Source organism: Arvicanthis niloticus, chromosome 6 (genome assembly GCF_011762505.2).
Source record: "Arvicanthis niloticus isolate mArvNil1 chromosome 6, mArvNil1.pat.X, whole genome shotgun sequence".
NCBI classification, from domain to species: Eukaryota; Metazoa; Chordata; class Mammalia; order Rodentia; family Muridae; genus Arvicanthis; species Arvicanthis niloticus.
The window spans coordinates 68,590,591-68,662,679 of NC_047663.1; positions in this window are offsets into that span (position 1 = coordinate 68,590,591).

Here is a 72,089-nt window from a genome sequence, read left to right on the forward strand (position 1 = left end):
TATGTTCTTGTCTTGGCTAGCTCTAAAAAAATATTGCCTCTCAGAATCAATAGAACACAAACTGTATTGGCTACTTGTGGTGTACTCCTGTATACAGAACCCATTCCTCAGGTTGTTTATAGGTAACAGTCTGTCTTAGTTTGGATTTTACTACTGAAACAGACACCATGACCAATATGAGTCTTATAAAGAACAATATTTCATTGGTGCTGGCTTATAGGTTCAGAAGTTTAGTCCATTATCATCAAGGCAGGAACATGGCAGCATCCAGGCAGGCATGGTGCAGGAAGAACTGAGAGTTCTACATCTTCATCTGAATGCTGCTAGCAGAATACTGTATTTCAGGCAGCTAGGGTGAATGAGGGTCTTACACCCCACACCCCATAGTGACACACCTATTCCAACAAGGCCACACCTCCCAACAGTGCCACTCCCTGGGCCAAGCATATACAAACAGGGTCCCTGTATCAACAATTTACACATTTACTTAGAAAAATTAGTTCTAGTTCATGATCAGAGAAACCAGAATTGAGATGACTTCAAAGCAACAAGAATCCTTAAAGCTGGGGGCCATTTAGATGACTGTAGCGGATCTTATGAGATAATTAAGATTGTGAGATCGAGACCATCAGGCCTCTATAAACAACAGGAATCACATAAACTTATAGACTGAGTTGGTGAAATTACAGGTACAGGAGGTATACCAGATGTCCTAGAAAATAATAACAAGTGCCCTAAGCACAGATAGGAGAGTTTCACCAGATAAGAAAGGAGGTAGAGCAGGCTCACCAGGGGACAACCAGGAGATCCATCTGCATGAAGTTTGAGAGCCTGAGCCTACCTCCCCTTCTACTCACTTAGTGGGGAAAACAGTGGTAACTGTCATCCACCTAATGTTGCCTTAACCCTGCTCAGAGACAACAGGTCCTGTCCTGGCTAGTCAGACCAGAAAGCTCTATGAGCTGTGCGTGTCTCTTCCCTTCCTCTCCATCCTCAGGCTTCACAGGACTTGGTTCTTAGCTATCAGGCACAGTACCCTGTTTTACACTGTCCTTCCCTCAGGATAACCACCGTCTCTCACACTTCTTTTTATCTCCCACTCAAAGCCTTTCATGAATCAGGGCCAAAGTAGGGCCTTTTCTGTAATTAAGTTTCATAATTAAGTTCAGTAGGTGTTTAGCCCCAACTTTTAATCTTGTTCTGATTTTCAAATATACTTTAGTAATTGTTATCTCCACAGGAAAGGGGAGAATCTATTAATTTTGTAAAATGTCTTTTTATGTTATTTATTATTAGTGTGTATGAGTATGGCAGGGACAGCATGCACTGTGTGCAGAGAGGTCAGAGCTAAGGACTGAACTCTGGTTGCTGGGCCCATGAGGCAAGCGCTCTCACCCTCTGAGATGTATAGTCTTATAGTTTTGCCTCACTCCCTGTTCTCTCTCTCTCTCTCTCTCTCTCTCTCTCTCTCTCTCTCTCTCTCTCTCTCTGTCCTTCTCCCTCTCCCTCTCTCTCATATGTAGATGAAGTGCAATCTCCCTGCTTCCTGCTCCTATACCATGCCTCCCCCTCCCACAACCTTCATGATGGATTCTATCTTTCTGTAACCATAATATAAAATAGCCCCTCCTTTAAGTTGTTTTTGAATGTAGCATTTTCTCACAACAGAAAAGTAATCAATACAGTCCCTGGATCATTACTCGACTGCTTTCCAGGACTGAGGGAGGAAGTATCCCAAGGCTGAGAGAGTCTCTGACCCTCCTACAAGCCACACACACTGGGGGTTGGTTCCCCTGAGCCACAAAAATGCTTTGGTCATCCTGCAGCCAGTAGGCCTCACTGTGGAGGGATGAGCTACCATGTGCCTAAGGAAGAATCAAAATGCCAGAAAGAAGGGGTCCACTAAAAATTGGTTTTATTCAGCAGAGGGTAGAGTAGTGTTCACTGGGGGTAGGAAGAGAAACAATTGCTTACTTTTCTTATTGCTGTGACACAAAACTGGACAGAAGCAACTGAAGGGGGAAAGATTTTATTCTAGCTCACGGCTCAGGGCACACAGTCCATCATGGCGGGGACAGACAGCATCAGGGCTGTGAGGAAGTAGTAACATTAACAGTTGGGAAGCAGAAAGCTCAGGCTGGAACCAGGATGGGCTAGCACCCTGAAGGTCCACCTCTTGACCTTTTATCTGCCATCTAGGTCACATGCCTAAAGTCTTCCGCTAACCCCCAAAACACCAGCATTGGCTGGGGACCAACAGTGCCCACATATGAGCCTGTGGGGGAAGTGTCATGTTCAAACTGTAACACACATAGAGAGGCAGGTAAGGGCGGGGGTTGAAGTTGTTGGGGTAGAAGACAGGTACCAAAATACAGTTACCACGGGAGGGATAAGTTCAAGGCCCTTCATAATAATTTATTGTAGAACTTATAAAAATGTTAACAGAGAAGAGTTTGAAACTTCAATGAAAAGAAGCCATAAGGAGACACTAATTGTTCTCCTGGATCTTTCACACTATAGACATGCTAAACCATCCTACTGAGTCTTCTATGTACAATTACCGTGTATGGATTTGTTTTTTTTTTTTTTTTTAAGTGGAAAAGAAATAATCCAACATTAAGTGTTAAGCAATAGTGGTCTAGATTCAGGTGGGTTCTCCCTGATTGAGAGGAGTTTGGGCAACAGACTCTGGAGGGGTTCAGACAATCTGCAGGCATCAGAGGCCAGCACTGGATTCAGATCTGACAGACAAAACCCACTACAATAGGGGAGTGTGAGCCCAAAAGAATTTTACCGAGTGGTGGAGAAAGGAGACCTCCCTGAAGTGATGCAAAGGTGAAGTGGGGTCAAAAGTCACCAAAGTTTCTGCTCAACAAGAGGAGCCTCAAGAGTGGGTTGTCACTTTCTGGCTCTTGCTTGGGAGTTTAAAAAGAGTGTGTGGGAAGGGGAGGGAATGGTAGGGAGGCTAACATGAGCTGTGAGCAGCTTCTGTGGTTTTCCAAGGAAATAGGATGTCCTTGGCTGCTGTGGGGAAGTGGAAGCCCTCAGGGTCAGGTCCTGACCCCAACTGCTTGATGGAGTGTAACTTCTCACTGCAGTAGTTAGTATATGTGTCTGTGTATCTGTGATCTGCGTGTGAGTGTGTGCAGGCACATATGTGTGTGTTCATGTGCCTGTGTGTTGAAAAGGGAATTGGAGTGGAAGGACAACCACTCGGAACTGATGGCTATCCCCCCTCTCAGGCTGGAGAACTCCCTCCATTTACATTGAAACCTCACTACCCCAGTTGCCACTTTCTTGAGGATGGAAGGATGCAGAACTGAGTCCCCATGAAGCCGACCAGGGGACTCAGCTCACCCAGAGGACCCCTGAGACAACACAGTGATTTCTGTCACATTGAGTTTATTCTGCCTCAGTTCATCACAGACAGGGACACATGTATATATGCATATGCATGCACAGATCCCCGTCCACCCAGCCTACCCACCTCCCAGCCCAGCAGGCCGCAATTACATCAATTCTGAAAATGCAGACAAGTCACTGGGGTTTACTGGCTACCTTCTAATTAGCATTACACACTGATTATCCGAGGCTATTGATATTAGCTTTAATCAGTAATTACAATGCTCACATAAAATATTTAATAACTATTCATAATACAAGAAATTTGATTAAGGACAGGACAGAATATTTTCCTTGAATTTTCATGCCAGTCTCTGAAAAGCTCAGCTGGGTTCACCCCAAGCAGGAACAAACACAGTCAATAACATGACCCACAAATGCAGTGGGAAGAGGGTGACTTGGATCCACCCAGCTCTGAGCCTGAGAAAGCCCAGTATCAGTGAGGGGAAATGGGCCAAGGGTCAGGCGATTCCAAAGGAGAGTGTAAGTGCCAACAAACTTAAGGGGAAATTCTGAGTTTCACTGGTAGTTGAGGAACATTCATTTAAATCAGACACCCAGTCCTTTCAGCACATTAACTGACAGTTCACTCTGATATATCTGCTGCTATTCATTAAAATGGGTCTCAGGCCAACACTGTCTCCTCATTTGCCCCTTTCTTCCCTCATGGAAAATGTGGTCCTTGCAAGTAGTCACCTCCCACCCAGCCTTCTGCAATCACAGCAGGAAGCTGCTTTGAGTCTTTTTCTTTTTTGGTTTGATCTGGTTTGGTTTGAGACAGCCGTCCTGGTACATAGGTATGTAATCCAGGCTGGCTTTGAACTCACCACCCTCCCACCTCAGCTGTCTAGGTGATAGGATGATAGGCACATACCACCATGCCCACTAATGTTCAGTATGTTACCTCCAGCTAAACCAAATGGCCAGAAATAGCCCACAGAGCCAAGATGAGCCACCATATATCTCTATCTCAACAACCCTCTGTGAGCAACCAGGGACAAGCATGTGGGCTAGCCCTGAGGTCTTGGATAAGAGGACATCTCAGTGAAGCACTCTGCCAAGTGAACTGTGACACAACCATAGTATACACAACCCAAACCATGGAAGAGCAGAGAGCTTGGCTGTGTCAAACCTAACTGCAGACAGGTAACCAGGCCACATGCCTCAGGCCCTGTGTCACACTCCTGATCTCACTTCCCTCGCCCAATCATGGAGACAATCAAAGGGGCTATAGCAAATGTGAAGCTGGGCCCTGATCTTCCTCTATGGGAAAAAGGAGGGCGCCCTTCCTATTCTCTTCTCTGAGGGGAGAGTTCAGCCAGGGAACACCACATACTGACTCACTAAAGCACAGCATTTAATCAAGGCTTTGCAATGTCATTCACTACACCCCTGACCACAGACATCACCCAAAACGTTAGGAGGTTGCAAGTATACCCAAACTCTTGAAAATGCAGAGCAGTGTTCTCAGCTACAAAGTTTATACTCAAGAACCATGCAATTGCATTATGGGGGGAAAAAAAATCTCGGAATGTTAACTTTACAATTTTATGTTAGGCAGCATTCCTGGGTATCCTAGCTAACACATGGGCACGGTTTGGAGATGCCCAGTAGATTCTGAGAAGTGATCTAGAAACTTCTAGAAATGTGATAGTTTGAACCTTATTCCTCTGTTCAGCACCATCTCCTCCCTGCATTAGCTCTGTGACCTGATGCACACTGTAGCAAGTCAGATGATGCTCAACTCTGTTATCTCTGGAGAGTAAATTCAGGGGGCAGGGGTGGTACACTCAGAGCCCAGGGATTTGCACCATGAGCTGCTCTACCTTGGGTAGTCAAGTCAGGGATGCAACAGTACAGGCTTAAGGTAGGTGAGGAGGGCATGCCCTGGTGAGAAATGGCTTTAGCATTTGAAAAGGTGACTTGCTTGTATTTATGACTAACCTAACCACCTACTGAGTCTATTTTAGGGATGTGTGAACAAAAGAGTGGGGGCAGGAACACCAAGTCTTTGCTCCCAAACTGCGACCGATAAAAGGCTGAAGTGGGGCTGAAGGCTCCAAGGCCACATCTCTACCCTGGTGAGAACATGGAATGCTTTGAAGCCTCCTAGTCAGAGAACACACTTTTGCGCACAGTGTGAGATGGTGTTGTTGGTTTTCCTTCTCAGAGTATAGGAAACTTCTCCCAAATCACACAACAGAAGGGGGATATTATCTCTCCAGCCCCCACACCCGAGACCCTCATACAGCCTACTGCTGTTTCCTCCTCTCCAAGCAGAAGCTTTTGTTCTCTCAGCCTGGCAGAATCAAACAAGACTCAACCAAAGTGGTGACACTGGGGGAGGAAAGACAGACGTTCTGGAGGAAGAGGGCTAGAGGGGACCATCACAGCCCTACCCACGAGGAACATATTCTCACTGCAGAAGGGACAGACCTGCCCCTTGCATCCACCACCTGCTCCACCTCCCCCTGGAAAACTCTCAGCTCCAGTAGCACAGGCAGTCTCAGAATCCATGCTGGGCTCTCCCACTGAGGGCATGCTGCTGGTACTGTGTGTCCCGCACTGACTGGTACTCCTCTGTCTCTTCCTGTGGCTGTCTATAGCAGTACCACTGTGGGAAAGGAGGCTTAAAGCCAAGACAGGTCCTGATGAAGCACCAGATAAGCCAAGGGTGATATGTCACAGGGAAAGAGAGCCTAGGAATGCTTGTCAAGATACACTCACCTATCTGCCCCCAAAATATTCAGAGGTATTACCAATGCACCCAGCTCGTGCTTATGGGGGGGGGGAGGCCCTCCCCGACACCTCCCAGTAATACAACAGTAATACATCATCAGGACTAAGGATGAGACGGTGATGATTGATGCTGACTGTCAACTTGACAGGGTCTAGAATCACCTAGGAGACAAGCCTCTCAGCACACCTGTGAGAAACTGGCTGATGAGGTTAGTCTCTGGGCATGCCTAGCAAGATTATCTTGATTAGGTTAATTGAGATGGGAGACTTGGGCTTAGGTCTTGACTGCAAAATGGAAAAAAAAAAAAAAAAAAAAAAAAAAAAAAAAACAAGCAGACATGTCTTCCTGTGATGAGGGATGTTACCTTGAACTAACAGCCAAAATAAACCCTTTCATCTTTAAGTTGCCATGTATAAGGGCATTTGATCATAGCAAGGGAATAAGAGTAATAATAACAACTAAGGCAAAGACACAGTCACAGGGCCCTGAGAGGATGGTAGAATCATGGAGGGCAGATGCCTTCTCTCACAGGCCCATAGTCACTGGCAGCGTCGAGGTCAGGTAGATCTGCCAGGACCAGCATGAGTGCACTGAAGTCAGACCACACTGCCACTGGGGAGGACACAGGACTAGTATGATACCTCAGGTGGTTTTTGAGAACCCTGGGGTCATTATCCTCTGACCGTTTTCCCTCAATGTTCTGACATACATCTTTCTACCCTGGGTCACAGGAGCCAGAGAAGCCGCCTCCACCTAGATCTCCAGCAGGTCGCCTGTACTCCTGGAGCCTCCGGATCCTTCTTTACTCAAACTGGCGCAGTCCCAGTTTTCTATACAACCCAGGAGACCCTTTTCATGTGTCACAGCAGAAGCAGGCCATCATGTACTTCCCAGCATCCCTAGGGCGAGGCCTGCATCTGGGCCAGCCCACTCCTCCTGACGTACAAAGCAAGCAAGCGAGAGATGTTTTCTATTTTAATGGCCTCAGTTAAATGTTTCATGGACAAAGACTGAGGCCAGATCACCTTATAACAATTCTTCTGGTTCCTGAATCATTGATGCCCCTTATGCACTTTTCATGACCTAATTTATCTACCTCCTAAAATATTATGTAAAGCCTGAGTCCCATCGGTAATGATCTATGTCCGATTATAAAGTCCTCCAAAGGATTTGCTGCCCAAGCTGTGTTTGGAGACATAAACTAAGCTGTGCTGTGTGGAAGCAAGACAGATTCCAGGCAGGGGCTGAAGTCTGGGGCAGAGACTGAGAACATCTAGCCTTAGGTTTAGAAAATGAACTAAGGACAGACAGCAAGGGGGACTGACCACCTCAAGGAAGGAAGAGAGAGATGGAGGGAACAGAGGAGACTTGCAAAGCTCAGCTACAAAGTGATAATAATAACACATTATCATGATAATGATAACGGCCCCATCATGTGATACTGATAACGGGCGAAGGATGGCAGCTGCCACTGTAGAGAAATGAAAGGCCAGGCACTAAGCTAGCAGTTCCTAGGCACTATGCTGTGGAGTCTTCACTTAGGAGCTAGGAACTTCTAGACCCATTTTACAGGTAAGAAAACTAAGGCTTTGGAAGGTACATTCCGTGCTCAAGTTCCCAGAATTAGGAAATAGAAGTGGCGAAGTTCAAATTCATGCAGTGAGGTACAGAGCCCAGGTCCTATTTCTGGGCGACTCCCGGTGCTCTGGCCCACGCTATTGCCCAACTGTGATAAACTCTCTCTCCAGGGGCCCAGCCACACAGCACTCATCACAGTTCTGTGGCTTCTCCATGCTCAGCCACCCCTGAGCCAAGACCAAATCAAGATGGATGCTCTCTCCCTCAGCAAATACAACCCCCTCAGTCAGTCTCTTGGCACTGGAAGCCAGCTCATTGTTCTTGTGGAATTCCACAGATGCTTATAAACACTTCCATTACTTCTGAAGTTTTATTTATGGTTTTTGTTAAACCTTTACTCTGAAGTTTGCCATTTTAAACATTCCCTGACTGAAAGAGATTTATATGGGTCCCTCACACTGAAGCTACCTGAAATGGACAGAGCCGAGATCAATTTATAGGGCTTCAAGAGTGCCTGACGACTCATTTTTATTGAGAGAGGGTTTTTCTCAGGAAGGCGAGAGAAAACATTACCACCCCTAGAAACATCCACTCCTTTAACAGTCTGACTGTTGCTGGGTACCGTCTCTGCCTCCCTGTCAATACAAACACCATGAAACTGTATCAAAGCATGCTGCTCTCCAAACTAGAGATGAAAATAAAGGTGTCAGCCCCCCAGAAGAGATCCTTGCTTCTCAGTGTGCTCAGGAGAAATGCACACTACACACAACCGAACCTGTTGATTCAAAGGGAACCAGGAATCGAGTCGGGAGACTTACAAATCCATTGAGTATTCTAAAGCCCCCATCCGAAGGAGCAACAGCTCATATATTTTCAGGCCTGTCAAATAAATTAGAAACTCTCTTCCTTTGAAGATCAATGGTATAGAGATGACTTTGAACTCTTAATATCAGGCATTATCAACATAATGTTGGGCTTTATTAAGAATGAAAGGAATTTACTAATTTTCTGCCAGTGATCCTCTCTGGACTCTGCATGGAAGCTAATCACTAGATAATCGTTCAATGGCTCTTCTGGTCCATTCAAATACATTGAATTGTTTAGAGAGGGAAAGGCAGAAGTCCCCTTGAGGGACCAATTACCAAAATGCAGGGACCTGCAACTTGGCAGACCACACAGTTTTAGAAAAACAGCTGTTAAGAAGGCTGGTACCACAGGTAGCCGGAGCTGTCAGAGCAATACAGCACAGGCTTCATGCCTTAAATCTAAGACATGACTGTTCTCATACTTCTGCAGGTTACAAGTTCAAGATCAAGGTACTGCCTGGTTCTGTTTCTGCCAATGCTCCTCTCTCCCATACTCACCCTTTTAATGTGTGCTTGCATGTGTGCATGCATACATACATGAACATGTGTGTGCGTACACGTGTGTGTGCTGGGGAATGGGCTCTGGGGTATCTTTTCATAAAAACATGCATCTTATCAGATCATGGTCACACCTTTTCGATGTGCACCAGTTACCTTTGCAGGTCTGAGAACATTTCAGAATCTGAAGGTGTTTTGGGATCATGGTGGGGAAAGTGGAGCTGACTAGACTGGTCCACATCATGGCAACTAGAAGGCAGAGAAGGGAGAAAGGGGAAGTAGTGAGGACAAGATAGTCCTAGAATCCACTTCAGGGACCTGCTTCCCCCAGATAGATCCCACTCCTTACCATTCACCACAACCTACTGTCCTCACCATGTCCTATTGTCCACCAAGGGATTAATTTACACATTGCCATTGCATCAGGACCCCAATATCTAATGAATTCAAGAAATACCACCATAGACACATTCCAAGGAATGTTCTAATGATATCCTGGGGATTATTTAAAATGTGGTGTGTGTGTGTGTGTGTGTGTGTGTGTGTGTGTGTGCATGCATGTGTGTGTTACATGGAAGTATGGTAGCTGAAAGCACGGTGCATACATGTGCATGCCTGTGCAAAAGAGTTTACCCATGCAAGAGAGGCCAATGTCAGGTGGCTTCCTCTATAACCCTCTACCTTATTTTTTTTGTAAAAATAACTTTTATTCACCATATATAATTGTCATCTCTGGGGCTTACTGCTGAGTAAGCTCACCCTTTCCAGGTCTCTCTGATCTCTCTGCCTGGCTGGTCCAACTCAGCTGTTCTGATTCAAACTGGATTCTCTTGGCTTTTCACTGAAATGTTCTGCTTGGCCACAAACTAATTCCAGCAATTTCTTCTAATCTTCTGGCTCCTTCTCATTCTCTGGCTCTTTCTGTCTTTATCTGCAACCTGTTTCTGTAAAACTGTCCAGGTAAAACTGCCTCTGCTGACTTGCATAGAGCTGCATGAACTCACAAAGGAAGTACTCTAAACTGCACGGAAATGACTAAACTCCACTGCACTGAACTCAATTGACTGAACTGAGCCAAACTCAACTCCACCCAACAGAACTGACTGAACTGACTGAACTGCCTTCACTCTCCCTGTGCTGTTCTTAAATAGCTCTTCTTCTGAGAGTTGGGCATATCCTACCTCTAAATCATTCTGTCAAATCTTTCTCTGACTTGTCACTTTGTCTGCCCCTCAATGAGACACTATCATTTGAGATTAAAGGTATATACTAAAGGATTACAGTCAGGGATTAAAGGTGTGTACTAAGGGCATGTCTGCATTCCAGCCAGATCACACAGACCAAGGTCTTTGGTTGTTTTCAAAACAGCCATGTTGCTGGATTAAAATTCCCCCACATTTTGGGGGGAGGAAACTTTCACTGAAGTTAAGGTTTGCTATGTCACCTAAACTGTTCAGCCAGCAAGTTATGGGTATCCACCTGCATCCACCCTACCAGCACTGGGGTCACAGATGTATACTCCCATGCCAGCTTTTGCATCAGCTCTAAGGGTCTCAGGGCCTCATGTTCACACAGCAAGGATTTTACCCTCTGAGTCATCTCTCCAACCTCTCCTGAGTATTCCATTAATCGTCACAGTATTATTTAATCATTTCTTCAAAGACTCCTCTTCCAAACACAGCCACCTTAGGAGTTAGAATTTTGACATATGAATGTGGAGAGGACACATCCAAGTTCATAAACTGAGTTGCCATAACTTGATTTTTGTAAATTTATGAAATCCTCCTTGAGTTTCCATATCCCACCCGCACTAGGAGCCCAATCTAAGCTTTCCTTCCTCTAGTCTCTGCCTTCCTTCCCCAGCACACTCCACAGGGCCCCCGGGTTCCACAGCCTTTTTCCAAATCACAGCTCTGAGTCCTTTCTCTACCTAAACACCAGCAGCTCCCTTGTATACACAACTCAACATGAAATTCAAAGAGATTGCACAAGCATGATTTTTTTTTTAAGTCGGAGTCAAGTAAACAGGCATGTAAACTCAAGCTCTGGCCCTCAATGGCTGTGATCTTCAGCAATTCTGCTCTCTGATCCTGAGATTCCTCATCAGTAAAAGGGAGAAATAATACCTGTTACTCCATTGGATTCTAGGGAAGAAGAAAGGAGAGGATGCTGGGAAGTGCTTAACAGGATACCTGGCCCTTGAAATAAAATATTAGTTATCATTACTCTTACTTCTTGGTATAAATGTTGTCTTAATCAGGGTTTCTATTCCTGCACAGTCATCATGACCAAGAAGCAACTTGGAGAGGAAAGGGTTTATTCAGCTTACACTTCCACATTGCTGTTCATCACCAAAGGAAGTCAGGACTGGAACTCAAGCAGGTCAGGAAGCAAGAGCTGATGCAGAGGCCATGGAGGGATGTTACTTATTAGCTTGCTTCTACTGGCTTGCTCAGCTTGCTTTCTTATAGAACCCAGGACTACAAGCCCAGGGATGGCACCACCCACAATAGGTTCTCCCACCCTTGATCACTAATTGAGAAAATGCCTTCCATCTGGATCTCATGGAGGCATTTCCTCAAAAGAGGCTCCTTTCTCTGTGATAACTCCAGCTTGTGCAAGTAGACACACAAAACCAGCCAGTACAGATATCTCATCTTATCTTCTGGTCCTGGCATCACTTAAAGGCAAATGGCCTCTAATTTATATCCCGAGCCTGAACCTTTCTCTAGAACTCCATTCAAAGAAAGCTACCTTCCCTCTAGTCTCCATATGCCAAAAGGGAGTTAAACCTCATTGTGCTGACTAGTTTGTTGGTGGTGGTGATGGTGGTTTGATTTTTGTTTTATTGTTGTTTTGGTTTGGTTGTTTTGTGTTGTTGTTGCTGTTGGGGTTTTATTTTGTTTTATTTTGTGTTTGTCAATTTAGCACAAGCCAGGTTTACTTGGAAAGAGTCTCAGTTTCTCCATCAGATTGGCCCATGGGCAAGTCTGTGGGGCATTTTCTTACTTAATGATTGAGAGAGGAGGACCCAGCCCATTGTAGGCAGTGCCACCCTGGGCTGGCGGTCCTGGGTTGCATAAGAAAGCAGGCTGAGCAAGCCATGAGGAGAAAGCCAGTAAACAGCGCTCCTCCATGACCTGTCTCCAGGTTCTTGCCTTGAGCACCTGCTCTGACTTTCCTGGATGATGGGCAACAAGCCATTAGCTGAAATAAATCCTTTCTTACCCTGGTTGCTTTTGGTAATAGTGTTTATTATAGCAACAGAAAGCTGACTAGGACACTTACCAAATCTAAAGCACCTTTTAGTCACACACACACACACACACCATCTAATTACACAACCACAGTCTTCTGATTCTAACACCTGAGGCCAAACCCACAGAGTCACCTAGTGCATTCTTCTCCTTCTTGACCCATGTGGTCGTTAAGCCACCTTCCTAGGGGCTGGAAAGATGGGTTAGTTCATGAAGTACTTGCCTTTGAAACATGAGGACCTGAATTCTATCCCCAGAGCCCACACTAAAACCCAAACCAAACCAAAAGGAAGATGTGGTGACTCCAGCTTGTAATCTCAGAGCTGGGAGGCAGAGCCCTTTAGGCTCACTGGCCAACCAGATCAGCCTACACGGCAAGTTCCAGACCACCGAAAAACCCGTTTCAAAAGAAGAAAAGGTGGACCGAGGAACAACATCCGTTTCAGCAAGGCTGAATAGAGGTTCGTCCTCCACAAAGCCCCAGGTGGACAGTGACAGCCTAAGGTGAGTGACTGTGGAGGAAGCTGGGCCTCAGCATGAACGAGGCTAGAGGTCTGTAAGATTCGGAGGTCCTAAGACAAAGCATAGAAGAAGGAATGAGTTTCCGCAGAAACTACCACACAGTACCCCAGCTGTGGGTGAGCAGGGATAGGGCAAAGCACAGACTCCCCTGGTGTGGTCGCTGAGGATCGCAGTTCCCAAACTGCTGTACAGCCACCCAGGCCTGCAGCCTCACCAGGAACCAACCTAGACTCAACACAGTTGCTTCACTTTGGGGAAGAAGCCCACATCCTGCCAAGTTCCAGAGCCAGGTTACTGCAGCTAGGTGGCAACTGGAGAAGGGAACTCTGTCCAAGGACTCTTCTAGGATCAGAGAGCCCTGGAAAGCTTCATCTCTGGGACCACACAGCTGTTCCGTCACTGTCTCCCAGGGAGCTGTGCACCCTCAGGAACCAATCAGATGACAACTGCAGCCACAGCATTTGGGTTGCCTGGTGCTTCAACACAGAAGAGAGTGGGGGAGGTGGTTTCCTTCAAAGACTGAGAGACTCAGGTGCCTGTTCTGTAGGATGAGGAATGTAGCGGGACTTGTAATGCATGAGACCGAAAGCAAGTGTCCACGGGTCCTCACCATCATACTGCCATCCTGAATTCTGTCTGTGTATACTGCTGTCAGGACAGGGAGGACATTGCACAGAGAGGATACTGTAGTCCCCAGGGCCACCTTGCCCCATGCAGTGTCTATTCATACCACAGCCTGGTCTGACAGCAGACGCATCAGATCCCTTACCATCACTGGGGCTGCCAGTGCCCTGAGGTCCTTGTCATCAGCAAAGCCTTGGCAGTGCCTGAGGAAATGTCTGACAATGACACCATTTCAGTTATCAGAGTGACAGCACAGTAGGCATCCATAGGCTTCCAATACAACTTGCTCTTTTCCATACCTCTAAGAGTTGACAAAGTGTCCCACCCATGCTTGGATCCCAACTATAGCACTTATGATACCCAAAGTCATCCATTATAGCCTAGGAATTCTAGAACACTCATCTGGAACCAAAGCCAATTTTGCAGATCAATATGCCCAAGACTCCTCTTTGGGAGAAAGAGCTACTTACAAGAAGGCTACCCTGTGGGAAGCCATGGCAAGGCCTTACTCTTGGCAAACACTCACCCTTGGCTCTCCTATCTACTAATCTTCTTTCTGCTTACTTTCCATGATTCACTTGTCAGTTCTCAGAACTTCAAACAAGGCCTCATAGCAACCCACCTTAGTAACCCTTCCTCCTGATCTCTAGATTTAGACAACATCCTGCTAGATAGATGTTTTTAGAACCCCTGGTAATGGAAAGGTTTTGTGAGAATAACTTAGACCTCACAGCTGCGGCTAGCTTCCTCCACCTGCAAAGCCCTCTTTCCTTTCCTACCCCCCCCCATATCCTGTTTTCAGAGTATATAACCTGTATGAACAATAAAAATTTTGCCAGCTTGATCAGAATTCTTGACTTGCTGTGCCTCCTTATTTTCTCACACATCTCAGTCCTCTCCACAGGGTCTAAGGGTCCCACTTGATTGTCCAGCTGGCCTGGACACCACCCATGGATGGCAAAGACAGCTGATCTACTAGATATGTAAGTCTCCATGTAAGCATACAAGCATATCTTTAAAACAAGTTAGGATAATAGCACCTGAAGAAGATAGCAACACTCTAGCAACAGATCCCAAGAGAAAACCAAAATGAATGAAGCATGTGGTAAAGAATAAAAACATTGCCATCAAGGACTTCAGGAGGTTAGGGAGATGGCTCAGTGGGCACCACTTGCTATGAAAACAAACATACCTGAGTTCAAATCCAGAGCACCTACATAAAAGGCCAGGCATAGCCCTGAGACCCATAACCCCAATGATATGAGACATGGCAACACACACACACACACACAGAGAGAGAGAGAGAGAGAGAGAGAGAGAGAGAGAGAGAGAGAGAGAGAGAGATCACAGGTTTGTATCCTAGAAGCAACACGTTATGCTGATCAATTTCTTGCTCCCCCAAACAGAAATGAGGTGTTGCCCATCAGAAAAAGGAGTGATACCTGACCCATGACACCCAGAGTTCACATGTCCCCAAAGATGGTCTCATCCATGCTCATTCATGTTGAAACTGGACACAGCAAATACTTTCTGTTCCTCCTGCACCTCCAGATCTCACTGGATTTAATCCCCACTCAGAGCTGGGGACAGACTGATGACACTGAGTCCTGAGGAAGGCCAAATTTCCATTGCTCTCGAATCTTCTCTATATTTGGCCATCTTCTTAGAGAACACGGTGAAGTCAAGGAAAGTGGAGGAAGCGGGACTCTGTTCAAGAAACAGGTTCAATTAAGCACCCCTCCCCCAGTCAGCAGTGGTCCCATGGCCCAAAGCAGCAATCCAAGTTTTATTTGCTCATAAACATTAATGGGACCAAACCTTAGGGAAAGAAACAGGAAAAGCTAAATGCCATGGAGCATGAACGATGCCATAAAACATGGACTCTGCATGGGAGGGAAAAGGTCGGAGCACTGGAAAGGGAGAACCTTCCCTCACAGATGGACTGGCCTTGGTGACTTCTGGCCACCTATAGGGTTTTACTAGTCTTTGGGGTTCTAGGACTCTTCCTGGAGTGCAAGAAAAAACTTTAAAGCAAAAAGTAAATCTTTTCCATGCTTAGAAAAAAAGGAACCAAAACCACTGAGGCCCACTCAGAACAGTCTCAGACGTGCTCAGAGATGTCCCCGTGTGAAGACAGGACTCCTAAAAGAACTCAGAGATCCCAGCCCCAGGCTCAACTTATCAATGATGACCCTAGCAATTTTTGGAAAACTCATACTATTTATGCTTCTCTCAACTTCATCCTGTCCACAATGGGGAAACTCCCTACTGAGGGGGGCAGGAGACTGGTACAAAACATTACATCATATGCTCGGGAGTATGCATTCTAACCCAAGTATTGTACAGAGCTCTGAAATGCACTAGTCATTTGAGCCTTTCAACAACCAGATCAGGCTACCTGCGGCTCTTATAGTAGAAGGTTGTGCAGGCTATCATGGTTTAGCATCACAGATCAGGACTGTTGCCCAGATACTCCAAGAAATTATGCTTTTCAGGGAAGTAAGAGAGACACACACGTAGATACTAACACATACATGCAAGGTCAAGTGTAAAGGCCAAAGGTCCACCTCGGGTGCTATACATTGTAGGTTTATATGTTTCAAAGCCTACTTTTAATAAGCATTCTTAAATGTTTTAACCTCCCTTCTAGCCCACCACCCACCAGAGGTAGTAGAAAGGCAAGGTTAATAGGGCAAAGGAGAATGTGGACATCTTTAAAAATAGTTCTTTGGAGAATCCAATCTACATTGTCAGGGTATCAGCAGATCAGTTCACACAAATCCACACCAACAGCTCAATCCATTTGCAATCACCATTCATGAACCAACAATACCAGTTCAATCCAGAAGAAATTGTGAGACTCTGCCAATAGGCCAGAGTCTTCAGAAGTGGCTAGAATTTCCAGGAACACCACCAGAAGTTTTTTATTGTATTCCTTTCTATGAAGCCACAACAAACTCTGACCAGTAAAGAATGGCAAGGTGAACCAATACCACACAGTGTCGGTATCAGCAAGATCCAGCAATGACCATCAAAGAATGGTAAGACATACCAATATCACATAGCATTGTCTAGTGTCTGAGTTATACTTTCCAAACATCATATATTCTCTCAAACATCCACTCCAGCAAAATATCACATGCTCTTTTCCTAGGCAGCTTCCAGAAAAACACCACGTGTCTGTTCTCAACAAAACATCCTCCCACATGTCTGCTTCAACAAAAACATCCTCCCATAAGAGTTTCCAGAAAAACATCACATGACATAACTGAGTCTCCAAAGAAACCAGAAATTTCTACTTCAATCCATCTTGTTTATCTGAGGCAGAGTGTCTCACTAGCCTGGAACTGGCCAAGTATGTTAGGCTGTCTGGCCAGTGAGCCTTAGGGATCCATCCATCTCTGCCTCCCCAGAACTGAAATGGCTTGCACTTGAACTCAGGGTCCTCATATTTGCATGGCAAGCACCTTACCAACTGAGCTATCTTCCCAGCTCTGAGTTGATATAATTTTTTGAACCATAAACTGCCTGGCCCAATTATATACAGTATCAGCGCAGGACTTGAACATCTAGCTGCTTAAACAAAGTCATGGTGTTGAATTGAAGCCTTCTCCCTCAGGCTCACATCTCTTTACTCTGAAGTACCTCAGGGTCATTACCCATGTTAGACGTAGCCCCAGGTTTCTTTTCTCTCCTTCTTCTTTGAGACAGAATCTTCTGATGTCACCCCAGTTGGCCTTGAACTGGTGATCTTCCTCTGCAGCCTCCTAGGTGATGAGATCACAGGCTTTAGTCACCACACACAGTGCCTTGTCTCCCTGAGGTTGGGAAGAAGCCAAGAGATTTTTGGAGACCCTGCTCTGACCAGCCTTGTATCTAGATTTAAACATGGAAGGAGAAACACAACCCATTTCCTTTCCTGACTTCCTCTCTCATTTGCATATTGTATTCCCACGTGGTGTTGGATTTTAGAAGCTTGGTTCCCTGGAGGATTTCCTAAGAAGCCATCTGTTCATGAGCTTCTGCACCGCCTTAGCAAACTGAAACACAGAATGCTCATCAATCATCCAAAGGGAGACACTCATTCATTCTCAGGGAGACTCATGTGCATATGCCCTTGAACATGGTGGCTGCTTCACAGGAAGGCTCACATTTAGATCTTGCAGATGCTCTGACCATTTTGGAATCATCTCTGATTTGGAACAAGACAGGTCTGTCCAAGTCAGAGACATGGACAGGGCCAAAGCTGGAGAGACCTTGGAAGGGCTTGTGTATCAGGTCAGGAACATCCGTGCCCAAACCCTGTTCCACACAAAACGATGCAGACACTACACTACAAGTCCATCCACCACCATCCATGAGTCATGAAGCTGTCCCTCGCTCAGATGTGTGGCTGTCCAAGGCCACTGTGCCCTTTAGTGTGACTGTAGTGTCTCTGTAAGCAGCAAAGCTGAGTTTGTCTTGGCTGCAGTAGGCCCCGTTCAGGTAGGTCCTATGAGCTCAGTTTTTCTTCCATGGTAGTCAATGGGTTCAATTTTTCTTCCTGGAGTCAAGGCAGTAATCGCAGGGAAAGTGTGTGAGGAGAGGGCTTTTAAGCGGAATCCTATTTTGCAACCAAGACACACTTCAGAGAACACGTGGTCACCTGTCTGCCTCTGTCAGTAAAAAAAAAAAAAAAAAAAAAAGCCCTGAAAGGAACAAATCTGCTCAAGGATAACTTACTATAAGGCTCCCAATCCACACTTTTCCAAGCATTCTCCAGAATGCCGACCTCCCAGACTCTGGATCAGCAGTACCGGGCTTCCTCAGTCAGCAGGAAAAAAATGGCTAAGATAGCAGCCTCTAAGCCATTCCTGCCCGGCTACTTCCTCTCTCTCTCTCTCTCTCTCTCTCTCTCTCTCTCTCTCTCTTGCTTGCTTGCTCTCTCTCTCTCTCTCTCTCACTCTCGCTCTCTCTCACTCTCTCTCTCTCTGTGTCTCTGTCTGTCTCTGTGTGTCTCTCTCTGTCTCTCTGTGTGTCTCTCTGTGTGTCTCTCTGTGTGTCTCTCTCTGTGACTCTGTCTCTATCTCTGTGTATATCTCTGTCTCTCTCTGTATCTCTCTGTGTGTGTCTCTCCCTGTCTCTCTCTCTGTGTTTCTCTGTGTGTCTGTCTCTGTCTGTGTGTCTCTCTCTGTGTCTCTCTCTGTATGTGTGTCTCTCTCTCTGTATCTCTCTGTGTGTCTGTCTCTCTGTGTATGTGTGTGTGTCTCTCTCTGTGTCTCTCTCTGTCTCTCTCTGTGTGTCTGTCTCTCTGTGTATGTGTGTGTGTCTCTCTCTGTGTCTCTGTCTCTGTCTCTCTCTGTGTCTCTCTGTGTCTCTCTCTCTCTCTCTCTCTCTCTCTCTCTCTCTCTCTCTCTCTCTCTCTTTCCAGGGATTTATATCCCATCACCTCATACGTTGACAGAAAGATTTTCAAAAATGGGAGAACTTCCTTTAATATTTTATTAGTATATGCAAAACAAGGCAGTCAATAGCCTGGGGGCCTGAGCTACTTCAGGGGAGTAGGGACTGGACAGATGGAGTGCTTCTGCTCACATCCTGTCCTCCACAGGGCTTCCTGGCCCCAGGTGAGCTCCATTGGCTGTGAAGGTGAATGTCCAACCCGATGCTCCCACTGAACCAGGAAGCAATGTGTCTGCAATCACAGGTCCCTGATAAGACCCTCAAAGGGGTCTTGAAGGCTATGTGAGCAGATGTGTATGTGTCTCTAGCAGGCCTGCCCAAAGCTCAGAGGAAGCCACAGCAGGGCAGATGGTACTGTCTTGCCTAAGGGCCACTTTGGGTGCTGGTGGGTGAACCTATATGGTAGTTACCATGAGAGTAAGAAGCAAAGAGTTTATACTCCCAAAGAGTTTTCCTAGACTTTCTGGGATAAAAAGAATATGTGGACACAGTTAGTGTGGTGGCCCATGTCTTTTATCACTAAGGAAGCAGAGACAGACATATCTCTGTGAGTTTGAGACCAGCCTGGTCTACATAGTGAGTTCCAGGACAGCCTGGGCCACATAGAGAGACCTTGTATTACCCCCCTGCCTTTGCCCCAAAGAATCTGTGCTTAAACAAGTATAAGAAACACAGGATTAAGGAAATTTTCTTTTCCTTTGAAACATTTGTGCTCTTTAGAATCTCCTGGAAGAAAAGATAGAAAGAGTTGTTCCCAGTATCATTTGGTTGCCACGGGAAACTCTTCCAATGCATCTTATAGGAACAAAAGGACTTTATGGAATCTGGCTCAGAAGGTTCCAACAAGCAACACAAGGACTCACAGGGATCATGCTTCCTCTCCAATGAGTTTCAGATTCACCACCCAGAAATGGTTGTGATTTTCATGTTGAGCTGATTTGAGCAGAAGGGAATCTCTGCTCACCAGAGGCCCTTTTCCCCCATTGCCTAGATGGTAATTCAGAGAGACTGCAGACAAGAGATTGGTTCAACCACAGTCATGTGCCCAGCCTGTATACCTCCCCACTCCTCTTAGGAAAGCAGCTATGCCCCAATGTCTGCCACCTGACATAACCCTAAGAGAAAAGCCAAGCATGAAGACACTCTGTGCTCACTGCTGGGAAGGTGTATAGTCCTCCCTCTGCCCACCTTCACCTGGGAGGCTATGTGCCCCACAGCCCTGCATGAGCTCATCTGTCTGTCTCCCAGACTGAGGATGCTTCCAGTGGCCCAGCTATCCTGGTTGACTCTACCTTAACAACCAGGGAGAGGTCAAAGATTGGTTATGCATACACACACACATACACACACACACACACACACACACACACACACACACATACACACACACACACACACACCCCTACACTACTCATTCTTATTTGTATTGTTAAGACCATATAACAAAGCCAGGACAGAGGCCATTGGTGCCAAGCGCCAGCTCTACTGCAGCACCCTAGCCACTCAGCAAGAAGAAAATCAACTTTATGTTAGCGGAACATGGATCCCATGTCAGCACCCCGAGGTTCCTCCCCTCTCTCTGCATGTTTCACCTCCCTGCGGGTAAACTGCAGACTTGTTTACCCATAAAGGGTCATGGACATACATACGCCCATGAAGTTGCAGTGCCATCATGGAAGAGTCCTGAGAGAACTACTGAAGAGCAGGAAGCCAGAGGGAAAGGCATCCATTTACAAAATGAATTGGTTTCTGGAAGTAAGGTGCTGTGCAAAGCAATTTTTTTTTCTAGACCAGGCATCTGTGAGGGTGGTGACAGAAAGGGACTCACCAAGGCAGAGAGAGAGAGAGGCAAGAACTACTTTCCTGGCCAAGGCCAGAGGTGAACAGCCCTGTACAAGACTCAGGTCCTCCTATGCCCCTGCAAACCCCAAAGCTGGCATTATCAACTCCCCCAAAAGGTTTTTCCTTTTCTCAAAACAACTACTTTGCAGCCCTTTCTTAGGGGCTTTTAATGGCTTTCGAAATACAAACCTGGAGCTGCAAATACCGTCTGGCCAATTTACTGGAACACTTCGCCTTCCACAGAAATTTCTCCTCAAATGGCTTTACTTCTGTCACAAACAGAGCCTTTGGGGCAATGGGCCTTTTAATCAACAATTATAAGAAGTTTGAAAAGTCACTTTTAAAAGGCTGTCACGGTGGCGAGCCTGCTCAGCTCTTTCCTCTACTCCCGAGGGACTGCCTCTGTGGTGGTAGGAAGCAGGCACAGGCAGAAGGTGGGTAGGTGGGGAAGAGCGTCATCCATCACCCCGTGACAGGTCCAGGGTGCCCAGGGGTCCTCTGAGCACACGTCTGCAGCAGTGTAGTGCTGCCATGATTTATCACGGGCAGGCTGGCACCTCCTGCAGTTGGGCTTCTCCATTTGGTGGCTGCTCCTCCTCTCACCAACCTCCAAAAGTGTTTGCACCTGGGAACCCAGGCCTGGCCTCTCCTGACCTCACTACACAGGTATCCAAGCCATGGGCTCCGTGCTGCACCCTGTGTGTCCGATTGCTCTCCCTGGGGTCTCCTGAACTCAGAATTTCTGAGGAAAACACACATGAGGGAACTGTTTTCTTCCAGTCACCTTATCTCAGCCCTATGTCTCATCATGAGGCTCGTCACCACCACACCACTGCCCTGCCATCCCCTAAGACCACAACTTTCGCCACTGGCCTATCCTCTGTACGATCTGACTCCAGCCAGAGTCAGCTTGGCTTTTTGAGCAGACTTCCTCCCATCCCTGTACCACTATACTGCTAAACCCTGCAGGGCTCCCGTGTCTCCTCTTCCTTCCTCACCCAGCAAAACCAGGCCTCACCCCACCTCCAACCAGTGCCAGGACGTACATCTCAAAATGAAGCAAAGGCTAGCCTGAAGTGGAAACTTTGAAAAGTCAGTTGTGTTGGATGGTGTTTTGTTGGGGCAAACATGTGAAGGAGTGTTGTCCTGGAGCGGACACAGGTGAAAGACTAAGGCAGACTCATGAAGGAACGTTTCACTGAAGCAGACACAGGAGAAAGGATGTTCTGCTAAAGCAAGCACATGAAAGGACACGTGATGAAGGATCTCTGCTAACAACACGCTTGTATTGGTCTGCCTTACACAGCGTAGTTGACCTGTATTTGTCCGGACTCGTGGACTCAGGCTGATTGGGTGCACGTGATATCTGGAGGGTATAAATAGGACTTGACCTAGTGACAGAGACAGAGCTTGGCTTGCTGGTACAGCTAGCTGTGCAACGCTTGCAGGTCTCGCATCTTGACTGAACTTTGCTTCCCTGAGGCACAGCTGAGAACTTCTCCTGGTGTTCCTCCTAGTCCCTCCTGCTGGCTTGAGCCGAGGCTGAGGCCTGGCTGTCTCTGCTAGGTTGTGTCACTGCTGTTGCTAGTCGGACTCTACCGAACTGGACTGCTGGTGTATCCGTGAAGTGTTTGTGAGTGGATCAAGCTGCCACTGCCTGCTAACCTATGAACGAAACTGCCGATTCCAGACAACATGGATGAGTTGTTCCAAAGAACCTTTCTAAACAGGTCCACCTCCTCCCCCTATCCTTTCTTTCCCACTACATCTGGTGGGTGGTGGGCTACAAGAAAGATTAAAACGTTTAAAAACCATCCTTAAAAATAAGATTTAAAAAAAAAAGTTAAAGTTACAGGAACCCATCCCCCATCCCATCCGCGGGGTAGGAGGCTGCGGAGACAGAGGAGGCACGGGTCAGCAGGCCAGTGGCCATTTCCCTCATGTTCACAGCAGAGCACTCTAAAGGGGCAGACTGTATTCCTACACTAGAGAGAACTGAGGTGGCAAGTGGGGACCCTACGACAGTGCCCTCATCAACACGTCCAGCCACCTGCCCTCCACACTCAGGCCTCCTTTTCCTCAGCATTCCCAGTCTGCCCCAACCTCCTGCCTCCTCCTTCTGGGCAGCCAGCCCTGGCTTCTCTAAAGACACCCTGCTTCCCCTCTAGAGGTGGGATGATGACCCTTTGTTGTCTCATTGACTTGATTGGATTTGGGATCACCCAGGAGTCACACCGTCTGGGATGTGTCTGTGAGAGGGTTTCCAGAGAGGTTTTAATGAGGAGGGACATACACACCTTCTGTGTGGGGAGCACCATCCTATGGGGTGGGATCCCAGACTGAATATAAAAGAGAAAGCAAGCTGAGCTCCAGCATTGACCTCTGCCAGCTGCCAGACTGAGGATGCCCGGGACTAGCAGCCTCATGTTCCTACTATGGAGACATCACCCACGATGCTGGCGTGCACCTTCAGACTGTGAGCCAGAATAAAATCTTCCTTCTTCTGTAGGCCAGGCTGGCCTTGAACTCACAGATCTGCCTGCCTCTGCCTCTTGAGTGCTGAGATTAAAGACGCGCACCACCACCTACCAGCGTAAATCTTCCTTCCTTAAATTGCCTTTGTCAGGTATTTTGCCACACATAGTGAGAAAAGCAACTGATGGTGAATCCTGTCCGATCCGGTGGGTGATGTCTTTGTTTCAGTCCTGTATCTGACTCCCCTGCTTATCTTCAGCTCTGCTAAAGGACTTCATTTGTTTGGTTTGAGGACACTTCAGGAGCACTCAGGGTGTTCTCAGTAAATGTTGACCGAAGAAATGTATGCCCATGTAGGAAATTGCTGAGCTGTAGAATATAGAGAGAGAATGTACAGAGCGGCGGCTGTGTCCCTTATGTCAGGGAAGCTGTGGCAGTGGGAAGGTGAGTAGCTGGTCACATTGAGATCCCAGTCAGGAACAAGAAAGAGGAAAGTGCTAGTACCCAGCTGGCTTTCTCCTTTAGCGCCAAACCTCACATCAACTAATGGTCTTTCAGAGTTGTCAATCATAGGTCCCCTCCTCTCAGACCCAGCCTATGGCAGAGATCGGTGTGAGCACCAAGCTGAAACAATTACAGAGCCGAATCTCTCCACTGCGATGGATCTAGCTTAGATACAGTAGAGCAAGGTCAATCATTTCTCTCAATTCAAACATCTAAAGGTAGATTGCGTTCCGCTGGTGTGCCGAGCTGGACGTGGGTAGCCATTTTCAATGCAATAAAACAGAAGCCCACCTGAATGAAGGGAGATTAAGCAATGAGTGAAAAAGGAAAAAGAAAGAAAAAAACATATGTATTGCTGGATCCAGCCTTGCCTGAAGGAAGACTCTGAATTTGTCTTCTCTTTAAAATCAAGAATCAGAGAATATAGTGTTTCTCCATAGAAATTGTCCAAACCAACCAAGGGATCGATGAATGAACTTGACCAATAATTTTAGAGCCTGTGATTTTTAGTGTTCACTGTCAACAAGATTCAGATTCACCTAGGAGACAAAGTTTCAGGAACACCTGTGAGGAATGGTTTAGCCTTTGGGCATACCTGTGAGGGATATCTTGATTAGGTTAATTGAGATAGAAAGCATGCCCACTATGGGTGGTCCTATTCCCTAGGTTAGAATTCTGCACTGTATACAAAGAAGATGAGCTGAGCACTAGAAAGCATCCATTGCTGATTCCTGAATATGGATGCAACGTGGCCAGTTGCTCCAAGTTCCTGCTGTTTTGACTTCTATGCCATGGTACAAAGATTGCTCTCATCAGGGTGTTTTATCACAGCAACTGGAGAAAAAAAAATAAGACAGAACCTGTAAATAGGCCTTGCAGTGCCCAGGAAGGGAGAAGAAAAGTAATCACCATTGTTACCAGTCTCTATACCTCAACCCACCCTGGAAGGAAATACCTTTTCCTGCACTGTCTCCTCTACTCTGATATCAGGAAGTTCTCCATACAAGAAACATAGTTTCCATTCCTCCAGGCCTAGGGAGAGGTGGGATAGCCATCTAAACAGGAATGTATTCTCCTCAGGCCAACCACTCGGTCCTGTGCATGTGAATGGGGGTGCCCCTATCCAGGATGCTCCTCCCCAAATTTCAACCTTTCAGTCAACATGCCCCATCATCCTGGGCCAAGTCTTCAACCAGCAGGGTTCTAGAGATGGTCTGCTGGTGAGTCATGTGAGAGGGGCACTCATGTGAGATCTGAAAAGCAGCCCTTATTGACAACCAAGAGTTCCAAGTGGGCGGGAGGGGCGTGGCCAGGAGCTTTCTGGTTTTCACTGAATGCCTCCCGCTCCGAGGTCTTAGGCCATTGGCATCAGGAGCTGCAGCCACCTCAGAGGTTCCTGAACTTCTGGGTTTCCTAAACATGGCTTCCTCATCTCTGCTCTCTCCTGCCCCACTTCGAGCACTTGGGTAAGCCTCTACCACTTACTCCATCCTGTTCTCGAAATGCCTCAAGGGCTTCTTGGTTCCATTTTTCTAAAGGAGTGAGCAGGATCACAAGGCCAGGACTCCTCCCACGCTGCCTTGATGAAAAGCTGGCCCCATCCTAGAACTCCAGAGAAAAGCCCTGTGGCTGTGCTGGTAACTTGTCTCCTTGCCTTGACAAAACATCTGACAAAAGCAACTTAGGAAAGGAAGGATTTATTCTGACTACAGCTTAAGGGTAAAAAGTCCATCATGATGGAAAAGTCATGGCGACCAGAGCTTAGAACCATTGGTCACATCCACAGTGTGTCTGTATTTGGGAGATTGATGCTAGTTCTAGCCTGCCCTCTTCTTTTCACACAGCCCAGAATCTCAACCTATGCAACAGTGTTGATGAGTTTGCAGTGTTTCTTCCCACGTCAGTTAACCAAACTTATAAAAGCCCTCAGAGAATTGCAAGAATTTCTCTCCACATGATTCTAGATTTGGTCTAGTTGACAATAGACATTTTCATAAGCCTACCTAACCCTGTCAACTAGACACCTAAATGGATCAACTTTAAGCCACAATCTTCCATCCACTGCTCTTGTAGGCTTATGACTCTCTCAGAATACAAAAATACCTTCCGTCCAACTTCAAAAGTCCACATAGTCCTTAACGGTTCCAAGAGTGTTCTAAAGTATGTGTTAAGTCTACTTTGAGTCTCGAGCAATCTCTTAACTGTGAGCCCCCGTACAATTAAATAATAATCATAAGTTGCATGCATATAACAACCAGTGGCACAACCAGTAAGCATTACCATCCCAAAAGGGAAGGGTAAAGATATAACAAGGACTGATGGGACCAAAGCAAGACCAAAACCCACCAAGTCCTACAGCTCCATAGCCAGCATGTGAGGCTTATGATGGAAGCGCATGGGCTCTAAGAGCCATCTTCAGCATGCACATCACCTCTCTTGGACCGGCTCTACTCTGTGCCTTCAACTTTTCTTGGCAGAAATCCTATGGTTTTCTTCAACACTTAAAGTTTCTGTTGCATCTTGGGGCTAACCTCTCAGCTTCATTCAGCACCCTCCAGTGTCCTCCTTGCAGGGGCTCTGTCACACACTAGCTTCAGTGGCTCTCTGGAACTGTGCTCCAAGACTACAGGACCCCCTCAATGCTTTATCTTTAAAAAAAAAGATTTATTGTAAGTTTTACTTACATGCAGATATGTGTGTGTTTGTACAAATATGTGCAGTTTGGGCCCAAGTGTCCACAGAGGTTAGAAAATTGCATCAGATATAAACAATCTGGAGTTACAAATGGCTGTGAGCCATGGAATGTGGGTGCTGGGAACTAAACTTGGTCCTCTGGGAGATGGAGAAACGTTCTCAACCTCTGAGGTAGCCCTCCCCCTTCTCATCCCTTCATCTTTAATGCTTATAAAACAAGGTTAGTACCATGTGGGCAATATTGCCAAGTTGGGCTGCCAGCTTGGGATGGAACATAGTCTGTCCCCTTAAACCACAGCCTCATGGGCCTTAGTGTGGTAGGAAGAGATTCTTGAGCATTGAAACCCCTCCAACAACATCTCTGTTTAGGCTCTCTCCTTTTTAATCAACTTATGTATTTACAAGATGGAGCCTTCAATGAGTAGGGTCTTACCCTCAGGGTTCCGTTTCTGTTGTCCATGTTCAGAGTGACAGGTAGAAACTTTGATTCCATTGCTCTCTTTAACAATCATAAATAAATTTTCATCTTTCTTCTCCTCATCCAGAACTTTAAACTTGGTCACACATCTCTTCTAACCAAACTTGGCATTTTTTTTAACTTTCTGCTCCACTTTCTAGTGTCTCTCACTATAGACCTGGATGCCAGCTGCCACTAATAACCATGACACAACCTAAATGCTATTCGGTCTGAGAACTTCCTCAGCCAAGGGAATTGGTCCATGCCTTTAAACTGTACGTCACTCAAGCTCTTGGGACACAGGCAGAATCTAGCAAGATTTTTTTTGTCAGTGTCTCACCAATATTCCCATCCTCTTATTGACAGGATCTTTGTTCCCCAGTGACATGTCACAAATGGGGCCTCCACCATCCATATTTTTTTCCAGTATTTCTGACTTCTAAGCTCTCACCAGAATGTCTGGTTAAGTTCTATGTACAGCGTTTAAGGCTTTTCTAGCCCAAAGCTCCAAACTCTTCCACATCCCTCCCGAAAATCAATTTTAAAAGGCCAAGAACCATGTGGTCAGCTCTACCACATTAACAACCTCACTTCTTGATACCAATTTTCTGTATTTGTTACTTGTGTTAAGACAAAATACCTAAGGAAAAAGGGTTTATTTGCTCTTACAGTTCCAAGGGACACAGTCCAGCATGGCAGGGAAAGTACAAATAGCAAGAACAGGAGGTAGATGGCCACTTTGCAAGTGCTGGCTCCTTTATGTCAACGTGACACAAGTGGTGTTGTTGGAGAGGAGGGAACGTCGATTGAGAAAATGCCTCCATAAGATTCAACCATAGGGCATTTTCTTAACTAGTGATTGATGGGAGAGGGCCCAGCCCATTGTGGGTGGTGCCACCCCCAGGCTGGTGGTCCTGGATTCTATAAGAAAGCAGGCTGAGTAAGTCATAGGAAGCAAGTCAGTAAGCAGTATTCTTCCATGGCCTTTCCATCAGCACCTGCCTCCATGTTTCTGCCCTGTTTGAGTTCCTGTCCTGACTTCCTTCAATGTGGAAGCTCAAGCCAAATAAACCCCTTCCTCCCCAGGTTGCTTTTTGGTCATGGCATTTCATCACAGCAATAGAAGCCTTAACTAAAACAGCATCCATGATCTGGAAGCAGAGCACAATGAATGTTCATGCCCAGCCACTTTTAGTGCAATTCAGGACCCCAGCCCACAGAATGCTGGGTCTTCTCACTTCCATTGATCTAATCTAGAAAATGTGTCACAGATTGTCCCAGAGGGTTATCTCCTGGTGATTCTAGATTCTGTCAAGTGGACAATCAACATAAACCATCACATGGTCTTCAGGAGCTACTGAAATTGGAACACTGATGGATATAGTGTATGCCCTCTATAGCAATCAAAGCAGCATGGCCAAAGACTGTATGGTCATTGGAAACACAGCAAACTATTATAGGATAGCACCAGACAAAAAGGTAAGTGAACTTGAATTCATAGGTATACTATGGCTAAGAACACACACAGGGGGGCGGGGGGGGGGAAACAGAGACAGAGATGTAGGGAGACAGAGACACAGAGTGAGAGACAGACAGATAGACAGACAATAGAGAGAGAAACAGACACACAGAGCCCACAACATGGGTAAGACTGCGTGTTGTTCAGCAAAAGGCTCCACCCTCCCATCTCCCCTAATTACCCAAGATCCCCTTCACCTCTCTCAACTTAGTATATACCTCATGAGGGAGGCCTGTGCCATGTTCCACCAAAGAAAGAAAGAGAAGAGAAAGAGAGGTGAGGTGGGAGAAGAAGAAAAAAAAAAGAATCACATACATTATACATATGGAAAGATGTATGCAGAGTGGGAGCTGTTCTATCAGAAAGGTGTGGCTGTGGCAATATTTTTTTTTCAGATTTTCTGTCATTGTGCCTGGTATTTAAAAAAAAGAGAGAGAAAGAAAATAAGCAAATTGGAAAAGATTCTCGCTCTCAGGTTTCTCAGGCTTGGGTGAATGGTGAAATTACCTATACTGTACTGTGGAAGAAATCCTTTCCCAGCCTCCTCTCTCATGGAGAGCTGCCCAACTCTGCAGTGGCCCAGTGGAAACTGGGTCCCACACTGTGGCTGGTATTTGAGCACCACCACATATGACCTCTTCCCAGGCCTCAGTTTCTTCCTAACATATTGATTCATCTCTGTGTGGCTGAATGCACAAGCTGAGCCAACATCACAGTCACGCTGGGACCCAGGCCCTGATGCTACACTTGGAAGGTCCTTTCTGATTGGCTAAAGGGCCTGTCTTTCTACATAGGATATGCAGTCTGGTGGAATTTGCTAGAATCACCCCCAGACCACACGGCTAACTTTTCTTTTATCTTCTGTTCTGAAAACCTGTCAAACTCATCATCTCTGGCCCACAAAACAAATTTATTTTTTGAGTTATGTAGAAAAAAATGAAGTTGAAACAGTGCAAGGGGAGGCGGCTTTTTATATCGGTGTCAGGCGTCTGTGAAACCTAATGGAGCTGTTCTTTGACAACATTATCTGTGTTTGGCTAATTTGGTAGCGTAGACAGCCTCCTGTATTGAACAGGAAGAATAGAACACAGAGTCCTAGGAAAGCAGAGAGTTGGCCCATTGTGGGTAATTTGTTTCCACTATTCATACTGCAGATAGGCATACAATTATAGAGGCACTCATAGGTAAATTTCTATTCATTCTTTTATCACCTGGCAAATGAAATAGTCATTTTTTAAAATAGCTTGAGGCAGAGATGTGTATCAGTAAACAAAAGGGCAGGCTTCCTTATCACCGGTATATTTTGCCCTGATTATTTGTGCTTCCACCCCTCAAAAGCTGCACAACTAACTCAATCGAATCCACCCCCCACTTGGGGACATTTGTCTTCTGAATGCAGCCCAGATGGGGACAGTGACAAGAAACAACAGGAGGACACTTTTTCTGAACTCGACTTTCAGTGCTGAGGACAGATGGAGGACAGGAAGTGCTCTCACCCGAGGGGCCCTTAGGTGCTGCAGAGTGAAGGCCATGGGAGTTCAGAGTGGCCAAGGAGTCAAGCAGGACTTGGAGCCACCTGCTGAGCACAGATGGGATGGCAAACACTCCAGGTAAGCTTGCAGGCAGATCTCACCAGAACAAGCTGCCCACCAGGTTGGAATAGTTGCCCAGGTGTCCTGGAAATGTCTCAAGTATGGCCCCCTCAATCACACCCAGATCTTAGATGTGAGAGCTAAGGCTCATAAATATTCATGAGCATCATAAATATTCATGAGCATCCCATCAACCTGGAAGCTTCTCCTTATGAGAGTGGAAGTGTACCTCTCTGGTCCAGTCTCCCAACAGCAAGCCTAGACTAATATTAGTTCTTATAGCTAACATGCCCTGGGATGTGGGGGCTGGGCAGCTGCCTTCATAATCTAAGCCAGAGGCCTGGTGAGATGGCTCAGAGGGTGATGGTACTTACTGCATGAACTTAACCAACTGAGTTCAATTCCCAGAACCCATGTGAAGATGGAAGTCAAGAGCAGACGCTACAGAATCATCCTCTGACTTCCACACAAGAGTCATAGGGCATGTGCACGCATGTGTGCGCACATGTGTGTATACACAAACACACATACACAATGTAGGGCCGGAGAGATGGCTCAGCAGTTAAGAGTACTTGCTGCTCTTGCAAAGGGCATGAGTTCAGTGTCCAGCACCCATATTAGGTGGCTCACAGCCACCTACAACTCTAGCTCCAGGGGACCCGACGTCCTCTTCTGGATCCTAGGGCAGCTGCATCCATGTGCACGTACCCACATAGAGACACATACAAATAATTTAAGATAAAAATAAATATTTCAAATAATAAGTAAAAAGTAACTTTTTTTTAAGTCCTTGCAGCGATTTGCTTGGCCCAGGGAGTGGCACAATTAGGAGGTGTGGACTTGCTGGAATAGGTGTGGTCTTGTTAAAAAAAAGTGTTACTGTGGGTGTGGGCTTTGAGACCCTCCTCCTAGCTGCCTGGAAGTCAGTTTCTCCTGGTTGCCTTCAGATCAAGAGGTAGAACTCTGAGCTCCTTCCCCAGTGCCATGTCTGCCTGGACACTGCCATGCTTCCAACCATGATGACAATGGACTGAATGTCTGAAACTGTAAGTCCGCTCCAATTAAATGTTGTACCTTTTAAGAGTTACCTTGGTCATGGTGTCTCTTCACAACAATAGAAACCCAAACTAAGACAGTCCTTAAAAATATAAGCATGACCCCAAGAGTTCCAACCACCCAGCTTTCCCAGCTACGCCCATGAGACAGGCGCCGGCCTGCCTCTCTGTAAACAGCACTCTGCTTCAAAGATTTTTTCGTAGATCATCCTTTTGTGGCAAGCCTATATGTGGTCAGAAGGCTCCTTACTACTGGACAGTGGGGTGATAAAGGCTGGACCCTACAGGAGAATGCTCAACATCTAAGGAGTATTGGCAGACCCCTCTCCTCCTTGAAACTTGGTTCTGGTTCTCACCCCTAGCTAGGTTTTGCCCCTGGAGGCCAATAATGATAGTCTGTAACAAAATCTTTGAGGCTACCTGTGAAACCAGAGACCTTTGGAAAACAAGTTGAGGGAATGGGGTCCAGGGGCTGCCTCCTGAAGTTTTGGTTCGCTGTAGGTCAGCCTCAGTGTGACCCAGACACAACTGAGGGAGAGTCAAGTCACAAACTGAAGCAGGAACTGCTCGCACTTGAGATAGTGTCTCCTAGCTCAGATTATAGTTTCTTCTTCTGTTCAGGGCATCACTTTTAGAAGGACCATCTCTTCTGTTCAGGGCATCACTTTTAGAAGGACCATCTCCATCTCTACCCAAAAGCCCTATGGTCATCAAGCTTCCTGCCCTCAGTTCTTGGCACTTAAAACCCACCTTCCCTGCCCAGCCAAATATTAACTGTCAACTTGCTATCTCAGAAGCAAGCGTCCAGGTACCCTGTGAAGGTTTGTTCTAGATTAAGATTAGCCTCAGTGAATGTCTAGGGGAACTATCTTGATTGAGTTCTTCAATGCTGGATGTTGAGAAGACCCATCTTAACTATGGGTGGGACCACTCCCTGAGCAGGGCATCCTGGGATGTATAAAGTGGAGGGGCAAGCTGAGCACTAACATGCATGCATGAACCTCTGCTCCCGGCTTCAAGGTCAGCCGCTTTGAATTCCCCACAATGATGGAGTGTAGCCTGGAACTCTGAGCCAAATAAGTGCTTTCTCCCTTAAGTTGTTTTTGTCAGAATATTTACTCATAGCAACAAGGACATCAGGTTTTCCCATCTTTGTCTCCACCCACCAGACACTACAAATTCCTTGACCTGAGGGGCTTCCCCACCACACCGTAGCAAACCGATCCTTGCTATGTTATATACTGACCTCTCAGCGTGCGTGTGTGCGTGCGTACATGTGTAAGGCCAGAGGTAAATGTTAGAGGTCTTCTTCTGTCTCTACCTTATTATTTGAGTCAGGGTCTCTCATGGTACATGAAGCTCTTTGATTCAGCTGGGCTCGCTGGCCCCTGGGATCCTCCTGTTTCTACCTCCCAAGCATTGGGATCACAGGCAAGCACTGTGGTGCCTGGCTTTTTACACAAGTGCTAAGTGATCCTTGTGCTTGTGTGACAGGAACTTTACTAACTGGACTATCCCCCTACTCCATGAACGTCTGATTTTTACAGCATAAATATGAGGCCTTTGCTGAGGTTCAACTTCTTAATAGAGTTAATAGAGCCAAATATTTATCTCTCTCACCACTTCAGGAATTCAACTTCTATAAATGTAACTGCAGGCCCAACCCATCTCCAACTGTACGGGACCTGTTGCTTCTCTAAAATGTCAGGGTAGAACCTCCAGGGCAGGATGCAAGGAGAACGGACAGAGGCAGGGTACAGCCTGAGGCAGGGCAGGCTCAGATAGATCATCTCTCAATCAGGAGTGCATCTGGCAAAACTCAGTGTCAGGTCCTGATGGTCCAAGCCAATTAACTGCTACCAGACATGGCTCTCATCATCCTGTCCTAAAACCCATCCAGGCTTGAGGGCCAGTGTGGGGAGGGAACCAGTGAGCACACCTGCAGCTGGAAGCCCAGATGTTAAGGGACTTCTGTGTGAACTTCGCAGTATTAAAAATAAAATCAAAAAATTAAAGAGAAAAGTTAAGCATACTGTCTTGGCTTGTATCCTCCAGGATGACTTTGAAAGCCTGGTGGTGAAGCTGAGCCTTCTGGATTTTTTTTTTCTTCTCCCTGATGCTTTCCCTCAAAGTCATTGACAAAAGGCATACAGTAAAAAGCCGATAGGATCTCACTCAGCTGCCCCCTCCATGCTGGAAGAGAAGTTGGGGAAACACATGGAATTATGTGACAACCCAAATACCACAAGGAGCGAGCATGCCTCAAACAGAGCTTGGTCAGACATAGAAACAGAGCTGGAAATGATGGAGACAGGGAAGCCCCAGGGTGGACTGGTCCCCAGCTTGCTTTTCGCTTAAAGGGCAGTTGATTTGAATGATGTTATGAACCTGAGCCTCCTCAGCAGCCACTAAGAACCTCAAACTGGAACAGAGGTGCTGCGCTGATGTGAGGTGTAAAAGGGGTGCAAATGTATTTTGCCACCCCCAAGTGTTGTGTGTGTCCTGTTCCTCCTGGCCCTGCATGACACCCTTGATAGAACTGGCCTCAATGCATGTCCTAGATTCATTCTGTAGCTATGATTAAACTACACACACACACACACACACACACACACACACACACACACACACACACATTGTGACTGAGAGCATCTTAGGGGGTAGGGGAAGGTTTATTTAGGTTACACTTCCAGGCCAGAGTCCATCACTGAGGAAAAGCAGAGCAGGAACTTGAAGCGTTGCTTGCTGGCTCCCTCACAGACAGACACTTGCTTAGCTATCATTCTTATCAGGAAATGGTGTCACCCACACTGGGCTGGGCCCATGATATCAATTAATAATCAAGACAGTCCCTCACAAACATGCTATAGGCCAATCTGATCTTGGTAATCCTTCAGTCGAGACTTCCTTCTCAGATAACTCTAGTATATGTCAAAGTGACTGTCGAAGCTAACTGGTGCAATGCATAAGACCTAGAGTTTTAGGAACTCAAGAAAATAGTGTCCACCCCACACCAAGGTGGTACCAAAAGAGAGAGAGAGAGAGAGAGAGAGAGAGAGAGAGAGAGAGAGAGAGAGAGAGAGAATACACTGTGTGGAAACAAATCCCTGATGACCTTGTGTTTAGATGAAGCCAATCACAAGAGGGAGTCAGGAGGAACCCTACCTGTGGGTGACACAGGGCTCACAGCCACCCCAACATTAGTGTGAGACATTGTTTTGTGAGACATGCACCTGGTTGGCCAAATCTAGGAGCCATGGTTGGCTTCCAAACAGTCCCTAGACTATAAGCAACTCTAGCCGGCCAGGCCCAGTGTGGTCTGGGAATACCAAGTGCCCAGAGACAAAACCAAATGGACCTGATGTCACTGGACTGAGCTGCTGACACAGGGTGTAGTAAGTCATCCAACAAACAAACAGCACACATGCAGGCGGGACAGGTGCATCAAGGCCGATGGACAGGAGCCACTCTCCCTTCGCAGATCCCACCCAAGACAGGGATGTCTTGGGAACCACACTCAGGACCCCTCTGCAGATACCATCCTGGAGAGACTTCTGGCCACTGAGGCTCTGAGCTGCCATTGTTGGGGTGGTTGTCCTCAAAATGCTGATCCAGAGCCTCTAGACCATCACATCTAAAGGCTCTGTCCCCAGTCCCACTGACACCCTCTCCCTCCCCCTCCCCGCACACACCCATAAATATGAAAGACATGACGTTTGCCTTCTCCAGAACTTCTCCAGAACTCCATGCCAGGTGAGCCAAGATTCCTATATCACCATTCTGCTCCTTGAGTATCCCATGCCACTCCCAAGCCCGTACCCATGAACCCGTGTCTGTATTCCCCTTACACACCCATGCAAATCCTCTACTTTAAAAAATGTCATTGAATTCTGTTAAAGATGCTGGATACAGTATTTCATTTCCACAGTAGCCCTCTGAGCAGTCTGCCTCCTCTCCACTCCTGCTTTCCACAACTCAGCACTGAGGCCTCCCTACACTGGGGAGCTCCTCAGACCTGGTCTCAACCCCACAGCCAACCAGACACTTTGGGAGAAGAGTCAGCTCCTCAGCCTTCAGTCAGCATTGCCTTTTCCAGCTTCCCTCTGTCTGCTCAGCATCTAAATCATTCTCAGGGCTCGCCCCCACACACCCATCTACCCCCTCACCTCAGGCCCCATCTAAAGACAGAGCTTTAAATACCATGTGTGGAGCAGTGAGTTCCGTATTTATGCCCCAGACCCAGCAGCAAAATTTTACTCTACACTCTATACTGGACCACAGACTCCAGATCTTCCTCGGTGTCTCCTCTTGAAGCTCTAAAGGAACCTCTGACACCACCCTCTTGTTAACTCTCTTACCTCCCTCCTGCTGAAAAATCCATCCACCACTCCACCTCAGCAAAGGGCTCCTCCATTCCAGATGTCACATCCTCAGGATAAAAGCCCACCTGGAATTCATGTTTCTTGGCCTTACACCTCAGCACACACAATCAGCCTCTGTAGACGGCTCTACCACCAGAGGAAATCTAGACTTCAGTCCCCTCTTTTCCCTTCCATGGCTTAGTTCTGGTTGACTTACTAAGCCCTTGCCAGGAATGCTGCTGGCTCTGATCTCCCAGTTCTATACTTGTGTCTCTGAGATCCGAAGTGATCATGGAAGCTGAGCAGGGTTCCCAGACTAGTGTCAGAACTCAGCACTGCTGCCAGGCCCATGCAGATAGATACCCTCTGAACACATCTATCCTGCTCCTTCCTATGGCTCTCTTGCCTCTGGTCCTAATGGGAGCCCTGATACAAGCTCATCACTTGGCCTACCTAGAGCATTTTGCCTTTGTATTTCCAGGTGATGGAGTCCTTGTCATTCAGATCTCAGCCCAAGTGTTCCTTCATCATGGAGTTCTTCCCAGACTACTTTTCCCATCCCCCTAGTTGCAATTCCATTTCAGAGAGACAATCTGCATTCTTGGAAGCCCACTCCAGTGCTCAAACCACACAGCTTCACATCAGCAGATGCTGCCCCGGATCCTACAAGGAGGCCATCCTTTTCAGGGTGCCTGCTGTCTTTAGTATCCATGTCACTCTGCCAGGACACTGATGTTTCCTAAACCCTAAACATGTGACCAGCCCAGGTCTTGTTCTGAACAAAGAGTAAGGGTTGAGGAAATAGCTCAGTGGGTAAAATGCTTATTGTAAGCATAGGATCTGAATCCAACTCACTAAAAATAAAAATAATAAATGAATGAGTTGGGTAGTGGTGGCACATACCTTTAATCCAATCACTTCAGAGGCAGAGGCTGAGGCAGAGGCAGAGGCAGAGGCAGAGGCAGAGGCAGAGGCAGAGGCAGAGGCAGAGGCAGAGGCAGAGGCAGAGGCAGAGGCAGAGGCAGAGGCAGAGGCAGAGGCAGAGGCAGAGGCAGAGGCAGAGGCAGAGGCAGAGGCAGAGGCAGGATCTCTGTGAGTTTGAGGACAGCTAGAACTACACAGAGAAACCCTGTCAGGAAAAAAAAACAAAACAACAAACAAACAAACAAAAAAGGTCAATTGTAGGGGTATTTATAAAAAATATAAAGCTGGTCATGATGGCCCAAGTCTTTAATCCTAGCACTCAAGAGGCAGGAGCAGGTGACTCTCTGTGAGTTCAAGGCCAGCCTGGTCTACATAGCAAGTTTCAAGCCAACTAGGGTTACATAGTGAGACTCTGCCTCACACACACTGGAAATGTCAGTTTATATTGGCCCTTTTGGGTTACAGCATTAACTTTCCAATGCTTTGTTTCCCAGGATAAAAGCAAGCCCTAGACACAGCAAGGTTTTTCCATCTCCAGTTTAAGTCAGCAGCCTCCTGCCCATCAGTGGGCAGCCCACTCCCCATGCTGTCCCACAGAAGTGGATCATAACCCATCAGTGCAAGTCATAATGTAAATTTTTTAGTTTTAGAAGCAAGTTTTACTTAGCCCAATGTATCTAAGGCAATATTGCAGTCAATATAAAACATCACACCTGAACGTTTTACTTGTTTTGTCTTGTTTCTCTGTGCTGTACTTGAATTGCACTATGTTTTATATTTGAAGAATTTTAATATGAATGGGGCCACCTTTCGAGGGTTCTGTGAGCTCATATGGCTGGAGGCTGTGATATGCACTGGAGGGACCATGAATAAGCAAGCATTGTGTGTGGCAGATCTGAAAAGAGCATAGAATCAAAGCTGGGATGCGTATGTTCACATTTAACTTTTCTTCTGTGAATGTCTTAAGATTAAGAACACAGAGCTGTGTTGTGCTCGCTCTCTCTCTCTCTCTCGCTCTCTCTCTCTCTCGCTCTCTCTCTCTCACACACACACACACACACACACACACCCCTTTCTCAACATCACAACAAATTCCTTGGCGGTATCTTGAATTTGCAGCATGTGCAGGCTATAGGAGCCATCTTCCCCCACAAGAGACAGAAACAGTGTGATTATCAGGCTCCAAACTTTCCTAGTGTCGGGCCCACACGGAGACTGTCACAGTCTATTAACTGGCTTTAATACAGACGTGTTTCCAACAGAATTGATGAATTCTATACACCAGTTGCATGAGGTGAAAGCAATTCCTTCTCAAAGAGACAAGACATGTATTTGGAAACGCAACCATGAGTTCCGATCACACACTTCATATTAACAAATCCCATCCTTCAGCAAGCTTATTGTCCTGGGGCAAACACCTGACAGCAGAGGCTGCAAAACCATGGTGTGTCACCAGCAAGGACAGCGACAGCCTGCTGAAGTGAGAACCCACAGCCTGGCATTAATATCCCTCATATTTCCTTCCTAGAGAGCTCCACCCCCTGCCTGAGAGAGTGAGAGCTTCAGCCACAGTTAATACAGGAGTGTTTCCTGTGGGCCAGCTGGGTCTCCACACAAGGCTCAGGGCACCGTGGGGAGGATGAAGGGAAAAAAGGACAAGATGTGCTGCTGTCTCTACTTAGAAATCGTAAAGGAGCCATGCTTGGTTAGGATAGGAAACAACTGTCCCTGTTTTTGATGTAAATAACACAGTCCTCTTTTGATAGACAGGCCTGGGGGTGGGGACTAGTATGCTAATGAGAAACCTTTGCTCCGGACAAGTGTCCCTCACACACCTTGGAGGAAGATGCATCAGATGGAAGAGGATGATAGATAAAAACTATAAAATAAAGCAGACAAAACAAACCCTTTCTCCTTACGTTGCTTCACGCCCTGTATTTGTTCAATGCTATGAGAAAAGGAACCACTACAACAAGCCGATCCGTAACCAGTAAAGAAGAGACTTGGGACCAGATGTGAAAATATCTGTCACACAGCTCAGAGGAGGGCATAGAGGAAGTGAGGTATGAATAGCCACAGAGGTTTCCTTAGAATCTGGCAGAAGAAAAAAAAAAATGAATCTGTGCTCTCAGAGACGTGGACATCCCCACTAAAGTGAGAAGAAAGGTCAAAATCTGGCGGAAGCATAGACCTGAGAACCTAGCCTTCCTCACAGAAGCAGTCATGAGGCAGGTGGGCTTCCAGCAGACTCCCCAGAAGCCTTGGGAAAAGTCAGGGTCTTACAGGTTGTAGCCAGATGGACAGGTCTATATTGCTCAGGTATCTGCTTAGGATATGAATCATCTTCTCTGATTCTGAGCCTTCTAAAGCTCACCAGTCTGAGTCTGTTCAGCACAACTCTCCCCAAGCCCACCCCCACAAGAGATAAAACACCCAGGAAAAGTCATTTACAGCAAGGATGCTGAGCTGGTACTGTGCCAAAACCTGAAGGATGGTCCATCGATTGACTCCCAGGCCCTGCAACTGTCAGATAACCTGCCAAGCAGAGCCAGTGCCACCAGGTCCCACCGGGGTTCTGAGTGAGCAAGTGCTAGGAGTTTGGCCGTCAAGTGGCAGATAAAATATTCTAGCTCTCTAAGTCCCGTGAGTGTCGTTCCGAGTGGAAAATGACAGTATAGGTTGTGTTGGGTCATTGGGTAATTAGGCAAAATGAATGGCTAAGTAGCTTCTAAAAGCCACGTTACCACATGCTCCTCAGACTGAGGCACTGACCTGTCCTCATTTGTTTGAGCCCTGGGGACTGAGAGAAAAGGCCAACAGCACTCACAGTGTTCTCCTACCAGGTGACCCCAGGGAGGTCCCCATCCTTGGTGCAGGTGGTGGAAGAGGAGGAGCACAAAGATTGTTCCAGGCTGCCCATGGTAACAACTCCCTGCTATCCACAGATACCCTAGAGCAAGCCTAGCACCTCACCTGTTCTGTCCAGTGGCATCCTTGTTTAACCTGAGAAAGCAGAACAGACCCTTGTAGCAGCATGTCCTCATGCTGTGTTGCTGCTGGTGAGAATGCTGGGCTATCTGGTTGGTTGGTTGGTTGGTTGGCTGATTGGTTGGTTGGTTGGTTTCTTTCCATGTCTCCATTCATCCCAGTCACAACCCCACAACATTGAGACTATTACTGTCCCCATTGTCAGAAACAGATATGAGTGCTCTGATCACACAAAAAGGAAGAGGCAGAGTCAGGATACATGAACTCTTCCTGCTGTCATTCCATGGCTCTTGTGACTGATGGACTGGACCCAGCAGAGGCCAGGCAGGGAATGGACCTGGGCTAGGTCCTTCAAATGGATGGTTAGCACAGCCAGCTGCTTACAAGGTCAGAGGAAATAACAGTCCAGAGATAGAAAATACAAGAAGCTTTCCCAGAGCTGGGGATAACCAAGGGAGTGTAAGTGGTAAGTGCAAGTGGGGGCTCGGGGTAGTAAAAGTATGAAGAGCACCTCCTCCACAGCTGCCTTGCTTTGAAGACATCACCTGAAAGCAAAAGGGGAAGCAAAGAAGGAAGGGAGAGGGCTTTCAAGCCTTCTGGCCTCCTATGAGCAGAACCTAACAGGAAATGGATGATGGGAAATGTAGTCTGAGTACTCTGGCCCAGCCTCAGGGAGTGTAAACAGGTAACAGAAGCTGAGGGGACCCAAAAGAGTACCACAGTCAAGTCTTCCCAGTGACCTCTGTCCCTCGTGTGGTGACTGTCCTTATTTTAGAGACAGAGAAAAGGAAAAGTGAGAGCTTATATAACATGTCCAAGGTCATCTGGGAGAATCTAATTTAAACACACATCTGCCTGGCTCCTACACCCAGAAAAATTCGATATGCACATGGAAGTCTTGCCTGGGAAAAGTTGGACCCAAGACTCTCACGTGGTGAATTGTCTTTCATATGATGTTGCCTCTTTGAAGGATGTATACACAGATGACCTGCATCTCCCATCTACATTCTGTGGTTCTCAGCCCTCCTGATGGAGCTATCCAGAGCCAAGAGCAAGCTACAGAATCCATAGCCCCTCTCTGCAGACACTGTCAGGACCTGGCATGCACAGTAAGGCTAGCTAAGGCGATAACCTTACTGTGCATGGAGGTAACCTCCACAGAACTCAGCCACAGGCCAGGATCAGAAGGCCTATAGCTTGATCCTTTGGGTCCCTCCCCACTTCACCCACATCCCAAACTGTTCCCTCTCTAAGCCCCGTCTCCTTGCTGGTTGCAATTGCTAGTGAAAGGAGCCTGCTGTGTCACTAGGGAACTTAACAAGGCTAATTCCACTGAAACCTCCATTAACTTTACTACTTTTCTGTAAGTGCTTCATTGTAAATAACGATTCTGCACCACGGAAACAGTGCTGGGAACTCCCAGTGGACAGAAAATTAAAGCCAGCTTCTGCTGCCTGCTTGTAGAATGCGCCGTGGCGGCTGTGTAAGCTTCCAAACCACAGAAGGCTGCAGACATCTCCCACTGATTCCAGGGGTGGCTCCTGTCTAATCTCCCTTAATGAACAGATCTGTGTGGCACTCCACTCTCTGTAACACCACACCAAATCTCACTCCCTCAGACTCCTCTGGGGAGAAAGCATTGCCACAACTGTGTGCATAAGGAGAACTCACTCATCTCAGGCAGGCATGTGGCTTAGTGCCCCTCCAACCCCCAACACCAGCCGCCCTTCTCTCTAATAAATTTCAAGGAGAGATAGGCTGAGGACAAAAGGGTATGTGTGTGTGTGTGTGTGTGTGTGTGTGCTCTTTCCAAGATGTATATGTATATGCATGTGTGTACATACACATCTGTGACTATTCACATGTATACACATTCACATGGAAGCCAAAGAACATGTTGGTTTTACTTTGTTAAGATTTTTCTTTTTAATTATTTGTACATGTCTGTTAGGGATTGGTTCTAATACTTTTGAGTTAATCGGGAATCTGCATATCTAAACACTCGCTGAAGGTCCTTGTTCCCAATTGTTTTTTGATTGATCAATAAAGAGCCAACGGCCAATGGCTGAGCAGAGAGAGATGGGCAGAACTTTCAGACTGGCCACTGGCCACTTCCCCAGTTGGGCCTGGAGTAGCCCCAGAAGTCTCAGGAGTACCGGAGTGGATCATTTGCTAGCGGGGGAAGGTTTAGAAATGCCAGCCTTTGAGCTAGTTACAGCATTTCATAAATTAACTGGTGTGTGTGTGTGTGTGTGTGTGTGTGTGTGTGTTTCATTCAAGAATCCTGATTGCTCCTGGGCAGGTAGGTTCACGTGTGTACCCGCTCAGGCGCCAAAGCGGTGTGGCTTAGCTAAACTTACAGATATACACATCCATGCAAATGTAAGTGTATGCATGTGTCTGTGGGTGCCCACAGAGGCCAGCTGGAGTTACAGGCAGTTGTGAACTGCATAGCACGGCTGCTGGGAACCAAATTTGGAGCCTTCAGAAGAGCAACAAGAGCTATGAACAGCTGAGCCATCTCTCCGTTCCCCCATCTTATTATTTGAGACACAATTTCTCAATTTCTCAGTGGCTGGAAATTTTCCTGTGCAGCTATACTAACTCGCCAGCAAATCCCAGAGGTCACTCTGTCTCAGTGTCCCCAACGCTGGGATTGCAAGCGTCCACCAGCACACCTGGCTTTTTATGCGGATACTAAGGCTCAAACTCAGGTTTACATTTGTGCAGTGTCTTGAGAAAGAGGGACGATATGTCTAGTTGGTATAACAGGAGTTCTGTTTTATTACGCTGGTGGGTCATCACAGGAAGTTCATACTATACACTCCTAACTGTAGTACTAAGCCCATCTCCAAGGCTGCCCAGCTGTGTGACATATCTTAGCTGACGTTCAAGCCTAATCTCTCATCATAGTCTCTAGAGCCAGCATCAGGATCCCTGGGGAGACTCTCTAGTTGGAGGGCAAATCTCCACAGCAGTTCTGAAAATGTGAAGAGCAAAGCACTGCTTGTGGTCTCTGTTTATATACTGTCCAGTGGGCATCATGGAGTTCTAACCGTGTATCTGGTTATCTTGAGTGAGTGACGTCACTGGGTTCTGGCTATCAGGTGCAGCCTTGGGTGTAGTGGAGTTCCTGACTAAGCTAGTGTACGTGTCTAAATGGGCATTTTTTTACTATGCTCATTATATGCAGCAAAATCTTTACTGACTGAGCCATCTCCCCATCTCTCTGCAGGAATTTAGAACTCCATAGACCTGCCCCAGCCCTTCACTGATATGCCTGCTCCACAGACAGACTGCTGCTCCAATCCTGCCTCTGTGCTTCAGCCCTAACATCCTGTGTCCCTGTGTCCCTGTGTCCCTGTGTCCCTGTGTCCCTGTGTCCCTGTGCCATATGTACAGCACACAGCTCCCTCCTTCTGGAAAGGGTCAGCGCAGGAAGCCCCTAAAATAAGAACCACCTATAACAATGGGAGTCAACCTCATTTTGAAAATAATCAGACAGTCAGTCTGGCCCCCAGCTACACAGGGACAGGGAAAGCATGTGGTGCAGAGCCTTTGAGAAAAAAAATTCTAACAAATTCTTAGATAACTGTTCCCGATGACACCTGAGAACTGTAGGCCTCAGCTCCCTGCTTGGTGGCTAGAAAGTACAGACATGTCTCAGCTGAGCTCAAAGCAACCTTTTGCTTATCTCTGGCCTTGGCACAGCACTGGGCCCCAGGCTTCAGAGTGACACGGAGCCTGAAAGCCTCCTTGAGTCGCAGGCTCTAATTTAAGTGTCTCTCTGTCTTCCACACTTGCTTGCCACATGCCTAGTTGGAGCCACAGACAGGTTTAGGTGACCCAAGAAAATCACAACACATGCACAGATCAAGAGGAAACTCGGCCGCCCACGCACATTGTTCTTGAGTCTAGTTGACACCTGAACAGGCGTCCAACTTCAGCTTCCCCACTCTGATTATACACAAGAAAAACTGTTTCCCTCAAAATGATAGGGTCTTAAACTTGAGGAAATTTTTAGAGTGGGTAATCCAATATCAACTGTCCCCAGCCAGGCCTTCTTTGGTAATCAGATGACTGCCCCACACCGCCCTCAGACGTATGCTTGTCTTCAATGCCCCCAGCAGCCTGAGCAGGCATTATTAGTCCCAGCTCCATTTGTCATGTGGTTGGTGATCAGCTATAGTAAATAGCAAATGGGAAACTCAAACCTGGCTCTTTGCACTCTGGGTCCTTTTTCCTCTTTGCAACACTACATGGCTCCTGTCCCAGAGCCCCTGAGGTTAGTGGTCCAAAGGGGTTAGTCCAGGGTCACTCCTCAGAAGCAATTTCCAGAATCCTTCCTTGGGACAGCCCTGCAGGCTGCAGGCAGCTGTCACTCTGCATTTTCCTCCACTGATGTCGACCTCCCTCCTGACCTCAGTTTCATCACGATGTGTGTTTAAATTTGATCCCAGGAGGAACTTCAAGGCAAATTTCCCCATTTGTGATGTTTATAAAACTTGTCATTGTTTGTGCTATTACAGGGCCATCAAACATGGGGTTGGGGAGGAAAGCAGTGTTCCTAGTTACGACATAGCTTCCCTTTGGGATAAAAGTACACCACACACACACACACACACACACAAAAGACTCCAGGTCCTAAGGATTACACCTAAGGTCATCCTTTGTCTCCATATACGTATACATATGAACACACACACACGTCAGGGGAAGGTGTTCCTCAGGTGTTAGTAGCTCTTGCTGCTCTTCCAGAGGACCTGAGTTCAATTCCCCAGACCCACATCAAATTGCTCACAATAGCCTGAAATCCCCAGAAGAGGGGATTCAACACCCTCTTCTGGCAATCACTTTACTCATATGGCATGCACACACATATGTACCTACCTGTGTGCCTGCGCACTTGCACGTGTGCACGCGCACACAAATAAGAAGAAATGGTCCTTTAAAAGAGAGGCTTGCAATAACCGCACCAAGAGGATTTCTTCCTTTAAACCGTGCCCCAAGTAAAGATTTTACATAACATTCATGCTCGTAGACAAAAGAGGAAAAGAAACCTATGAAAAGACACTGATAAGGCCATGCAGGCATGGTGGCACTACCTGTAATCCCATCCCTTAAGAGGATGAAGCAGTAGGATTCCTATGAACTCACAAGAGCAGCCCGAGGAACGTAGTGTATTCAAAACCAACCTGGGCTACAGTGTGAGACCCTAACTCATAGCCCTTCCCCCTCCTGAAAAGGGAGATACTAACTAGATGATCAGCAAGTGTTAAATTTGGTGAAAATTTAAAATGGAGGGCAGGGTATGGAGACCCACAGAGTTAAAAAAAAAAAATAGCATTCATAAGTTACTTGCTGTTATAAGAGGGAAATCTTAATTTTTCAATGAAAGATTCAGGCAGTAACAAAATGAACTCACGGATGAAACTTTGTAGCATTATAAGTTAGGACATAGACATAATAAGACTCCAGATACTGCACAGACTAAGACCATGGCATCTCCATGAAGCAGTCTTGCTCAGACAGTTAAACGTGAATCTAATGAAGCCTTTCCAGGGCCACCAGGAAGCCAGAGAATAGGCCTAGCATCACAACACCAAGGTCAGATCTCCACAAGCCTTCCAGACCTGGTCCCATGAAGCCACCAGCCATGTCATGATAGTAAGTATAGACAAGTCAGCTGGAGATGTCACCAACACCCCTTTAAGGCTGTCAGTAGATCACTGCTCACTCTGTTGCCACTGTCCACACCAGTCTAGAGTCCAGATGGTACCTTCCTGCAATCCAGTCATAAGGGGAGCTAGAAAGAATATACCAGACATTTTCAACTGCATGTGGGAAGAAACAGGCTCTGCTTTTATAAATGGACATTTTAAGAATAGGAAAATTCAGAAAGACAAAAGAATTCAAATGTGCTGAGAGCTGGCTCAGTTGGTAAATTGCTTACTGGGCAAGCATGAAGAGTTCAGAGCCCATGTAAAAAGCCAAATATGGTGAAGCACACCTGAAATCCTGCACTGGGGAGGCAGAGGCAGGAAGATCCCTCTAAATTGCCCACTGGGTAATATTGCCAAATCGGTGAGCCTCCAATTCAGTGAAAGCTTGTCTCAAAAAACAGCATGGAGAGCAAATAGAAAAAGACACCAACATATCTACCTCTGGCCTCCATGTCCATGTGAGCACATGTGAGCATGAACCCATGCACACACACATACCTACATCACATGCACACATGGAAGAGTTACCATGTATGTACACACAAACATACATAACTGAAGGACACTGTGCTTGTGACCCAGTTCCTGGTACTCAGAGTTAAGACCCACTGTGCTAAAGACCCCACCCTCCAAATCCAGACTCCATCACACACTGACTAGATGTTACCCAATGATAAATACCAAGCTTAGGGAAAACAAAGAGGCCCTGAGGATACCACTGTAACCTCAACTTAGAAGCTCACATGTCACTTAAGAAAGCTTCCAGGGTAGAAGCCATGAATGGTAGGCTTGAGCCAAGCATATCAGCCTGGAGAAAGAGAACAAGGGTGGGGCATAGCTAAGGCACCCAAGTTCTCTGAGAACACACTGTCCTGTAACGAGCCAAAACTATTACATTAATATCCTAAGGACCTCTCTGGGCTCTGCTCAGATCATCTGCAGACAGCGGTCAATGCTGCATAGAAATTGAGGTCTCCAAAGGCTAACTTAACAATTAATCAGAAGCAACGCCAAACCCCTCAAAATGGAAATCACCCCGCAATTACAAGAGGAAATCTACCTTGGGGGACCTCTTGATATTGAAGTTGTTCCCCTTGGACCCATCTAGTGACCTTAGTGTGAACTCTGTTTATAAGGGTCCAAAGGGGAGGGGAGTGTTCATACATCAAAGACATAATTCTTAGCGTTTTGTCATATCAGCTTTCCTCTTTCATCCTGCGCCTCGTCCTGAAGGAAAGTCACTGCTGTCAATCAAAAGTGCAGCAGACTGGACTTCGAAACGTGCCTGAATCTGGCCTTGTGCTCACTTGTCTTCAATCTTCCCTTCCCACTGAACACCCTCTTTTCTCCAAAAAGATACTTGGAGTCTGGCATTCCTGACTTCCGAGCTGCAGGCTCCTAGAATTCCTGCACGCTCTTCTCACCATTAGCACCTCACTTGCTGCTCTCTGCACATCTTGCCATATTTAGATTATCCTACTCAAGAATTTTCAGTGACTCCCTGCTGCCCATGAGATGAAGGAGGAACTTCCTAGTTTCCAGTCCCTATGTGACCCAGCCTGGCACTTCTCCACAGCACCCTCTCCCAAGAATGTCCTCAGTTGCACACCTGAAAGACACGCATAGTAGTCCACAATTGTAATCCTGGCATTTGGGAGGTAGAGACAGAAGGATCAGGAGTTCAAGGCCAGCCTCACCTACGTAGTAAGTTTAAGGACAACCTAGTCTACGTGAGATCCTGTCACAAGATGAAGTGGGGGAGGCAGCACATTGTGAGGCAGCACGTGCAGGTGTGCACACATCCGTTATTATCATGATGATGGTGATGATGATGACAATGGTGGAGGAGGAGGAGGAGAAGATGAACAGGAGGAGGAGAAAGACAAGGAGGAGCCTACATGGAGCTTGAGAAATGGCTCAGAAGTTAAAAAGCTCTGAGAGCTACTCCAAAGTACCTGGGTTCAATTCCCAATACCCACATGATTAGTTCACCAAACATCTGTAACTCTAGTCCCAAGGGATCAAATACCTTCTGGCCTCTTTGGGCACTGCACATACACACATGCAGATAAAACAGCTATATGCTTGAAATAAAAATGAAAAGCATAACGTATGTTTTAAAAAGCAGTCTCCAAGAGGCTGAAGCATAGTGAGCGCTCGCTCACATAATCCCATCCCTCGGATGGCTGAGACAAGAGAACCATGAGTTTCAGGGCAGTCTGGGCAACATAGCAAGACCCTGCTTCAAAGAGATAAAACAGAAAAGTCTCCAAACCGAGCTAAAGGTCTCTCATGGGGCAGCAAACTTCAGACTCGGCTCACAAAGTCTTTTCCAGGTGCTTTTCAGGGACGATGGTCCACAAATACCTTTCCCGGCTACAGAAACTAGCCCTTCATTTCCTTTCCTCTGCCCACGCAACCGCTTGCCTCCTCCCTGACCTTTGCTTCCAGGTTAATTATAAATAGTTTTGTCTATCGGAGAAATTGAGCTGAATTAGCTTACTTTTAATCTCTCATCAATAATTCAAATGACCATTTCCCACAAATGAAAAAATAAAACCATTTGGGATGGCAGTTACTCCTTCACGAGGCTTCACTGGGCCAGACAGGGTGTAGTCTCCTCAAGTAGGTGCCAATACCATCCTTCTAACAGCCCCATGCATGAACACCCTCCATCTGGCCTGGACCTGCATCAGGGAGCATGCAGGATGTCCCAGGCTGGTCCAGTCCTGTCTGACAGCCCATTAGCCCCAGCTGTTGGAGACATCTGCCTGTTCCGATTATCATCAGAGCAGAGGAGACACAATGGCTCCCAGCCTCATGCTGTCTCCCCTGTGCTCAGCTGTCATCAGGTGACTGTGTTTCAACTTCCAGGCTTTTGGAGTCCATCCCCGGTTGCTATTTTTAATCCTCCTGTGAGGTCAGCTGCAAGGCAAACCAAAACAGCACTAAGTTCCTGCCAATCTCCCCCAGGCAAGAAAAAGGGCAACCTCCATGCTGAGCAAGATCCATTCATAAAAAATGCATGCAACATCAGGTCAGCTTTCACTGTGCAGCACAGTTGGGAACCCCAGGGTGCTCGAGAAGGACACAGACACTATGGTGCTCACTGTGTCATCAGAAAGTGCACCGAGGCTCCACATCCAGGCCACCACCAAGGCCGCCTCTAATGTTCAAAATGATAATGCCTTGGTTGTAAGGGGACAAAAATCCCCAGGTGCTGACACATGTTGATCCACGAGTAAATGTTTCCTGGGGCTGTCGTAACAAAATAACTGCAAGCTAAGTAGTTTGTAACAGCAGGAAGTTACTCTCCCACAGTTCTACAACTAGAGAGAGTCTTACTTAAATCCTGCAGGCTACAGACCAGGCAGGGACTCTCGGGGGACAATCATCTTTGACCTCTTCCAGTCTCTAGAGCAATGATTCTTAACCTTGCTAATGCTGCAACCCTTTAAATACAGTTCCTCCTGTTGTGGTGACCCCCAACCATAAAATTATTTAATTGATACTTTATAACTATAATTTTGCTTCTGTTATGGATCACAATGTAAATATCTGATATGCAAGATATCTGATATGTGACCCATAGGGGTTATGACCCACAGGTTGAGAACCAGTACTCTAGAGCCATTCAGACCCCCTTGCCTATGGCTGCCTCGCTCCAACCTCTCCATCTATGGTCCCATCAATGCCTCTTTTGTCTGTGTCTTCTCCTTAAATTCCCCATGACAGTGTGTGTGTGTGTGTGTGTGTGTGTGTGTGTCTGTCTGTCTGTCTGTCTGTCCGTCTGTCTGTGTTGAGCCCCATGGATCTTTCTGTCTTCACCTTCCAACACTAGGATTACAGGCTCACACTGCCATGCCTGGCTTTTTACACTGTGCTGGGGATGCAGGTTTTCATGCTTGCACACCAAGTGCTTAATACACTGAGCCCAGCCCCACCAGCCCAACTTGATCCAGAGGGTCATTCAATTTCAAGATCTTTACCTTCTTCTTCAAAGACCTTTTTTTCCAAGTAAGTTAGTCCTCCCAGGAGACAAGTATCCAGACATACCTTTTGGGAGTGTGGGGTAATAGTTACTTTTTTATTTCTGTGACCTAAATACCAGACAGAAACAGCAATATAGGAGCAAACATAGGAGCAAACAGCAAAAATAGGAGGATTTTTTTTTCCCTGCCCCAGGAGAATTTATTTTGGTTCACAACTTCAGAGGGTTCATCCCATGTCTTTAGATCCTATCTGTCTAGGCAAACCATTATGGCGACATGCATTTGTAACTACAACAAAGAGAGGGATCAAAGGTGCACCCTCATTGATCAAGGCTCTGCCTCTTAACATTTCCACAGTTTCCCAAAATATTGCCAACATCTGGGAAAGAAATATTGAGAACATGAGCCTCTAGGAGACACCTCAGATTCAAATCATAGCAGAAGGCTGGCTGCACAGTCGCCCTGTGGTGACCTGGACAGAGGAAGAAAGGATAAAAGCAGAGTTGGGGCAGGGGAAGGGTAAATCTCTCTACTTGAGTCTCAGCTCCACCAGTGCCTAAGGAGAATCAGTTTGTTCTTCTTCTTTTTGTTTTTCTTTTGAGGGCGTGGAGGAGCAGTTTTTCAAGATAGGGTCTCTTTGTGTAGCCCTGGCTGTCCTTGAACTAGTTCTGTAGACCAGACTGGCCTCAAACTCACAGGGATCTACCTGCCTCTGCCTCCCAAGTGCTGGGATTAAAGGTGTGCTCCAGTTCCACCTGTCTTCAGTTTGTTCTTAGGATACACTCTAACACGTGGTTTTCTTCCACTATGAGAATCAGCAGGACAAAGATCTAAGAACAGGCCATTCTTCCCATCTCTCTCACTCAAGAAGGCCAAATTGGCTCACACCAGATCCAAAGGGAAACAGGAACTGTGTGGATCTAAAGCGATGGTCTATGGTATGGGCTGGGTATGGTATGGGCTATGGTATGGTATGGGCTGGTTCAGTTGGTAAACTGCTTGCCTAGCATGCAGAAGCCCATCAACCATGGGTGGTGGTGGGTCGTGTCATCCATCCTAGCATTAATAAGGTGGAGTCCAAGATTATCCTCAGCTGTGTGTTCAGTTTGAAGCCATTCTGGGTTATATGAGAACCTGTCTTGAAAAAAAATTTTTTTTTTAATTTTAATAGCGTAAAGTACAGCCAAATTTCCCCACCCCAGGTGGATCAGCACTCTCTGTTACCTCTTGAGAGGCCAAGACTTTCTTGTCTCTGGACCTGGCCTGTCGTCTCTCTTGACTCTGCCTCAACACCCCAACACCACCAACTCATCTCCATCTATCTAGTCATTGTTTGCTTTTAATTACTAGGACAACTAAGTGAGCCCCCAGTGTGACCATGTGCAGACACGCCTGGCTGCCTCTGACAGGAAATGAATCGCTCAGCTACGTTCAAGGACAGGCCTGGTAGGCTAGCAGCAAAAAATTGACTGAACAAAGACAGGGTGAGCTCAGAGGTCAAGGAGTATTGACTAGGGATTCATGTCCCAGTCCTAGATCACCCCGCCTCCCCTCTTGTGGCCCTGTGTTTGATTTCTATGCAGATATGGTCTCAGGACAACATCTCTCTGACCAGAGAAGTACTTCCTGGGAAAATGGATAGTAGATACTGCATCAGCACCTAAATGAAGACCCTCAACTTCTGTTGTAGGTGAGCTTTTCCTAAGGCCAGAGAGAAAACATGCATGGCTGTAGACTCCTCTTGTATCATTTTCGTCCCCAAGCTGAAAAAGCCTGCACAGCCACAGGCTCCCCAATAGTATTGCCCAAATGCCACATTTTGCACACAAGGCTGGTCACCTCTCCGAAGCCAAAACAATCAGGAAAATAAACACGTTCAGTGACCCAGGTAGTGGCCGAGGAGAGAGCAAGAGGCGTGGGAACAAACAGATCAAGCATTACAATTTGCCTAAACCTGAGAGGCAAGCAGAGTCAACCATTTTAGATCCTGAACTATCCCTGCCCTGGCAATAGAGACTCGAAGAAGCCTAGTATTTCCAGACTGGCTGAGCTGTTGAAGGAGGCTAGAGGGTAGACCATTCCCATTGCTGTGTCACGGCTGTAGCACACAGTCCAACAAACACTGACCTACGGGCACTGATGATGTACAGGTTGCCCTAGTGCAGTAAAATTGAGATGATTCTTCGGGGACAGGGGCAATGGCCAGGGTGCACAAAGGTTCTGGGTGAGCAGATGCACTAGGCAGCTTTCTGGGAAACCAAGAACACCAAGGTTATGAGAGTAAAGGGCAACTACACCTCAGGTCGACTTCCCTAAGAATGGCAAGTACCGGGGGCCAGAGGGAAGGCTTAGCAGTTAAGAGCACTTTCGGTTCCTGCATTCAGGTTTTGAATTCAGCTCCCAGTACCTAGATGGGGGCTCGCAGCCACCTTTTACTCAGGCTCTAATAAATCTCATGTCTAGAAAAGTCTAGGTATTGGTAGTGTTCCTTCTAGCTGAAGTTCCAAGGTTGGGATTTATTGTTGGCCATGTTTTATCTGGATTTTACAAATTTCCTGCAATCCATACCATATTGTTCTTATCAGTGAAGGAAAGAGATCCTCTTAAGATATACAAATACATCTTTCTAACACTTAGTCATTCCAGGATAATATAAGACCCAAAGTTAATCTATAAGTCCTACCTGCCCAAAGACCAGGTAACTTCCTAGAATGCTGGGAGTTGTAGTTCGTGGAAAATTGCAAAACCAGATGGGAAAATACAGTGGCTGTATTGTCTTGTCCTTAAAAGTACCTACAACATAAGTCTTGTGGCTACTTGCTGGGAAACCAGGGGTAGTCCTGGCCAAAGTCCACTCTGGTCAGTGTTTAATTCAAGCTTGCTTCAAATTTGGCTCAAAATTGTGGAACTGTTTTTATGTTGTAGTTTTGTTTTTGTTTTTAATGTCAGAATTAACAGAATGTGAAGAGAAAAACTCCCAAGAATCCTGAATAAGTCAAAGGGAGTCTTTATGAACCACACACAGGACTGTCCCAAGCAGATTAGCAGCAAACAGCCTCAACCCCCACTTGGTTCAAGTTTTTAAGGGCAAAAGATGCAATTGTACCATATACAGAAAGGTAGCTCTGGACGTCTAAGAAGCAGGTGTTTACAGAAGTGGACAGATAACACTTAACTGGTCAACCTTTAATGCTAAAGGTCAAAACAGTTCATCTATAGTGCAGGAATTAGGGCTGGTCCAGAGACCAGCTGACCGTAGGAATTTATGGTTGGTCTTAGTTTTACCCAAGATAGTTTTAGCACTCAAAGTATTCTTAGGAATACTTACATGCGACAGCATAACTATAGTTCCATAGCCTATTAACATATCCCCACACCCACTGTGTAAGAACCTGTGTCCTATATGTTGGTTAACAGCAGTTTTGATAACAGAGGAAATACATACATCGGGTATGTATCCAGAGGTCCAGAGTCTGTGACCCTCCAGGACCACTGGGGACTCTGGAGCATCATCCCCCTACACAAATGCTAGAAGCCCAGCTCCACAGTTTATTCCTCTTAAAAATAACCAAAAGAACAAACTAGATTTCATCGATCACTTAGGCTTTACAGATTCTTCCTCCAGGACTCCGCAAGAATGAAGTAAAGTAACAAGACAGATGTAGTCACTAACACAGAGTGCCTGGTTTGCTAAACAAAGAGTGTCTGATGCTGTAATTCAATTTACGCTGGTGTGGTAGGATCAGAGTGGGGTGGAGAGGAGCCACAAGACAGGAGATGGGCAGTCTTGCGGCCAAAGAGTGGGAAGACATTTCCTGGCTCCACCAGGTAATGTGTGTATCCCCCCACCCTTCTCCTCTGAGACCTCCCAAAAGCTCTACTCCATCCCAGAATATTAAGAGCAATTCTGTCTTCAAGGGAGACCCAGGCACTTCTTGACTACTCTTATGTCAAAAGACAAGACAGGCAGCCCTTTCCTTCATGCCTCTCTTCTCAAGTCATTTCCTGAGCACCGACTATAGAAACAAGTGCCTAAGTGTCCACTGTTAGGTCTCAGGCTGTCCAAATATCAAGAAATGATATCAAGTTGAACTATGGGATTTCTGGGGATAAGATGAAAGCCAGCATTCCTCAGGAACTTACAAAATCAGTTTCCTTTGCCTAAAGATGTCATTTCCATTATCTCTGGCAGAAGGGACACAAGGCTCTCCAAAGGCTGTACCTGTGGCTGCATATCAAAGCTCATGCTAGCTTCCAGGCTCCCTGCCAGTCCCTGTTCACAAGCACTTGTTATCCATTTCAAAGCTCCCACACCAGTCTCCTGGCCCTTCTCTCCCCATCAGCTACTCACTCTCCTTATAAACCCCTACTCTCTACTATTCTCTCTCTCTCTCTCTCTCTCTCTCTCTCTCTCTCTCTCTCTCTCTCTCTCCGTCCCTCCCTCTCTCTCTCTCCCTTTCTCCCTCTCTTCTTCCCTCCATCTCTCTCTTGCTCTCTCCCCCTCTCTAGCTCCCTTTTCCTCTCCCTCCCCCTTCCCCCCTCTCTTGCTCACTTGCTCTCTCACCTCCTTAGCCCTGGCCATGTCCAGTCTGATGGTCAGATTTAGTCTACTTCTTTCTCTCTCTGCTCTGGATTCTTCCAAATGCTTCCGACGGTTCTGTCTCTCATATCTACGGTTAAAACTTTAACCCTATCATGAAGAGGTCATACTGGTTGTTTCTTTACTGAGCCCCTGGCATGCATCCATCACTCTGAGCAGAGAGGACACAGCTGCAATGCTTAGGAAGAGAGGAAGTGAGGTAATGGATGCTGCCAAGGAATGTCAAAGGTCAGAGAGAAAGAACAGTAATCCTGCCATCCCTTCCGTTCTCGACTTAGAAAAAAGTCTAAACCCAGGGATCCAGTATTGATCAGAGAAGAACCTTCATTGCCAGGCCAGAGGAAGAACGCTTTTCCAGAGATCAAGTGTCAGGTCCACCCGCCCCCCCCCCCCCCAAAAAAAAAAAAAACAGGACAAATGGCTAACTGAGGTGCCTATTAACATACCAAAGTGTCATCTTGGCCCCCAGGCTCACTCAGTACCTGTGGCCCCTCAGCTCTTCTCTTCAGCCTCCTACCCCAAAGCTCTCCATCCTGGGGTGTCACATCTCTTTGCTGTATAACCCTGACATCATGGCCATGTGTTTTCTCCATTCTCTAGCTCCCTCTTAGTCCCCTCTCTATTCCCTTCCTCTCTCCTCTCTCTTCTCTCCTCTCTCCTCTCTCCTCCCTCCTCCCTCCTCCCTCCTCCCTCCTCCCTCCTCCCTCCTCCCTCCTCTCTCCTCTCTCCTCTCTCCCTCTCTCCTCTCTCCTTCTCTCTCCCTCCTTTCATGGCCCTGTTCAGTCTGCTGTTTTCTCTCTCTCCTTCTCTGGACTCTTCCAGATGCCTCTGGCTGTGCTCTCCCTCATATCGACAATAAAAACTTCTCCTCAACCATAGCCAGGAGTGGTCATGTTCTCATTTTCATTCACAAAGCATGCCAAACTTGTTCCAGAAGCCGGCCAACCTTCCTCATTTTCACAGCCAACGTCTGTCTACCTAAGGAACAGACCACCCTTGTGATAAGAAAGGGTCTAGCAATTCCACAGGGAGTTTTGAACCAGACTCTTGCCTCCCCTGAGGAGTGGAGGAATGACTATGGTCGGCTCTGCTCTACCTTGAAGATGTTATGAGTATGGCTCCCTGACATGTAAGCTCCAGGGACCAGATCAACAAGTATGGGACCTTCTCTGTGAACAGAGACTGAGATCAGCAGTCCGGATGCCACACCTGTGGGTTTTCTTGTGTGCTGGCTTGAATTCTAAAATGGAGACAGAGGCTCAGAGGGGTGAGAGGTCTGCAGCAGCATGCTGATGAGGTGGTTATGTGGTAAGCAGCCTCTTGGCTGTAAGTCAGGAGGTGGCATGAGACTCTGCCAAGCCAAACACATGGGTGCTTCCCAGTCTGGCTAGCTGGAAACAGCTTCCCAGAACTCAGCTTCCCAGAGTCCCTGCTAAGAACCCAGACTGAAAGGACCATCCACCCGCATGGAGGAAGCAAGGGTCACCATTGCCAAGAATGGAGACAAGCAACAGAGAGAGGGTCAGCTCACTCACTATGCATACTCTTCTTCCATCCCTGGCCTTCTCCAGCAAGACGAAGAGAAGGCACCCACTTCCCCACATGTTGTCAGCAAGACCTCCATGTGATTCCCACAAGCACACAGGGAGATTATTAGGACAGAAAGAATCCCCACTTCACAGAAGAGCAGAATGAGGCTCAGCTAGAGCCTAAGGACAGGTCTGGCACCTGACGTTGGCCCTGCCTTCTGCTCCAAGGTAAGCTCCACTGTCCTTTTCCAACAATGCAGTGCAGAGCCTAGAAGAAGCTTTCTTGGCTAGAAGACACATGTGAGATTCCAGGAGACTGGGCTTGGGGGGCAGGGTAGAGGGGTTAGGTAGCAGGTGTTTGCTATCTCAGTGAAGGTAAGTGGGAAGCAGAAACAGGAGCGTCCTTGGAAGTTTAATATTCAGCTGCTGGTCTACCCTACTTGGTAAAGACTCAGGCCAAATGAGGGACCCTGCCCAATACAAAACCAACTCTAGCAAAATACACCACCTGGCCGAGCCTCAGCTTTTTCTAATATAAAACTGGCCAGCTAACCCAGACAGTATCTACAGCTCCCCAGCTCTCTATGCCCACACTTCTTAGGACTTCCAGGAAGTCAGCAGCCTAGGAAACACAGAACAGGGGTTGGGGCTCAGAGAGAATGCACAAGGGCCTACTTCTACACTGGTTATAAAGGGTACTTATGTCTCTGCAATCCCCTGGCCATGAGGACCAAGGCTCTCCAGAAGGAATCCACAAGAGATCTGGGCATTATAGAAAGGTATGTCTAGGTGAGATAGATATCTCAAGAGCACAATGGGTCCTGGACCACTAGGATCTGTATCCAAGCATCCGTGGGATACTTAGACAGATAAGGACCCTGAATCTCGGCATTGCCAAATCCTTTTTAATGACTCCCGAGTGCTTCCTAACATCTTTCTACAAATCCACTGGCTCATCCGTTTCCCAGAACCTCACATACAACCTCATTAGGAGGCATAAGTGTTGGGAAATATTGATACTGCTGGCTAATCGTGTTATTAATACCATAACCATTCATGTGGCCTCGTAAACAACTCTTATAGGACATTTAGCATGGCTAAGTACAAATGAAGATAATACGGCTGCTAATTATATCTCTATAAACTTTCCTTTATGGCAGCAACAAGGGCTCTTATATCCTCTGATTACTCAGCTGCCGGAACCAGAAGGAGGAGGAGAAACTTCATGAAGACATGCCCTCTGGGGATGATTCATTACAAATAATTGTGGTTTGCCACAGTACAAGAGCTAGCTGGAGATTCCTAGAAAGAAAGAAGTTGTAATTTGTGAAGGAGAACACTGACCAGATCTCGGGCAGAGCCAGCTGATTGGGCTGGCACAGCAGAACCCTGGGCGGCAGGCCAAGGCTCACCGTCTTGGGTCTGTGTGTCCAGGAGGCAGAAAGTGTGTTAGTTAGGGTCGGAGGCTGACCCTGGCAGCCCTCACAGGCCAGGTTCAGTCAGCATCTTCAATAGGCCAAAGACACTGGCAAGTAATATCAAAAAGCAGAGAAAGGAGACCTAGTTGATGCAGTCATTTGGGGAAGGTGACCGAAGAGGTTGGGTGACACTCCCTCTCTTCCCCTCCCCCCTCTGTCTTCAGGATCCTGACCTGATGATTAGAGAGAGTCAAGCAGAAGGCAAGAGGTATACATGTAATTAAGTAGTTGTGGACAAGGTGTGGTCCCACCCATCATCATTCTGTGGGTTCCTGTCTCTCCTTCAAGGTGAGCTGATGAGTTGTCAGAACTGTATGAAATCTCTCTGAGAGACAAGGTCCACCACAGCTGGCCCCTGGTTTCAGCCTTTTCCTTCCCCCAGCGTGAGACCACTGGGGAAATTCTGGTTTCTGGAGGACCTTTGTTTTAATAGTCTGACAGGCCAAGGGAATGTCCAGATCCTACCTGCACGCCTGCCTAGGACAGGGGTAGGGAACACCCAATCTGCTGTTATGTGTCAAGGAAACACACAACACTAGGAGCCATGGAGCCCCGGGGAAGAAAGCCAAGCATGAGTCCATTCCGGGAGAGGGCTCCGAACACTGCTTAGAGACTCTGGTTTAAGAAGCAAGGGGCTTGCCTGCAACTGCTGGGAGAGCAGGAGGGTTCAGAAAGGCATCTTACCCTGTCTCTCAGATCATTGTGCAACCCTCACGCTTCTTCTTTTACATTGTTTGGAAAACTTAATTTTCAGACAAGGATCAAAAGCACCTACTGTGGGGCTGGAAAGACGGCTCAGCAGTTAAGAATATTTGACTGCTTTTGAAAAGGACCTGGGTTCAATACCCAGCACCCAGATTTAGGTTTAGCAACCACTTAGTGGCTCACTCACAACTGTCCAAGAGATACACACACACACACACACACACACACACACACACACACACACACACAGGCAAGCATGAAAAATTAATTAAATAAAAAAGGGACCTCTCTATGGGAGACTGTGACTAAGTAAAGGCTTTTGTCTTTACTTTTATTTTTGTTGCTTTTTTTCTTCCTAGTTTAGCTCAGGCAATTTACAGTATTAAATGTCCCCTTATGCTTTGGAAAACTGGAATTGATTTTTTTTTCCCCTTAAACTGCTCATTGGGTTGCTTATAAATTTCTCCAGCTGTTCTTATCAAGTTGTAAATTGCAGTTATGAGCAGAATTACAGATCGATTACATCATTCTGAGGAAGGGCTGGGCCAGCACGGACAGGGGTAATTTGAGTTTTTGACAATCATTCATGGTAAATCATCATTAGCTCAATTCAATTATGAATGTGTAAGACCTCGGACTGCGGCTTTCAGGCACAGGCCTTGCCTTGCGTGTGCAAGGCCCTGTGTGCCGTGCCCAGGTGAAAGACGTCAGTCAGCCATTATTGCTCCCCACCAGACAGCTCCCGTTTCCCTGGTTTGTTTCTGTACCTCTGTTAAACTTAAGGACACAGACTTGTGGCACTTGAAATGTGAGTAAAAAATTATATGCCAGAGAACTGAGTCCTTGCCTGGTACTCAGAGTACTCGGCCTAGTAGCAGAGCACTTGCCTAGTGTGCAGAGGCCTGGTGCCATCCCCAGCACCTCATGAAGCAGGCATTTTTATTTTTATTATTATTATTATTATTATTATTATTATTATTATTATTTTGGTTTTTCCAGACAGGGTTTCTCTGTATAGCCCTGGCTGTCCTGGAACTCACTCTGTAGACCAGGCTGGCCTCGAACTCAGAAGTCTGCCGAAGCAGGCATTTTGAAGTACAGCTTTAACCTCAGAAGACAGCAGCAGAAGCTTCAGACATTCAAGGTCATGAGACCCTATCAGAAAGAAAGACAGGTAACAACTGGAGTCTGAAGTCATGAACGCTCACTGTTCTTCCAAAGACCTAAGTTCCATTCCCAGCACCCACATCAGGTGACTTACAACCAGTAACTCCAGCTGAGGGGATCTAATGTCCTTTCTGGACTCCATAGGCACCTTGCACATATCTGTCTACACACACACACACACACACACACACACACACACACACGGCTTCCCGGCAGTTGCTTTAAAGTAAGGTATCAGCAAACTTCCTTTAAAAAGCCAGGTGCCAACTTTATGGACCAGATGACCAGAGTCACAACTATTCTCCCATGAGTCTGTGCAGCACCACAGCACCACAGTTACTACTGTAGAGTGAAAAATTATAAAAATCATTTTATAAAATATATATATAGGCTTTTCTCTAAGCCTCACCTTAAAGGACATGGAAAATTTTCTCTGAAGCAAGCTAAAAATGTAGATTGGCTGGTTTCAGGAACCGGCTAAACCACAAAGGGGAGAAAGGAATGCAAGTCATCTAGGTGGTGCTGAGATACTAGTAACCACGATGACAGGGCAGGGCCTCATCCGGAGCAACTGAGAAATAGTTGAGCAAGTGACATGGCAAGACCACATTTTTGAGAAGAATGAGTATACAGAGTATTTTCCATATGACCCTGACTCACTTAGGTTGGGTTCCTCTGGAACTCTCCGATATTTTTATGTTATATTTTCTTAGCAATCCCTTACTCCCTCTTCACTCCCCTGGTTTGTGGTTTTCTCCTTTAAAAAGCCCCTCAGCCAGCCGGTCTTTGTCAATTCAGCTCCTGCATGGGCAAAGGAATTGACCGTTAGCCGGCTAACTCTCCATAATAAAGCCTCTGCTGTTTGCATCCAGATTCTGTGTCTTGTGAGTTTTTTGGTGGCCATGACTTCCCGAGACTTGAGTGAGGGTCTCCCCAGAGAGGGGGGTCTTCACTACCAAATTGTAGGATCATGGCTACATTCCAATACAAGCCATGTATGGACACTCAACTTGGAACTCCATTCTGTTTTGATGTGTTACCAAACACTATCCTTTCTGTTTTCTTAACCATTTCAAAATAAAGATTACATTTCTAGTTAGAAATTGTTCTAAAACCACTGACAGATCAGACTTAGCCCAAAGATCATATTTTGTCAACCTTAATGTGTGTGTGTGTGTGTGTGTGTGTGTAGTGATTTTCTGTGCCCCTCCCCCCACCGTCTTTTACACAGTTGACCATTAACCAGGTCCCCAAGTGCCTGTGAAGACCACTGGGTTTTCTCCATGTTAGCTGCTTTTCTCATGGCTAAAGCAGTATACCTGAAGAGAAACAGCAGTTTACAGAAGGAAGATTTATTTTGGCTCAAGGATGACAAGAAAGACATGGCAAGAGTGGCTTAAAGCTGTGGCAGGAGACTGCTTCATCACGTCTCAATGCATGGGAACCAAGCTGGGCTATAAACCTCAAGACCCACAGCACCAACAACTACACCTTCTTCAGGTAGGTCCCACCGCCTCACCAAACAGCACCCGCCAGCTGGGGACCAAACGTTCAAACATGTGAAGCTGTGGGGAACATTTTACAGCCACATTGTAAAAGACCCTACCACTCTCTGTTGGCCACACAGAGGAATAGAATTTCATTTAGGTGTCTGCATCTTTGTTCCTGTGATAAAACACTGACCAAAGGCAACTTGGAGAAGGAATGACTCATTTCATCCTAAAATCGGTCACCTAGGGAATCTAACGGAGAAACTGGAGCAGGAACCTGGAGGGAGCAACTGAAACAAAAACTGTTCTGAGTTATGCTGGTCACTGGAAAGAGAGACTCCTCAGAGTGTGTTAAGGCCTCCTAGCAGCAGGGTGGAACAGTCGCTTGCTGATGGAGTGAACTCCAAACACTTTGCAGAGACCTCTTTATTGTTACACTAAAGGGACTTTTAGCAAGTCAATTTCCACAGACCAAAACTTCTCATCTCGTCTAGGACTTGTCTGAAGAAATCATTTCCTAAGCACTTCTCAGCCATAGGAGACTTCCAGACTACCAGATACTTAGTCTCTGGACTAAGTTACGTAGAGGCTCTGTGAATCCTTCAGGAAAAGCAACTCCATAAACCTCAGATAACAATCACTGTTTACAAAAGGTCCCTCAGGAAAGCCTCGGCTCCATCACTCCATAACTCAACGTTAAACTTCCCACTCCAGAAGACCATAGAGGAACACTGTTCCCAGGCTTGCTCAGTCTGCTTTCCTATACAACTTAGGACCGCATGCCTAAGAGTGGCACCACCCCAGGTTGGGCTGGGCCCTCCCACATCAATCACAAATCAAGAAAATGCTCCCAGAGGCTTACCTACAGGCCAAGCTGATGGAGGCAATTCCTCAACTGAGGTTCTCCCTTCCCAAACAACTCTAGTTTGTATCAAGTTGACAGGAAGTAACCAGCACAGAGGGTAAATAACTGCTGGGCCTAGCTTCTAAAATGGTGGATGAAGTATTCCTCTATGGGTATTAGAAGAATAAACCCAAAAAGCGATATTAAAGGTATGTTAAGGAAAGAAATGATTTAAAACACCTTTTACAGCACCATTTTCAATAAATTATGCATAAGTGATTGTAATCTGTTCATTAAAGCAAATATTAATATGCAAAAACATGGCAACATCTCTCAAGGCTACTTAGCATCACAAAGGGCTGATTTCCAGTCGTGACTCTGCATTGCTTTAGCAAAGAAAGGCTTCAAAGGCCTTTAGACTGGCCTCTGCTCCCAACTATCCTAGCAGATTGGGAGTCTGGGAAGTTCAGGTTCAGACCTGATCTTTCCAACTGCAGCCCACCAGATGGGTAGGGAAATAAGATGTTTCCGGATGGAATGAGCCATTCCAGAAGCTTCATTTGTTTTTGGATATATATGTATGCACGCCATGTGTGTGTTCACAAGCTTGTAGGTACATGTGTATATGAAGGCACAAGCTCACATATGTGAACATGCATGTGGAAGCCCAGAGGTTTGCATGGGGTATCTTTCTCAATCACTTTCCTCCTTGTAGGTGGAGACAGGGGCTCTCAGGCTCACAGTTAGTCTAGCTAGACAGCTTGTTCCAGGGACATCCTGTCCCCCACCACTTGAGTGCTGGGGTTCCTGGCAGCTACCACACTCTCCTGGAATCCCTTTATACACGTGCTGGAAAATTCCAGTCTCTATAAAAGTGTGTTACCCACAAAGCCATCTCCCCAGCCCAAATATCACACTTTAATGGCAAAGCGAGAAAGAACTGACAGATAGAAACAGGAATGCACACCCTCTGACTTGGGGCAGGAACCTTGAGCTCTGGGCCTCAGTTTCCCATCAGGCAAACTGGGAGACGGAACTGATGGACTCTACAGGCTCTTCTTGGTTAACAATTCCGAATCCACCTATAATTTCCAGGAGACAATTTTAAATAAACATTCCTGGATTTGACTGAAAAAAAAGCAGAAAAGGTCTTCACACATCTTCCTCTAGTTGGTATAAGAACCTTCACCTGAAAACCTCAGGAACACCCTCTCTCTTGACCCCACAGAACTGAGCTAGACCATGAAGCCAGTGAAAGCAGAAAATGAACATATTGTGAACACACAAAAACTGTACACACACAGCTGGAGATAAAGAATCAAAACCTGAATTTCTTTGCATCTGCCTGCTTAGTAAAACCTTGTGCAGTGAACCATACCCGTTGCAGGTAAAACAAGAACTAAAATGCCCCATGCTCGCTCGCAGGGAAAAGAGTCACCATGACCTCTCTAAAACATAGTATACCGTGTGAACTAAAAGCCATAAACACAGGGTCATCCTTGTGTTCTTTTTTTTTCCATTGCTGTGACAAAAAAAAAAAAAAAAAAAAAAAATCTGAAGGCAGTGCATTTAAAAGAAGAAAGGTTTGTTAGGTACATGGTTTCAGAAATCTCCATTCCTGTTCCCTTGGTCCTGGTACTGGGCACTTGAGGAGTGAGGGGAGGGGAGAAGAGGGAGAGCATTAGGGAAGGAGAACAGGGGAGAAGAGCAGGGGGAAGGGAGTCGGGAAGAGAGTGGGCAGAGTGGGAGAGAGGAGCAAGGGGAAGCGTTAGGGAGGGAAGCAGGGTGGAGGGGGAGTGAGGGAGGGAAGCCTCAACATTTTTTCTAGAGAAAAAAATCTGCATTTGTGACATAACACATAGAGACACAAATGATGGTGAAACTGTTTCCAAAGACAAAAAAGAAAATTACAAACAGCAAATGACCCAACCGTGAGGAGGAGCCCCATAAATAAAAGACGGCAGCTTGGCACAGCCAGCTCCACACCATCAGCCACTAATGCGCTGCCCTGTGTAGGTATAGCCTGACAGAAAGTGAAAATTGTCTCTGTGGGCCAAAGAAGCTGAAAACTGTTTGTCACAACTAGAAGGGGCCATTCTAAAAAATGCTAACTTTCTGAATTCTACATTTTTTTTATTTTCACGTTTTTCATGCTGTCAGAGAATGAGAAAAAATAAAACAGAAAAGAATACTAAAATTTTTAAAAGTATAGGTTGGAGCTGGAGAGATGGCCCAGGGGTTAGAGCACCGTGGCTCTTCTACAGACCCAGATTTAATCCCTAGATCCTACATGGCCTCTCACAAACCATCTATAACTCCAAGTTCAGGAGATGTCCTTCTCTGGCCTTCGTAGGCACTGCATACATGTGGTAAACCAACATACATACAGGCAAAATACCCATACATATAAAATAAAATAAGAACATTTTCAAGTATAAATATATGTCTTAGTTAAGGTTTTACTCCTGTGAACAGATACCATGACCATGGCAACTCTTATAAGGATGACATTTAAATGGTTCAGAGGTTCAGTTCATTATCATCAAGGCGGGATCGTGACAGTGTCCAGGCAGGCATGGTGTAGGAACAGCTGAGAGTTCTATAACTTCGCCCAAAACTGTCTTCTAGGCAGCTAGGAGGAGGGTTTTTAATCCCATGCCCACAATAACACACCTACTCCAATAAGGCCACACTACCAAATAGGGCCACTCCCTGGGTCAAACATATTCAATCCACCACAACATATGTGTGTATTTGCTTGTTTTAAAATATACCCTTAATACAACTGAAATATTTAGTTAATGTTTAGTTAGATGTGCCACTCACCCATATAGTGAGTAGACCTTAACTAAATGTTTCCTTCCTCCCCTATATCCTGAGTACAACATTTTCAACATTCTAGTTGAAAAACTAAAAAGCTATTAAATAAGATGTATTTAGATTCTGTCTTAAAAGCTAAGAAGACCAAAAGAAATGTAATAGCTATCTCAGGGTCAAGATCATGGGTGATTCACTCTTGCTGGTCTCTTTTTTTCTGAGTTCTCTCCACTAAATATAAATAACTTTTGAAACTTTTCAAAAATAAAATGAATTGTGAAAAATGCAGATAATTCAAGCAGGTTTGCTCCCAGAACTAAATAAATCACCTTGACCAGTTCTCTATACACACATAAAACAACCACCTCAGTGGTCCTGGTCTGCACCGTTACTGACTGGAAAAATAGTGTAATTGATCATTTTATGTTCCTATAACAAAATGCCCAAGGTTGGATACTTCACAGAGAAGAAGAAGTCTGTTTGCTCACAATTCTAGTGGCTAGAAAGTCTAAATAGCATGGTCATGCCGGTGACTGCATAACAATGGGACGGATGACATCCTGTGTTGGGCCCTCAGTGAGCAGAATGAATAATGTACAGAAAGAGATGGAACAAAGGAGCCCAGGTGCCAATAACCACCTGTGCCCAAGAGTGATCATGACTGCTAGAACTCCCATTAGTCAGCATCAGCCCATTCATGAGGGGCACCTCTGACTTAGTTATCTCAAAACATCCACTTCCTAACACAGCCTTTTGAGGAGGTAGGCCTCCGTGTGAATTTGGAGTAACCGGCCATACTCAAACCATAGGAGACAGGACACCTAGGAGAAGCAAACAGGAACACTGGGAGCCCAGGACCTTAAGAGACCAAGGCTACACCTCGGACTATTGCTACTGTCTCTTTCAAGGGTCCTGATCCTGGTGCTCTGCCAGGGGGCACCTCACGGCCCGTATCCTTCAGCACACATCTCTGGGTGTGAGCCTCAGTTGTGCTGACTCTGATATAAAATATTAGACAGTAGAGAGAATGGGGCTACTGAGGACACAGAAATGAAGTCTTGGTATTCTGTATAGTATTTACCGTTAGACTCCAGATCTGGCTGCCCCTCAGCCGCGCAGGAGGAAACAGCAAGCACTGCCCACCCCACCTCCCACCTCCAACATCCTAGCTCCAACCTTATAACATGCTTTTTAGATGCCTCGATTTCAGGAGAATGGCAGATACCATTCTAACTTCCCCAGGGAAGTTTCCAGACTTCGGGTTTCTAGGCTCTAGACATAGGAAGAATCTTAGTAGTGACACATTCCTACCTGTAGAATGGGCAGACCTTAACTAAATGTGTCCCTCCTCCCCTACTTCTTGAGTGGCACATTTCTTCCCTGGAACTCCCTCCCCCTTCGTCTGCCCACCAGGTATTACTGTTTGGACATGTCATCCTGGACCTTGACCCACTTAGGATGGTGAAATGATGTCCTTATCTTTGGCCCTCCGTCTTGCCTTTAGCAGCGCGCTGCTGCTCCTGATCTGTGCTCCTCTCTCTCATTGTTTCTAAGCTGAGCACTAGCACCTGGCTTCCTGTGCTACCTTGCCTGTGGATGCCATGACACCAGCTGCCTCAGGCTCCTGGCACCACACTTGGCAGTGACCCAAAGCAAATGCTTCCTTCCTTAAGTTTTTTTTTTTTTTTTTTTTTTTTTTTTGGTCAGGAATTTTGCCCCAGCATTTGAAAAGCACCTACTACGCCTCTCCCCAGACTCACTCAGTGGCTGGTTCCAGAAGGCCACCAGCAAGAGAAATCCACTTCTCACTATAGTCTGTGTTTTTTTATCCCATCCACAGTGTAAAACCTGTTAACTCCTCAGTCCTAAAAGAGATATGAATTTCTATGATGGGATAGCTCAACAGGTAAGGGTGCTCGCCACCAAGCCTTACCACCTAAGCTTGACTCCAGGACCCACAGGGCAGAAGGAGAGAACCAACTGCAGCAATCCCCTGATTTCTACAACCCACCCTCACTACAGAAATGTAAGCCTTACAAAATTTTTTTTCTGAAAAGTTTACATAGAATTTTCTCTTCCAGATTCATGTTTCTATGATTATAAAGATCCTGAAAGTTCTACTACAAAGAATTTTATTTAGCTTTGTTTCATGTTTTATGAACTTATTTCATCACGGGAAGTAACCCCAGCAAGTTATCTTCCTCTTAACTGGATACCAGGTCCCGCTCTGTGAAAAATGTATAGAATGCTCTAGTCCAGCACAGACATCCTCAGACTTCTGTTTTCATCATAGCACTTGTGGGATTCCTGGCTGAGCTGTGCACAATATAACACTCTGCCTCAAGTTGCCTTCTGGTTGCTAGGTCACAGCCCACCAAAGCAATGCTGGACCATGGTCTACTTTCCTTTTTTTTTTTTTTTTTCTTTTTTTTTTTTTTTTTTTTTTTTCTTTTTTTTTTGGTTTTTCAAGACAGGGTTTCTCTGTGTAGCCCTGGTTGTCCTGGAACTCACTCTGTGGACCAGGCTGGCCTCAAACTCAGAAATCCGCCTGCCTCTGCCTCCCAAGTGCTGGGATTAAAGGCGTGCACCATCACAGCCCGGCAATGTTCTACTTTCCAAATTAGACTGATGGATACATCACCCTTCTCTACCTGCCCAAGAAGTTTTTTAAAAGTTGGCAGGTCTCTCTGATGTTACATGAGTGCAGGGTGGGGATCGATGGGAGGATCCAGGTGATTTGAAGAGGGAGTGAGAAACAGGGAGAGAAACAGAGCCTCCCTTCCCTTCTCGCTTCCCACTCAAAACCTCACTGTAGGCCTCGCTGCCTGTCTGTTCTACCAATCTCTTGGTAATTTAGATGGGCTTTCCCATTGAGCATTGTGTTGTTTAATAAAGCAAAGACAATCGACTCTTCACTGTGTTATAATAGCCTCTCCATGTGTTTACTTGAGAACAAATACTGTTATAATTTCTTTGGGGGAATCAATATCTTCCCATGCATACGCTCTGCCCTATTGCGGGTTCGCATTGTGAAGGGAGAGAAAGGGAAATTTATTGCCTTGTAAATGCTGGCAGAAGGTAGTAGGTTTACTGAGAGCTGTAATTAAAGTTTTGCTGATAATAAAAAATAGAGGCAATAAAGAATCACCCAGATTTTCCAGCGTTCAGCCTCAGAATGGCTGAGCCACTCAGGGCCCCAGATTCTTGATAATCTTTGATCAATTAATCTATGAAGATGACTGTCTTAGCTCCCCCTCTCCAAAGGCTGCCAACTGCTGGGCTTTGAGATGCTCTCCATGGACTCCCAGGCCCAGGCAGCCATACCATGGTGTCTTTAATACCAAGGTCAGCAGGCAGAAGGACCAACACTTATTTTACTGATTAAAGATGGCTCTCCGGGAGGCTGCCAAGTCACAAATGCTCTACAGACCCTGGAAATGGAGATCTCATTGTGGAAGTAAAAAAACTGGACTCCAAAAACCATCGATTGCACCTCTTTCTGCATGGGATCACAAACCTCCTAAAACTTCCAGAACAGCACCTCCAACTAGGGACCAAGTGTTCCGAATGCATGAGCCTGGGGATGGGGGTGGGGGCGGGGTGGGGAGTGAGGGGGGCATTATCATTCACATCACAACACCTGAGAAAGGAAGAGCACTGGAGAGAGAGGAAAGAGGGCCTTCCAGTACCCACAGGAAGCTAAGAAATGCAGGCTGTGTCCTTGGACACAAACTCCCTGCCACAACAAAGGGTTCTCTCCCTGAGATCTTCTGGCTACAACATCCCATCTCTAGGGCTCGACACTAGGGAGCAGAATGAGATAAAGTGTTGTAAAGACAACCAGAAACTCTCTCCACCAGACCCACCCTTAAGTGTACATCCCTAGGCTGGCCATTTGATGAGCATTTATTAAGCACCTACTATTTGACACACATTGTATTGCCAACATACAGCACCAAATACCTGTAGAAAGAGCAAGTCAAAAATTGACCTCCTTGTTGCCAGAAAGCTTTTATGAAAGTCAGCTAATTCTTTCTAGAATTAATAGTGTACCCTATACTTAGTGTCCCCTATATGCCAGAGATGAAAACCTTCTATGTGCATTCATTTATTCATTCACTCACTCATTCATTCTCTTTTGGTCCTTACTACCACGTGAGTTAGACATGGTAGCCATCACTAACAGCTGAGGGCAGTAGGGCTTACAGATGTCAATCATATGTTTAAGATGGATACCATGTGGCCAGCACAGTGGAGAGCTTGAGGGTAGGCCAGTCATAGTCCAAAGCCCACGTTCTTTCTCTTCATTACCTGTGCCCCAGGAGCTCCTCTCCTCCCAGAATGTTTTATCTCATCCGCTGAGAGGAAGCTAGAGGTGCAAAGAGATTATCCCTGAGTCCATGACTAGAGACTAGAGAGAGGCCAAGCTAAGTAGGATGCTGTTTCATAGAAACAATGAAAGGAGCTGCTCAAGTGATCTGGTCTGGTCTGGAAAGCAGGCCTGGCTCACACTGCTGGCTGCCAGCCATCCTGGATTCTTTCCCTATTTTGTTTGTTTATGGTGCTAAGAGATCAAACCTAGGTTCTTGTGCATGGCAGGCAAGTACTATTTCTGAGTTACAAACGTAGCCTCAGCCCTCCCTCCTGTCCCACAATCTAGCCTCTAAATTGTCCAGAGAATGAAGAGCTTGCTAGGATCTTAAATAGTATCCCCTTGGCAGATAATATGCTTTACTCCAGAAAGCCAATGAAAACTCCATCATCACTCAGGGCCCCCACCCTTCGCTCCAGGGCTTATCTACCCAATGCCAGGTATACCCATCCCTCTCCAAAGCTGGTATCCTTGGGTACAGTGTCAACTAGACCCTGGATAAGACCAAGCACAGATAAAGTGTCCATGCTGGCTATTGCTGGGGTATAAGGACCTTCTACATATGTAACCCCTTAGAAAAACAAAGTACCTGTAGATATGTTCAGTTTTCTGACATTGTGACACAATGTTGCCATCCACAAAGTTCACACTAGAGAACCACACAATTTAGTTACTGGAAAAAAAAATTGCAAAGAAAATCTCATAATGGGGCCAAGAAAAAGCACTTGCTGCACAAGCATAGGAATCTGAGTTCAGATCCCAGAATTCATGTAAAAGTCCAGGCATGGTGGCACGAATCTTTAACACCCACTCACAGAGACCAGAGGGTCTCCAGAGCTCATTAGCCAACTAACCTAGCCAGGTTTGGAGAGAGATTCTATCTCAAAACATTAAGTTAGAGAGCAATGCCAGAGGTCACTCTGATACACACACACACACACACACACACACACACACACACACACACACCGAAGTTAATGACTTAAGTGTTATCTGCATTCACAGCCATCCTAGGCACATGCACTCCATGGGCTATGGGTTAGACACACCTGTGACAGAGTCCCAAGTCATCACCACACTATTCTAATAATGGTCCCACAAGTTCTGTCTTCAGATACCCCAGGACTCACACTGGTTTTACCTCCCTCTGCTCTACATGAACAAGGACTCATCCTGACTCCTGCACAGGATCCACCAACAGAGAGGGTGGCTTGTGGGAGGGATTCCAAGAACCCCAGATGAGGGGTTTCAGGCTCAGGCTGCTGTGGGGACCCTGAGCTGCTGATTATTCAATAAAATTACCAGCAGGCCTTAAATCTATCCTCAGTTAACACAGTGTCTTTAATAATAAAAAGGATTTTGCACTGGGGATAAATACAGTGTCTCATTTTCTCACTCTCCTGGTCTCCTGTCACCATGCGCTTATTAATACAGTTGCTAATATACGGGTCCCAATCAGCCACTAAAATGCCGCTGTTATTCCTGCTAATTCAACAATAAAATGTGGCTGTGCTAGACATAAAAAAGTGAGCTGTCATGTGACTCTCAGGGGCTCTATGGGAGGTGCGCCACAAGACCACAGGGAACTGAGTCACCACAGCCACAAGGCAAGTCACATCCTGGCCATGGCCCCTGCCGTTTACAACTGCCACAGACCCAAATATCATATAAGCTAATAGCTATGACCTCCCCCCCCACCGCACTGTAGTCAATGTTCAGTGCAAGTAACAAGTGACTGCAAACCTAGCAGTTTGAAGTCACCTATGTGAATTATCTCATAGTTCTGTAGCTTCCTGGATTCTCAGCTTCAGAACATATAGACCAGACACTGGAGGCCAGAAAAAGTGATACATAGACACTGGGGGTTACAGACACTTGACCACAGACACTGGAGGTCACAGACACTGGAGGTTACAGACACTGGAGGTCACAGACACTGAAGGTTACAGACACTGAAGGTCACAGATACTAGAGGTCACAGACACTGATACATAGACACTGGAGGCCACAGACACTGGAGGCCATAGACACTGGAGGCCACAGTCCCTGGAGACTATAGACATTGGAGGTTACAGACACTGAAGGTCACAGACACTAGAGGTCACAGACTGATACATAGACACAGGAGGTCACAGACACTGGAGGTTACAGACACTGGAGGTTACAGACACTGGAAGTCACAGACACTAGAAGTCACAGACGCTAGAGGCCAGAAAAACTGATGCATAGACACTGGGGGTTACAGACACTTGACCACACCACTGGAGGTCACAGACACTGGAGGCCACAGTCCCTGGAGACTACAGACACTGGAGGTCACAGTCCCTGGAGACTATAGACACTAGAGGTCACAGACACTGGAGGTCATAGACACTGGAGGTCACAGACACTGGAGGCCACAGACCCTGGAGACTACAGACACTGGAGGTCACAGACACTGATACATAGACATTGGAGGTCACAGACACTTGACCACAGACACTAGAGGCTGCAGACTAAGGCAGTTCTGGGCTGTGTTCTCAGCTGGAGACTAACAGGAAAAGAATCCACTTCTGAGCTCACTCACACTGTTTACAGATTCAGTTTGCTGAGCCCCGCCTTTTTGGTTGCCAGTTAGTGGGGTTCACATTCAGCTCCATGACTGTCCTCAGGCCCCTCATCATCAGGGCAGCTACCTCTTCAAAACCAGAGGACTCTCCCTCCAGTTTCATACTTCATGTCCAGGGAATGCTGCCTATCACAGCTTCTTGTCAGTACCTGACCTTAAATCTAATCCCAGTTCCCTCTTCACACACCAGAAAGAACACAGAGGATCTGCCAGTAAATTACCAGGTTTCAATTCCTGGTCCAGAGGAGAGGCAGATCACAGAACAGCCAGTGGGAGTCACAGAATGTGTAAGAGAGTTATTAAGGTACACAGAGGCAGTCCCTCACTGAGGAGGCTGGGACATTTCCCCATTCAGTCTCTTCCCTGAGTGACAACCATTCACAATTAGCCAGAAGCCCTTTCTCAGACCTCTTGGCTTCTGCTCAAAAGATTTCCCACTCCTTCTATAGCCTTCTAGGATGACAGAGGGGACAGAAATCCCACCAACCATGAAGTCATGTCCTTGCCTAATCCCAGTCTCCCTGGAGCAGGTCTTTGTAAGGATGTCAGCAAAGGTGATGAGTAGTCCCCAAATGCTGAGGAATGGTGGGTACATGCAGATTCCCAGGCTTCACCTCAGATCCCTGGACCAGCTTAGTAAATCTTCCAGCCAGAGTGTCCTCGGGGCTTTGAGGGAGAGATCCTGCCTGCTGTCAGCTGCTGTAAAGAGTCCTGCAAACTCAGGAAGTAACAGAAACCAGTTGGCTCTAGGTTTTAAGGACCCAGTCAGTATGGAAATGAATCCATGAAAATTCAAATGTAGACCCAGATGGTGTCTAGTCCAATACACCCATATTCTTACTACTGATTCCCATGTCTGTACAAGAAGCCTCTCGCTGGCTCATCACCCAGGACCTCAGAGCCCTTCAGCTAGAATGCCCCACCCACTTTCTCTCCCTTATATCACACTCCCTCTAACCCTGCTTGTCCACTGTCATGGCGTTTGTGCCCACAAGTCTACGGGTTTTTCCACACCTACCCACTACAGAGCTGAGACCCACTTCTGCTTCTTTCTGTGTGAGTTGGTGCAACAGGTTAATCCTTTGGGTCAACTTGACTGGACTTTAGAATCATATCTGAGACACATCTCTGGCTAATGCCTGTGAGGATATTTCTGGAGAGGTTTAGCTGAAGAGGGAAGACCCACCCGGAAGGAGGGCAGCACAGAGACTCGAATCTTGAATTGAACAAACGGGAGAAACTGAGCTGAGCACCAGTGTTCACCCTTCTGCTTCCTGAATGCGACCCTCTGCCTCACTCTCCTTCATCCGCCGTGATGGACTGTACCCGAAAACTGTAACCCAAAATAAGCCCTTTGTGTTCCTGGTCACAATAATGAAAGTGTAGTGAACAAAGTTTGTCAGTGAGTCACCGCTAATGAATAA